The sequence below is a fragment of the Adiantum capillus-veneris genome, chromosome 22, assembly GCF_014529385.1.
Source record: "Adiantum capillus-veneris isolate H3 chromosome 22, ASM1452938v2, whole genome shotgun sequence".
Classification (NCBI taxonomy): domain Eukaryota; kingdom Viridiplantae; phylum Streptophyta; class Polypodiopsida; order Polypodiales; family Pteridaceae; genus Adiantum; species Adiantum capillus-veneris.
Window position 1 is genome coordinate 66,924,888 of NC_140952.1, and position 72,089 is coordinate 66,996,976.

Sequence of the window (72,089 nt, forward strand, 5' to 3'; positions counted from 1 at the left end):
TGTCATGCAAGGTAAGATTTGCGATGTCCTTTCCTCTTGTATTCTCTAGGAGAATAGCCATATGTTGACCGCTGGGTCAACAACACAACATAACTCAAGTTTCCTACCAAAGTCTTATCTTTTGCGAGTTATGAAATGTTGTGGATTATGGCTATAAACGTCATTTGTAATGAGTAGTTATTCTAGTTTCAGAACCCGGCATGCAATGGCACTTCCAAATTGTAAATACAAAGCCATTTGACCCTTTCAACCCCATTTTTGGTTAAACCTAAGGTAGCCTTAGTATATAAGGTACCTAGGTCATTTTGTAATAAAGACTTTTATCATAATCAAACTTTTAGCGCTTCCATCTACTGTGTGTGAGAGAAAGAGAGTGAGCATGAGCTTCATCCTCTCGCTACGCCCGGCTCGCTCAACACATTGGAGATCCGACTGCACCATTTTTGTAGGCTTGAGGAGAGCTACGCAACAACGCCAAGCATTCCACGCAAGACGAAGCGCACACGCCAACGCATCTACGAGCTATTTGTGGCCGTAAGTGTATCAAACGATGTCTCTTTTGTGCGTGCTAGTAGTCTATAGAATCATGGCAACATAAGCTACGCATAGGTACTCATAAATTTCAGTTTCGGGCACTTTCAAAATTCTGCTCTGTCATCCTACACGTTTTCCGTAGATAGGTTTAGAGTGAGGGTTTTGAGTGTAGAAGCGTAGGGACATGTGTATCCTAGTGAGGGGATGGTGCTCCTTAAGTTTCGTATGAATCTAGCATGATTAGGTGAGTTACCTTCCGTATGTGTGTATGTGGCTAGGTGGTGTAGTTGAGAGCAGTGAGGTTCTTGATTGTGGTTTAGTTGGCCTTCCAGAGTGTTGTATGTGTAGGATGGTCTCAGCCTGACAAGCTAAAGAGATTTCCTCCGTGTGCCTATCGTGTCATCTGTGTCCTCGATTGACATTATGTTGATCTAGGTAGTGTTTGCATGCACTTCATGGGTGTGTGAGTCGCTCCCCGTCCAACATTGGCGTCGTTGCCGGGGACACAAGGACCTAAGTAGGTTTCCTACTAACACTCGTGTGATGGTTGCTTGATTTAGTTTCGGCTAAAGAAAGCGTTTTTCTTAAGTGGATCCAGAAGAGGATATTCCGCGATCAAGTGGATAGCCAGGAAGCGTGTGTCTCGCCGAGGGTCTGCGACTAGATAGGTTTAGTTAGGATCTGTGGATTAGAGTAGTTGTTTGTGGTCGAGTGATTTGTGAGGTGATAAAAGCGTTTACTAGTCCGTGTGTGGCAGTGAAGCGTTTTTCTACTCATAGATGCAAAACCCCATATGATTTGTAGGAGTAGCTTTAGGTTAGTGATCCGATTATGATCTAGAGCTATTCAACATTGAATTATTTGCTTAAGTTCTTGATTGCATTTGAAATCACGGAAAAGTGTGCTTTTGAGGGTAAAAATGCATTAAACAAGCTTTTGTGGACATTTTTGTATGACTGACTGATGCTGTGCATATAAAAGAGCATTTGCAAGGGTTCTGTGAAGAAAACCTGTAATTCTGTAAACATAGACATCCTACGCGTAGGATGTCTCAAGGGGGTTCTAGAGACCAAATTTGAAAATGCTGACTACACCAGTGGGTTCAGAGGGTAGGTTTTACCCTAGTAACATATTGACTTGGGTGTTTTTTCCTATTTTTGTTGACCAAAAGCCAAAAGGCGGAGTCAGAAAACGTAAAATTTAGAAAAGGCTTAAATTGAGTGATTTTTGCATATTTTTGCAATTGTGAAGCATACTTGCACTTGTTGAGAGCACAAGGAAGCATCAGGGACACTTCAGTCTCAAAAAATCAGAAGTAGACATCCTACGCGTAGGATGTGTACAGGGTGATCTGGTGGAAATTTTGAAAATCTGAGGTTACCAGTGTGTTTAGAAGGTAGGTTTTACCCTATTTCCACCTGGAAAGTGGACATTTGACCAAATTTTTGACAGATCAAAGCCAAAAGATGAGAAGTGCCAGACATCCTACCCAAATTGTGTCCAAGGTATAATTTTTGAGACCAAACCATAGGGTGACTTCAAAGGCATGTTCTAAATGTTGTATTGAGTGCATGTGATAAATTTCACCTCATTTGGGTCAGTGAAAGGGAAGATTGAGCGGACTTTAGCATTTTGACTGAAAAAGGAAAGAACAGCTAGTTTTGGGGTCTTTTGACATCCAAATTAAAATCTAAGCATACCACTGGGTTACTGACATCAAGGGGAAGTTGTGGGACAAGTCTGGAGTCAAACAGGCCAAAAAGACATCCAACGCGTAGGATGTCTTCTGTGTGATTTTGGACTCTAAACAAAATTCTGAGCATACCACAGTGATTAGCACCTTAAGGAGAGTCTGTGGTTCAAATTTCGGGCAATTCTGATTAGTAAGACATCCTATGCGTAGGATTTCTACTGCATAATTCTGAAACCAAAATTCTAATGTGACCATACCATGCTGTTGTATAGCCTTAGGTAAGCCTCCTAGTCAATTTTGGTCCAATTTGGAGTTGATTTGACTTAGGAATTTATCAGAACAGACATCAGGATTCTAAAGCAGATTCTTGATCATTTGACCAACCTATAGGTGTCAGAATCAAAAAGTAAAAATAGCTGTGAGTTTAGCACATCAAGGGGAAGCTATAGTGCAAGTTTGAGCTGAAACAGAGCAAAAAGACATCCTACGCGTAGGATGTCTCCAAGGTCATAAAGTGGTCAAAATTCTAATGTAGCCATATAGGGATGTTCTAAGTGTCTCAAGGATTCCAGATCTTTTTTTCAAAAGTGAATTTGGACCTTGTTTGGCCTATTTACCAAGCAAAGACAAGAATTGTCAGACATCCTACTCTTGGAGTGCACTAGAAGCTCTTGCAGCCTAAATCTTGACCTATTGGCATCCAAATTTAATTTTGAGCATACCATTGGGTTGCTGAGCACTAGGAGAATCTTGGGTTCAAGTTTGGACAAAATCTAAGTAGTTAGACATCCTACGCGTACGATGTCTCCAGCTTGATTTAGGACTCCAAACCAACCTATGAGCACACCACTGTGATCAGCACATCAAGGAGAAGCTGTGGTGAAAATTTCAAGTCATTCTGAGCAAAAATACATCCTACACGTAGGATGTCTCAAGGACATTTTTAGGTCCAAATAAAATTCTGAGCATACCATTGTGTTGCTGGACTTAAGAGGAGTATCTGGACAAGATTTTGTTAAATTCTGAGCATATAGACATCCTACGCGTAGTATATCTCTAGGCCAGTTTTGAGGTCCAACTGTAATTTTGACCATAAAGAAGTGTTCACAGTGTCACAGAGATCCCAAATCTTCTTTTAAAATTGCATTTGGACTCATTTTGACCAGTCTAAACTGCATTTCGTTGTTTTGGCCATAACTTTCACAAACGGTATCGGATTGAAAAAGTTTTTGCATCAAAACGTAGCCTGAGAGCGCCTCTACAGATCTTAGAGCAAAACTTGAACTAAATGCATGCCAATGACAACCATTTAGTTCAACTTTTAAAAAAATGTTGTTTGAGGCCTCAAAATGCATCCGAAAGTCAGGCGTGTCTGAAAGCGACAATTTGCGAGACTTGTGACGAAACGGTTGCGGTTTTGGACATAGTTTCAACTTTTCCCTAACCAAAGTACTTGAACACAGTGTACTAAGTCTACTTGAACCAAGAAAAATCTCTTTAGCACAGAAATCATGTCTACCGTAGATTCAAACGAAGCTTACACAAGCTTGGAGATCCCGACGACTGAGGAATATCCTCCCACAATGGATCTTCCAAACTCGCAATTGATAAAGACCCATCTTGTTGAGAGAGTTTCGATGATTGGTCATGAGAGTGACGGACTATATAGATACATTGATGATAATGAGTTCAATCTTTATAGGTGCTCAGATCCATACCTAGAAGAGATAACGGATTACAAGCTCTTATATGTCTACACATACGGAGTCGACTATCAATGGAGATCTATAGTTGTCGACAAGTATGGACGAGAATACAGAGTTGTAGAAAGCACAAATCCACAGACTTTACTAGAAAGAGCTGGATATTTGGTCAATGAAGGACCACAAATGCCTCCACCAAACACGAGAATTCCTATAGGAATTCCAAGAAGAGAGCCACTAGGATTCCCTTCAAGAGCGATAATGAGAGAAGGATTGGGAGAGTCTCTGGTTAGACTTGTAGACAATCGACGAGTTAGACCATCCCAAGTCCAGAAATGGGTAAACAGAAAATACTCCGGAGATAAAGATCCGAGAGATCACGTAACGGCTTTTAGAAGAGTGATTAGAGCAGAGGAAGTTTAAGATTTTGCGACACAGTTTGCGGGATTTGGATTGACTCTAGAAGATGATGCATCTACATGGTTTGACTCGGTGGAAAAATGGGATTTTGAGACCCTAGATGAGCTGTTTGAGGAGTTTATTGAAGAATTATCGCCAAAAGGCATTGCTCACAACACGGTCTCGCAAATCCATAGATTCAAACAAAAAGAGGATGAATCAGCATCATTACGACTCAAGAGATATGTTAAGCTCTGTCCGAGAGCGGAATTACCTACGCAAGCACGACTGATGCTGATCTTTATCCAGGGAATGAAAGATGCGGGCCTTCAGAAGGATCTGCATATGATAAGGAGGATGACTCTAAACGAGTTGATCAAAGAAGCTCTTTATCTAGTGGATAAATGTGAGGCATACAAAGAAAAGGACTTAAAGAGTCAGGGAGATGACACATCCTCTCAGCACAATGTTTCACAGATAAGTGAGTCCATTGCCAAGACAACGGCACCTATTGATCAAGAAAAGCTTATCGACGACTTGGTCAAGAGGTTGATTCTTCTTGTAAGGTCTGATTCGGGAGAGCCGAAGTGGTGTGAAATTGAGAGAAAATGGACGAACCATACGGGGGAAGAGTGCTATTATAGCGTGGAAAATTCTAGGGAGAGGTATGTACAACCTGTTCCAGAAGCACCTACTCCACCTAGATACATTACGGGGAATGCGCCAGGACCAATAGGAGTTTTAAGGCCACAGCTTGTCTTAGGACAAAACCCTCTGATGCCAGGTGCTAGAATGCAGGTAGACATGAGATACATGCCAATGATGGAAGCATCAAATAAACCAACGCAAGTACCAGCTATAATGTGGTATAGCAACCAAAGTGATTACTACCCTTCGGAGTAAAAAAATGTGAGAGAAACACATGGAGTGGTGAGGCCGGTACAACCTCCACCTCCTGGGTTTCAGTCGAAAGAAAGAAGGTATGAAATGGACGAAAGGACATTGCGATTCAATGCAAATAGCGGCTTATTTAGGTGAAAGCTTGCTTATAGCCAAAAGGAAATGCTAAAAGAATCTCCTCAACCAGAGACAAATTGTCACAAAAGTCGTGACAACCACTTGGTCAAACAATGTCCTCATACGGAGATCACTGAAGTAAATGCCTATTGTCTTGAGTGTGGCATCACTCACTTGATCCCCGATTGCCCGAAAAAACCAAACCAAATTAGGAAAATCATGACAAATGTATCAGGGATTGTTTAGATCCCTAGTAGCTCAGAAAATGAAAATGTTGTACCAGTGCAAGTGGTTACGAGAGCACAAGCTCAAAAGAAAGCTGATGAGAATCCAGAGACAAAAAACACGGAAAGTGTCAAGAGTCCAAAGACAGATGATGGACCAAAGACAGACGCACTAGTCAGAAAACCAAGAGCAAACGAAATAGTTGGAAAGCTAGAAAGACTAGGATGAAAGCACGCAGGGAACGAGAGAAAAAATCCCTAGCTGAGAAGCTTACCGAAGCTGAGGAGAAGATAAAACAACATGAGGAAAAGGAGGCACCTTCTCTTACACATATGGTTAAACCTCTAGAAGAACCATCCACGGATGAGAAACCGAGAAGTGCTAGTTCAGGAGGATCTGTGTTGGCAGAGAAGGTTAATAAGACATTAGATGCCCTCTTGAAAGACTATGATGTGAGGCTCAAAAACAACCAAACCCAAGAACATAGGTGGATGACATATCCGTATGCGGAACTAGAAAAGCAAAGGTTTGAACTGTGCAAGAAAATGATTCAAACAGCCCAAGCTTTACTAGAACCACCAGTTGAAAAACCTGAGGATGTGATCCGTGTCATGCCTACACAAGTAATCCCACCAAACCAGGAACTAAGAGAGCCAGATTCTAGTCATGAGCACAGACCAAACCTCAAAGACCCAGCATTAGAACCAAGGATAGTACTGAATACCACGGATAACTCTTCCGAGGGTTTGCACCAAGCTATACCTGAGGATTGTAAAGAGGTAGATGGTCTTGACGAATTGTGGAAACAAGTCAAAGAGGCCAATGAAGCCGATGAACCAAGAAGACGAGTAGACAAGACTGGTGATGAACGAGGAGTGTTTCTACCACCAATAGAGGAATTTGAGACAGGATCTCAAATGAATCTAGACGTGTGATCGTATTGGGGCGACAAAGGATCTGTACAATCTATGGATAGTTAATCCCATTCGCTAAGAACACTACTGTTCTACATGGGAGAGTACGAGACTAAGTTAGATGTGGTTGCAGTCCCATCACAGAGACTGTCTCCCAACAAGGCCATCGATTCAAAGGGGCTAGTAGGTATTCTATCTACCCCAGTCACCTGTACAATAATGTTAGCCGAGTTGCTCAGAATAAGACCAAACATGTGGGCTAATGTGGGTAAATGTCTAGAGAAATTTGGTGTAAAAACCCCAATCACTCAAATCGAGGAAGGCATCAAAGAGATTGAAATGCCTCAACTAAATACTAGGCCAGTGCCATTAAACAAGGTAGGCGAGTATTACGAGGGAGAAGATGGAAACACCACCCTTCCTATGGAATTCAATAATGTAAAAACCATGGCAATCCTTGACAGTGGAGCTGGTGTGGCCATTGCAACCAAAGAGGTTTGGAAAAAATGGGGAAAACCTGCCTTGATATCCACACGAATGAACCTGCAGCTTGCAGACGGACACAAGGAAAAGCCCCTAGGACTGCTAGAAAAAGTACTTGTTACTTCTTGCGGCATTGAATATGAACACACTTTTGCTGTTGTTGACTTTGGCAAGAAGAACAACTATGACATCATTCTGGGAAGACCATTCATGCGACAATTGAAAATGGTTCAAGATTGGGGTTATGACCAAATATACCTAAGACATATGGAAACCATAACAAAGTTAAACTTGAGGGACCATAGCTATAGGGATGTGACGAGAACACCGGTTGAGGAGTTTGATTCCGCCACAGTAGCAGGATCAGAACTTCCAGCTTGGTTAGGTAAGCCTAAAGAACTGTGGATGTGTGGAGCTTCACAATGTGGCAGCTTGAAACGTGAGGAATGTATCCTAGAGCGGGTTATAGAGGATAGCGACTATATCCCAAAACCATTTCCTGAAGAAGAGTTAGAGCCTTTTGGATGGGAACACATCTTGGCTACTCTGGACGTGTGCGCCGTGGAGGATGCTCCCACAACAAAGTTTTGTGATGAAAATGGCTATGATGTTGTTCCTTATTTTGCAGTGAGTGTAATCCAGGAAAACGAAGAGAACGAGACATCAACAAGCTCGTGACATAAGGAGCAAACAAAGAAATGTGGAGAATCAGAAGATGAAGAAGACGACGAGTTCTATGACTCTGTATAACACTTCGAACTTCAAGAAGATCAACAACCCGGGAATCAATGTCATCACTACACGAATAAAGTGCATCAAAAGTGGATTCCAAAGTCCTCCGTGAAGACACAGCCACCACAAGCATCCTCATACATGGCTCCTAATAAGGATGCAAAGACTCAGCTAGGAGGAATATGACCAGAGCAACGAGCTAACAATGCTCTAATCAATGGGCTAGAAAAGTCCTCCAAGAAACTACCACCCACGAGCAAACAAACAATAACTTTCCACTACCAACCAAAAAATAAAGGGAAAGTACAAGAAGTCAACCTTGCTGAGGATAGTAGCGATAGTGATGAATCTTATGACATCCCCTATCATCAACTCAGGCCATCACTATCACCAACCCCTTCAGCAACAACCATGACATGTCAAAAGAACAGGACAACAAGTCAAAGCCAAAAAGCTCGACAAATCTGGATACCAAAAAGCCAGATCGGCCAAGAACAGATATGGATCAAGAAGACAAAGATCTCTAATGACAAATCACAAGATCCAACACCAAAACAAAAACAAGGAAAGCGTGCATGAACGGGTAAGAATATCATAAAGTCTCAAGCTTTCACAACTCAGGTTTGGGCTCCAAAGAAGTTGATTCAAGCACAAAAAAGTCAGGAATTCATTTGAACTCCAAAACAACCACAGTATCAACTTTCAAAGCCTGAATCCCGTCACCAACCAAGCGTACAAGGGCCGAAGCAAAGACCACTGTCGACTCACACAACAAAAAGGTGGATCCCAAAGAAGAAGTCTCTTCAAACACAAACGAAGCACGGGCAAGTATGGGTTCCCAAACGAGAGCCAGCAACAAAACAGCCAATAATAGCAAAGAAATGGGTCCCAAAGAAGAACAACAAAACTGCTGTCAGTGCATCGCCCCATGAATTCTTACAATTCTTCCCACGATTACAGTACAGTTAGAAGAGAGCAAGTTGCTTCAATCAAGCAACGATACAGGAACTTCAAAGACCATTACATTGCTTAGAATAGGAAGCCTCGCCAACAAATGCCAATAATCAAATTTCTTATACCCACATCTTGCACAACATAAATCTTTTCCATGCATTGACTTTGTATGCATAATAGGGCTACATTACAAGGCCTGCATAGGCACAACTTTTAATTGCCCAAGCACAACACATACCCTTTGCGATACTCTATCGTAAAGGATGACTCCAAATAGGAAGGGGGGAGGCATTCTGAATGCGGACCTAACATTATGACTATTAGAGGGCAATGTTTTGTGAGATGCATTGAATTTTTGCGTTTTATTGTGATAATTTTTTGACGAAATTTAGAGTATATGCCCTCATAGTAGTGTTACAGAGGAGTATGGGGACAAAATCCATATATGAGCCCCTAGGGACATATGTCTAGTGTACATAGCATTTAGATTTCTATTTGAATGATTTTTCTTTTGTTGAGTTCGTTTTAAGATTTTCTTTGTTTATTATTAAGAAAAAATAAAAAAATCCATAATCCACATCAAGAAAAGACTGACGAGAGGCATGAGCACTACAAAGAGAAGAAGGTACGGGGAAAGGATGAAACTTCACGAAGTATGTCTTGTTAAGTATGGAGCCTGATTTACCCTTGTAATTTTCTGTGGTAAAAGCGCACATTTGTAAAGCCCCCATTATGAGGAGAAGCCATCGTGCGTGAAGGAAAATCACTCACCGGAAAACAAAATTTTCACGCACAAGAATCAGGGGCAACTTTAGAGGCCTCGGGGGCGGAGGCCCCCGATACTTTTTTTTTCCGCTGGAATGTTATGGCCGGACGGCGGCCAGAAAGTTGTCGGAAAACAACCGGTTGCGGGTTGCTCGATGGCCAGTAGTCAATGGCCGATGGCCGGTGGCCAGAAGTCAATGGCCGGTGGCCGAATTCAAAAGCGGACTTGTCTTTTCAAGGGCGGCCACACATTGGCAGATTGGAGGGTCCGATTTGGACTTATTCGCACAAGGGCGGCTACACATGGCTGTCTCTCATAAGAGAGGGCAGCCCTTTTGGCCTATAAAAGGAGGCGATTTCTACACACACTTCATAGTGTGAAGTTGATGCAACAAGGTGAGTGTGAGGTGGTGAGAGTGAAGCAAGGCGGGAGCTCTATCAAGGGTTTAATCCCTTTGTAAACTACTTCTTCTTTTGAAGTGCTAAAGCCATTGAGTGGCTACTTTCCCGTGGACGTAGCCCACATTGGGTGAACCACGTATATCGTGTGTACTCTCTCTCTCTCTACTCTATAATCTCTTGTGTGTGAAATCTATCTCTCTCCATTAAGTAATCTACTCAAAAATCTATTTAGCTACGTCTTATTTTCTAACATGTCTCAGCAGCCACTACAACAGCCGAAGAACTTGTCACAAAGCAGTATCAACATGCAACCGACAAGTCATACAAGTCAAGATTCGAGTAGCTACGCCACAAAATGAGTGAGCTGTTAGTCCCAAAGCTTCAAGTAATATTCTCTGTGGTCTAAGCGTCTTATCTATTCTAGGTATTGCTCAAGCTGGAAGAGTTGAGCATATTTACGTTGTGTCGCTCATGCTGGTATAGGTGAGCAAAAGAGTCGAAGTCTAAGTACTTAAGTTTGGTGAAGTGAAGGAGAAGGTCCAAAAGAAACTCACGTACTGAGCACAGTGAGATACGAGTGAAGAAACTTCTAAATCGAAAACCCTTCTTGGAAAGGTGGAAGCTATTGAGACATATTTTGATGTCACATGTGCTACATTTAATCCTCGAAACACCCATCAGCTCATTCTTTCACATTGCATGCTTTTGTTGACAAATTTCTCATATGCATAGAGTGTCGCATAATTGGCACTTGCATCAGGCACTCTTTCCGTGTTTCACCCAAGCACTCACCTTTCATGAACATGTACTTCACGTTCAACTGCTCAACTCCAATAAGAGCGTATACCAAAGGCATTTTTTTTTCCACCGGGTTTTTTTTCCTTTGGTCATCCAGGTTTTAGACCCTAATCTAAAGACACCTATCACCATCCTCTTGTACATATTCCTTCTACATCAACAATAAGGAAATGCTACTCAAATCAATTGACAAATGAATTGGAGCACCAATTTCAGATCATAGTATACTTCTCCTCAATGGCGAGTCGAAGAATGGCCTACAATAACAAAGCTGCAGACAACACTAACAACATGATTGCACAAGAACAAAGAAGTCCCCAATGAAGAAGAGCAGACATAAAAGTAATTAGAGGATCTCAAAAGATGAATGGTTATAATGATTGATGACCGCACTAATGGATCATAGTTCTTGTTGTGGTTCGACAAAGTTACAAGCAGTGCAATAGATGAAGCAGAAACGACAGCAAAGACCATATCGCCATCGACAATCAGGTCATGTCGGGGACGACATAAATGCGGAAGGGGGGAATGTTGACCGCTGGGTCAACAACACAACATAACTCAAGTTTTGTACCAAAGTCTTATCTTTTGCGAGTTATGAAATGCTGCGGATTATGGCTATAAACGTCATTTGTAATGAGTAGTTATTCTAGTTTCAGAAGCCGGGGTGCAATGGCACTTCCAGATTGTAAATACAAAGCCATTTGACCCTTTCAACCCCATTTTTGGTTAAACCTAAGGTAGCCTTAGTATATAAGGTACTTAGGTCATTTTGTAATAAAGACTTTTATCATAATCAAACTTTTAGCGCTGCCGTCTACTGTGTGTGAGAGAGAAAGAGAGTGAGCGTGAGCTTCATCCTCTCGCTACGCCCGGCTCGCTCAACACATTGGAGATCCGACTGCACCATTGTTGTAGGCTTGAGGAGAGCTACGCGACAACGCCAAGCATTCCACGCGAGACAAAGCGCACACGCCGACGCATCTACGAGCTATTTGTGGACGTAAGTGTATCAAACGATGTTTGTTTTCTGTGTGCTAATAGTCTATAGAATCGTGGAGACATGAGCTACGCATAGGTACTCATAAATTTCAGTTTCGGGCACTTTCAAAATTTTGCTCTGTCATCCTACGCGTTTTCCACAGATGGGTTTAGAGTGAGGGTTTTGAGTGTAGAAGTGTAGGGACAGGTGTATCCTAGTGAGGGGATGGTGCTCCTTAAGTTTCGTATGAATCTGGCATGATTAGGCGAGTTACCTTCCGTATGTGTGTATGTGGCTAGGTGGTGTAGTTGAGAGCAGTGAGGTTCTTGATTGTGGTATAGTTGGCCTTCCAGAGTGTTGTATGTGTAGGATGGTCTCAGCCTGACAAGCTAAAGAGATTTCCTCCGTGTGCCTATCGTGTCATCTCTGTCCTCGATTGACATTATGTTGATCTAGGTAGTGTTTGCATGCACTTCATGGGTGTGTGAGTCGCTCCCCGTCCAACACCATAGCTAAAGAGATTTCCTCCGTGTGCCTATCGTGTCATCTGTGTCCTCGATTGACATTATGTTGATCTAGGTAGTGTTTGCATGCACTTCATGGGTGTGTGAGTCGCTCCGCGTCCAACACCATAGCTTTCATCGATAGAGGAGGAAGGTGAAGAAGAAGGAGAAGAGGGTGACCTCTTTCTTGCCCTTTTCTTCCTTTGTTTCCTCTCTTCCCTTTTGGAGTGACAAGGAGAAGAACTATGGGTTAACCATTTTCTCTTGGGAGGAGTTGGCGATCATTTAGTCCGCCTTCTTCGTGGAGCCACATCTTCGGAGGAATTTAGGGATTCATTACTTTCTTGATCTTTGGATTCCTCCTCTCGTATGGGAGAGAGTCTTGTTTTGGGGATCTCATCAAGAGGCCTCCTAAGCTCTCTCTCCTCCTGGAGAGGAAAGGAAATCCCATTAGCACAAAGTTGTTGAGTAACTTTGGTTTGCAAAGCGGGGTTGACCATAGCTTGTTGCAACCTAGTGACAAGATAATTAACAAACATGGGGGTATCATCATTAGCACCTTCATGTGCAAAATCAAAGTTATGAATGTTCATTCTACTCTCTTGATTATTGTCAACCATGTTAATTAAACTTATTTGTTTACTTATTGTATGCTTTGGCAATTCAAAACCTTAGTTGCTACTACTCTTAGCCTTTGAAAATAGGCACTTAAGTATCTACACCCACAGCTCGAATTGGTTAATTATAGAGAGTAGTGGAGTGATTCTAACATAGCGAAGCTGCCGAGGGATAGCTCCTTTCGGACTTCTTATGTCTCAATAATGGTAAAGCCGTAGGCAAGTCTATAAAAACTCCATTATTAAGACCAAATCTCCCGAGGTGTCCACCATATTCCACATAGTGGGCTCAACAAAACCGATAATAGATCCTAGTCCCACTTACCCTAATATAATTAACAAAATCAACCATTAATAGACTACTTAAGGACCTCTCTTCTTAAGCAAGAAAAGAGAAACCAAATGCTCTGATACCAATGTAATGGAAATGGCCTATGAGCTTTGAGAGTAGCGGAATTAGGAAATTAGATGAAGCACTTTTGTGAGATTACTTTCTGAGCATAGTGAGTGAACTTAATTGATGGTAGCAACATAAACATGGTACTTAGTTAACTTGGAATGAACAATAATTTTGCAAGAGAGAGAGTTTAGAGAACATGACAACAGTTGAGGACCAGATTCATACGAAGACTGTTCCCCCTCCAATAGGCATTTGTATTATAGTTTCTCCCATCAAGAGAGACTTGGTACAATGCAATCTTTGTGTTCCTTGTGACGTAGGTGATGCAATGAAGATGGAAATCTTCATGCATCACAAGCATAACATAAAATCTGTACAAAGCATTAAATATCCCAAGCCTCAGTCCCAAGGCCTCAAACACCTTCGAAGGTGGAGAGAGATAGCGGGGAATGAGGATAGAGAAGAGGAAGAAGAAACATTCCATAGGAGAAAGAAATATTTCCTCACTTATCATCACTCTTCTTGCTAGCATACATAATAGCATAATAATGAAGATGGAGAAGATGGAAAGCTTAAGCATTGAAGCATGGATCTTGGTTGGATTTGTATTCCATAGCCAAGAGTGTTGGTGTAGGCTCTCATTTCTCACAATCTGGGAGAAGGAGGTGGAGTTCATCAACTTTCACCAACTGAGAATGATCCACAAAATGAGTGTGTGTGTGGTGTATACCCCCCAGCACCTCCTTGCTTGCTTGGGGTGAGTTCTAGCCTTTCTACATGCTTCAAGCTTAATTGACCCCTCTCCCCTTAGCCAATGACATGAAGCATGCATTCAAGTACATTGGTAGTCTCTGGACAAGTGTCCTCCTTACCCCTTAGAGAGAGAGAGATTGAGAATATCTAGATAATTGTTGGATGGAACTAGAAGCTCATTGGACCCCTCTTTAGTGCAACTTGTAGCATTCAAGCAGACCATGTGGCTAAGCATAGGAAGAGTCTGACACGTGTTCCATGTGCCCCTTGAGAAAAGGAGTGCCCTTTGGATGAGTGGGAGGTTAAGTCAAAGATTCCCCTAACTTTGGGACTTTTCGCCTCCTTTTTAGGGTCTCTTTTTTAGTCAATCACGTTACACCCCATGCATGGGAAGCTTCTCAAGCACCTTGCTCATTAAGTTTGTAGGGTCTCTTTTTGACTCAAGCACCTTACCCCCCATGCATGGGAAGCTTCTCAAGCACCTTCCTCATTAAGTATGACAATCACCTCAAGTACCTTAGTCATCAAGCATGAAAAGCACCTCAAGCACCTTAGTCATCAAGCACTACAAGCAACTCAAGCACCTTAGTCATCAAGCACCTTCCTCATTAAGTATGACAATCACCTCAAGTACCTTAGTCATCAAGCATGAAAAGCACCTCAAGCACCTTAGTCATCAAGCACGACAAGCACCTCAAGCACCTTAGTCATCAAGCACTACAAGCAACTCAAGCACCTTAGACATCAAAAAGCACGACAAGCACCTTAGGTCGGGTTCCCACCTCAAGCTCAGTCCTAGTTTTCCTAAGGTCAAAGGACTTTTAACACTAACCATTGGAGGTCTTTAATGAAGCTAACTCTAAGGTATTTTAAGCTCCATTAGTTAGCCTTGCACTTTGACAGACCATCTCTCATTTGGACCCCTTTACCATTGGCCCTGTGGTGTTGAGATAGACCCGTAAGCACATGACTATATTCTAACCCTTGTTCCCATTTATTATCCCACATTAAATGATCAGTTTAATATGAGAAAATCATTTGGATTGGTTAGGATGGTTAGATATTAGATTTTATGATAGATAGCATGTGAGAGGAATTTGGAGAAGTTAGAATGGCTGATACGTCTCTTGACCATGACTGATCCATACTTAGTAAAGAGCGTCTCTCCCATTGCAATAGCCTACCCTTTTAAGCAAGATGACTATAGACGTTGGGTGACCTTCTTAGTACACATTGGTGCCTCTAATGATGAAGAAGATTACATGATTACACGGATGGCATGTATGCCTTCACGGATGATGACTTTGTTTTTTTTTATGATGATGAAGATAGGGGTTTAGCCTTAGGGTTACCTCCCCATCTCTACAATATCCTATTCCCTTGACTCTCTAGGGGGAGTGCAAATAATTAAGTTAGGGTTCCTTATGTTATTTAATTGTGTTCAATAAAGTTTGGTACCTCTTTCACTCATGTGCCTCCTAGAGGTATTCCTTGTGTTTTCTAGTGTGAATAAGAACGTGTTGCTATTGTTAGGATTTGGAACTTCATGGAATCTTTCTCTTGTTCACTCTTCAAAACAAGCGCGATCATCAACACAAACAGGTGTTTCTTGACCATTAGCATTGCCCTTCGCCTTTTTTTTTGCATCCATGTTTGTCTCCTTTAAATGTGATTGGTAGCACAATATTCCGCACATTTGCTTAGATTAAATATTAGATTCTATATAATTTTCTAGCATAATCTTGTCTAGGTTTTAGAATCAAGAAGTCTGACGGACTAAGCTAGTTTGACTAAGTTAGGAATTAAATATCTCCTCTTAATACCATGGGGAATTCCTTCCTAATAATCAATGGTTACTTAACGTTCTTAATCCTATTTCGGCAGCACTGTGTGCAATGTACTAGGGCTTTTTAGTGGGCTTAGTCCCTATTAACCTTTAGCTTAAGTATTATAAAGGGAACTTACTAGTGTGATGAGCTTGGGGAGGGTAATAGTGTTATTTGACCCCCCAAAGTCACAAAATTAACATGTTGAAAACAAACAAACAAAAAAATCAAAAGTGCCACAATGTAAAATCTTAACCTAGAAGAGAATGTAAGGTCTCCACCTTTCTAGCTGTCAGAAATTAACTTAAGCTTTAGGAACATGCATTGATCAAGAAATCAGGCAGAAACACTATCTCAAAAGCAATAAAAATTGGTATTTTTGGAATCTTAAGCACAGCAAACCCCGGGCTAGAAATTTTCAGAATTGAATTCCGATTAAAACTGGCATAGTTATGACCCATGGAAGTTTACACTGTGAATTGAGTAAAATAGAAAAATTGAAGGGTTACAGTAATCATTTAAGCATAGACTTTATTAAAGGTCTCCCAGATATTTACAAGATATTTAGCAATTAAGCAAAAATAGGTCAAATTATAGCAAAATTGACATTTTAAAAGATGGCAGGTAATGGGAGGGTCATCACTGACCTGCCAGGGACTCATTTAGCAGCAGGGGTCGTTTTTTGACCTGTAGGGGGTTGCTTGAACTGCAAGCAACTGCCTTTTCCATCCTGTGAGAGCTTAAGAGTGCCAGAAATCTATAAATAGGACCCCTAGCTTCACATTTTAGACAAACTCGGAGCCTTGCTACTCTCTCTCTCATCTAGAGAAAACACGACGCAGAAATCATTAGAGTTTAATCTCTAATTGATTAACCCTAACGGTAATTAACCTAATCCTTCTTAATTAGCAAGGTTAGATTAAGATAAATTGTTAATAAATCAAAGATTAGGCCTATACATGCTCTTTAAACCTCTTTAAATTAATTAATCTCTGTTGATTATTGTAATTAAGCTTAGTAATATTAAGCTAATTTATTATCCTATCATATTATGGCTGAAATTAGCCAAATTAACCATGAATTAATGATAAATATATTAATAAAGCTTAGATTAAGATGAGGTAATTATCAGAGTTTCATTAGACAGTCATTAAGCTACAAAAATTATCCTATAATTTTCTGAGTAATTTTCCTAATTAATTAGGCAGAATTACTCTATTTTTTGAGCTATTTAAATAGGGGAAATTAGTAAATTGATTTCAATTACTATAATATATTTATCAGTGGTTAATTGGGTGTTAAGGAACCCGTTATAATTATAAAAAGCTCAGATAATGAATCTAGCTAATTAATTAGATAGAATTACTCTGTTTCTTGACCAATTTAAATAAAGGAAATTAGTAAATTGATTTCAATTGGTAAGATACATTTATCAGTGGTTAAATAGGTGTTAAGGAACCTGTGATAATTAGGAGAAGCTCAGATAATTAATTTAGCTAATTAATTAGGCATAATTACTGTGTTTTTTGAACAATTTTAATAGGGGAAATTAGTAAATGGAATTATAATGCTTCCATATAATTATCAGTAGTTAATTAGGTAGACAATAACCTGTGATAATTAGCAGAAGTTCAGAAAGGTAATTTAGATAATTATTTAGCTAAAATACCCTAGTTTTTGAGCAATTTTAATAGGGGAAATTAGTAAATGGAATTCAAATGCTTCCATATAATTATCAGTGGTTAATTAGGTGTTTAATAACCTGTGATAATAAGGAGAAGTTCAGAAAGTTAATTTAGCTAACTATTTTAGCTAAAATGCCCTGTTTTTTGAGTAATTTAAATAGGGGAAATTAGTAAATGGAATTCAAATGTTGTCATATAATTATCAGTGGTTAATTAGGTGTTCAAAAAGCCGTGATAATTAGGAAAAGTTCAGAAAGTTAATCTAGCTAATTATCTTAGCTAAAATACCCTGTTTTTTTGAGTAATTTAAATAGGGGAAATTAGTAAATGATGATATATGATTACATGCTATTTATCAAAGCTATATTATAGGGTAAAGAGACCGTGATAATTATGACAAGGTTTAAAAAGTAGTGTAGATATTTATATAAGTCAAATTACACTTTTTTTAGCTAAAAACTAAAGAGGGAAATTAGTAAATCATGCTATATGTTTACATGCTATTATAAGGTAAAGAGGCCGTGATAATTATGACAAGGTTAGAAAAGTAGTATAGATATTTATCTAAGTCAAATTACACTATTTTTAGCTAAAATCTAAAGAGGGAAACTAGTAAATCATGTTATATGATTATATGCTATTTATCAGAGATATATTATAGGGTAAAGAGGCTGTGATAATTATGCCAAGGTTAGAAAAGTAGTATAGGTATTTATCTAACTCAAAGTATACTATTTTTAGCTAAAAATTAAAGAGGGAAATTAGTAAATCATGCTATATGATTACATGCTATTTATCAGAGCTATATTATAGGGTAAAGAGTCCGTGATAATTATATCAAGGTTAGAAAAGTAATATAGATATTTATCTAAGTCAAATTACACTATTTTTAGCTGAAAATTGAAGATAGAAATTATATAATTAAGTTAGAAAATAATAAGATAATTACCAGAGGTTAAAAATATCCTTATCTACTTGTGGTAATTATACCATAGTTAATTGGTGAGATTAGAAATTATAATTGACCAAAAGTCCTATTTTTAGCGAAGGATTAATTAAAATAAATAGACCTTGTGGTCAAAAGTTTTTAGGAAAATTATAGTAAGTGTAAACCTATGATATCAAGTTGAGGAAATGAAATCTTTAAGAGAAATCAAATACAATAAATATTAAGCCCAAATAAAGTAGATTATTAGCTTAAAAGTTGATGGAAAAATTAGGAAAAAGATATAGAAAATTATAAGAAAGTTAGGAGAGCTTAGAAAACCCTTAGGGAAGCGGTGGAAAAAGTTATCATGCCTATAAGAAATTACTAGGTCAAGAATTTATCAATTAAGACTATAAATTTAACCTTGGATGGGTTACGGTTGAATACAAAGGTTAAGTCTAGATTTTGAATTATTTACCTAATGATTAGACGTCCTTTTTATACGGATAAGAAGTTATGGCATCAAAAAGAATCCGAGAAAATCCTACATCCGATGATGAGGATGTAGCTCCAAAACAAACTAGAGCATCGCACGACGACGAAGCCGGGCCTAGTAGTAGGCCTATGGAGGAGAGTCTTCAGGCGACAGTGCAACAGCAGATGGCCAATCAATCCCAGGTGGGTGTCCCATTATTCAATTAAGTCTTTAATTAGTTTAAGTTCTTTTATAAGTTAGCATTGCATACGTAAGAAGGATAAACTGACTGAAAACGGAAGGTAGCTTCCAATGTACATTTGTTTATAATATAGGAAAGAATTTTTTGGGTTAAAACTAGTTGAATTAGGAAAGATATGTTTGATCATCCTTAAGACAGCTTGTCTCAAGACACCTCCGACTCCTTGATATTAATTGATGATAATGATTGGCTTTCTAGCCACGGTTAAGTCGGTTACCCCCATGAACGATGAGTTTCTACTCCATGTCATGTATTGATGTTTCTACATAAGTTAGGATACCGTTTTTATCCTAGGGGAGCCGCCCGGTTGTATGGGCAACTGGTTTGGTGTATGGGCACCCGGAACCTTGGGTGGGGGTTTATTCCACTCCGGATTTGAACAAGGAATGGGTGCCGTTTTTCACCCTTAGGTGGTCTTGAGACAAGAAGAGTACTGGTCATGGTTATTATGGATATTTTTTTGATTGACAGTACCCTGTCTTAAGTTTAAAGATGTCTGTTTGCTAAAAGAATGCTTTCAATGCTGTTTTCAAGGAATTACCGTGATGGAACGTTAAAAGAAACCATTATTTTAAATGTTAAAACAATGTGATAATAGCATAAATGAATTTTGTGTGAGTGCGGGGTGGTAAGTGGGGATTGACTAAGGTTGTCAATCATGGACGGGTGGACCTGATTAGTCAGGTAACTATCCATCCCTGCGCACTAAAACGTTTAGAAAACTTCTTCATTTGAAAGAGGAGTCCACCAGCGGCTGTGCCCTCACATCTGTTAGGGGGAAAAAAGCGTTGGTTGAGGATACCTTAGCCCAAATTGTGGCAGTTATAGGGCCGGAATAAGAAATTTTTTTTGTAGGCCGTATTGAATACATTGTCTCGTTTCCGCGGCGAGACAGGACTAGGTCTTCTTCTAAGGCTATAGACCCAAGCCATTGTCAATGGCAAAGGTTTATTCCTTGGATTTTTCTTGTTTAGAGACTCCGATTTTTATAAGGCCTAGAGACCTGTCAAGGATCCCATCCCGATCACGGTATAGGCGGGTTGGGGACCTTACAGAGAAGTTCCAGCTTGATTTGGTACTTCACTCACATGTATTGCCTATGGTACTAGAGCCCTAGAGGTTCCTAGTGTGGGCGCTTTTCCTTGAAAAGCAAAAAACCCAAGGCATACAAAATAAGCACACATCAAAATTGAGTCAATGTGAAAGGATTTTGGGAGGTCAAAGAAAAGGGAATAAGTCAGGCGATGATATCATGAGCAATTCCTTTTATTGTAGCTTACCTACAAGGTCTTCTAGGTATAGCCTCTAGTCAGTCCTCAGACATGAAATACTTGGCTCTCGCGATTAAACAGCTTAATTGACCATAGAAAATTGAGAGGCTTGCCCATGGTATTAATAGTTGACCTCTAGTGCCTTTCAACCGTTAATTTAGCGACCCCATACTTGTTTAGTTTTTGACCTTTACAATTGTTTATGTGTTTGATTATATTATAGTTTAATGTTTATTGTTGACAACTTGTTTAATATTCTGTTACCAATCCATTTGTCTGCCTACAATTGCATATTCTTTTTAATTGTATATGAGAATGCAGATACTGTGCTAAATTTGGTTGATTTGTAATGATTAAAGAAGGCTAAGGAAATTCGATCTTGGAGGCTCTCCCATCTCGACGAACGAGCTTCATTTCAATAGCTTCCGAGGACAGAATCTACATCAGGAAGGGGGGCATGTTAACCCTCATGGATACCCTATCACCTTTGACGGACATGTATTATTTATTTGATTGAGTCATGGATCGGGCTGTCAGTCCAATAGGTGTGTAGGTGATCGTCGATGAGAGGTGCACTATTTATCTTATTTTTACAGTAGTTTTGCAGTGACCGACCACTGTGGGTGCCTATTGGTGAATGGGCCAAACTCTTATAAAAGGTCCAATTGACCTAAAAATCCTCATTCTTGGAGCTGTAAGATAAGAAGTGTGCTTGCTTAATCTCTATCTCCTTCTCCTTCGTGTGCTCACAAGTGTGTGTGTGTGTGTGTGTGTGTGTGTGTGTGTGTGTGTGTGTGTGTGTGTGTGTGTGTGTGTGTGTGTGTGTGTGTGTACGCTTGAGAGAGAGAGTGTATGATTGAGTATTGCAATGACATCGGTGGCGGCGAGGCCGTTGAGTGCGGCATTGACTGCGACTCCTTCTTCGCAGCACAGGATCCTTCACACAACGGAAGCATTGAGTGGTGAGTGACACACCCCTGTCTCTTGGAGCTTGCTAGGTTCTCCTAGTTATGTGTTTGCAGCCTTCCGAGGCTCGCACATAGTACATAGGCAAGTTCCTAGCTTCGACACTACGGCAAAGCGTACAAGTTTCTTTAAGGGGTTCAAAATGTAAAGTAAAGCACTACAAATTTGAGATTGCACACCAACACAACCCATAAGTATATGACAACCTAGGGTAGAGGAGCCAGTTTAGAGACTCCCAACTTGGGTGACTAGTTCCCAGTCCCAGTGCTTCAATTCAAGATCTAAAGAGCGCATTTGAAATCCTTGTGCAACACGTATCTCTAGTAGTGGTGTCATCATGTTCTATTGCCAGACCATGGAGATAAACGTCAAGCAAAAATTCCTTTGTAAAAAAATTGGGTGCGAGAGGGAAGACTAATGGGAGGGAGTTTAGAACAATGTTTAGGAAAAATGTATCAGCTTAATATCATGTCCTTTCCAATTTCAGAAATGTTGATGGAGGGCAAGGGGAAAAGGAGAAATTTCATCCCAAAATAAAGAAAAATAGTGTAAAACCTTGAAAAATAACCCTAATTTTTTTAATTTTCCTCTTGAAAACTTCAAGAAAAGGAATGTTATATATTTGAAATAATGATTTTTCTAAATTCTAGTTTAGAGTCATTTTGCTACTGAGGCTTGAACAAGGAATCTGAACGCTGACCTCACAACCTCTCACCCAGTAATGTCCCACTACTTGTCCTTTCAATTCTCAAATGGTCCTCTACCCTATAATTGTGCACAATAATTCATCAAGGCTCAATAGTTTAGGGCTACCAGCTCTCGGGATTCTATAATATTGGAAGCATTCACTATTTATGCCTCATCATCAAAGGTATCCAGCTCTCGAACTAAAACACCTTCAAGCGTCCCTCAACTAGCAAATCAGGCGGCTCAAAGGCAACATCACACACACTTCATGGTAAATTCTAACATTACTTGTTGGTATCTCTCAAGATTTGAGCACTTGAAATGGGATTTGTTAGCTGTATTTTCATCTAAACCTACATACAGGCGGTGCACAAGCTCAGTTTCTAGCATCCTTGGCAAATCTGGCAGGCTGGTGGGTTTGGTCAACTTATCACCTTTGGAAACATCTCAGGCTCGACAAGCAGCCCTACATGTATAGGCACCATCAAAGGCATGAAGCAAGAGATTGCGTGATTAGTGTACTCCAAGTTCTTGGCACCCAATATAAAGTTTATTAGCAAGCTCAACCAGTTTGATCGCACAGCATCAGTTCTTGGGAGCATCAAAAATCTGCATTTTTTTTTATTTTATCGGCTTCTTTGCACATCATATATATAGATCCCTCATAATTTTTCACTTCAAGCGGTGATAGATAATCATCTCATGGGCTTGATGAAGTACATCTAATTTGGGACTAATATATAAGATTCATAAGGTATTGAACACAAATATCTTAGCCTTTTCTCTAAGCTATGCATGAGAAAGTTGATGATGTAATGTTTCTTTGCAGATCAATGTAGTGTTTGGATCATACGATATCATTTGGATTTCACAAGTATAGTGATGTACGAGGCTCGCACATATATTGAAGTGTTGTGAGGTAAGAAATTCATCTTGTGGATTTGGAGACTGTAGGTGTAGAACAAGGATAATGCAAACATTCAAGTTTTGTGAGGTATTGAGATACTACTTTTTTTAAGATAAAGAGAACCTATTTCATGTTCTAAAGAATATGTGTGTTTACTGTCAAATACTTATCACCTGTTTTATGTTTTGACATGGTCACAAGAAAGAGTAATATGGCATCAAAAGCTCGTATCAAGGTTTTTCAATATGGACTCAGTGAAAAGAAGCTTTTGGGTTATGTTAGAGAAGAAGTTGATTGTACTTATAGCATCATTCGTCAAGAAATTGTGCAAGATGGCATTTTAAGTGAAGAATTGGACTTTGTCATCAAAGATGAAGATGATCATGATATTTGCACATTGAATTCAACACAAGAGGAGCATTGGCAAGTAGAAAACAAGAAATATGTTGGTATCAAGCAGTCATTAAGCTTGGTGGATGAGAGTGAACCATCTAAGCGTGTTTGTAGAAGTTCAAATGACATCATGGAGACTAGTGCTATGGATGCAACGGACGAAGGTTGACAATAGGCAAAAAATGTTGATGGCAAAGAAGCTCATGGAAACAACATGCTCAAAAGTATTTTGGTATTAAAATCAGCCCTTGAGGTTTGGGAGGTGCAATGTGAGAAAACCCATAAGAAGTTGAGGGAGCGAAATCCACCTAGAGATGATAAGTTTGAGCTTGCTACAGAAGATATCCATGATAGGCCTATGATTCGAGTGTGGTGTCATGAATGTTGAGTGCTTATGGAAGCGGAATAGTTGGAGGTAAGCAATCGGCATACTCATGCTTGTCCAATTTCTTGAGGTATCACATTTTAGAAAGTAAAGTGCATCAAAGAAGATACTCACTCAATAGAGGGCTGAAGATGGAAGATTTGTTGACTTCTACGAAAAGCACCAAGAATGAAGAAGATGATTGTGGAGATGCACTCATAATTTTGGCAGCTATCAAGGAGATGAATAAGTTTAACAGTACTCATGAAGGTACAATTTCATTTCATTTTTGAGGTCAAACAATGTCTTTGTTTTGTAGATGATTCTAAATGATTTCTAACAAGTATGTAAATATGGAGCTCTTTTCAATGGATTCTTTACCCTTTTCTTGTGTTTTATTTTGTTTTCTTGTAGGAGCTAATTTTTAGTTGGTTGAGGCCACCTTGAATGCATATAAAGACAAATCTATTGTCAAAGTGGAATGCAAATATGATGGAAAGTGGTTACACTTGTGTCCTCGAGGTAGTGATTTGCAAACCCTCTTTACAAAGCAAAATCTCATATCATAGCATGGTCAAAGAAGCTTGTTGATCACTATCTCCAATCTTCACTGGGATGAGTGTTGACCGTTGGGTCAAGAACACAACATAACTCAAGTTTCGTACCAAAGTCTCATCTTTTGCGAGTTATGAAATGCTGCGGATTATGGCTATAAACGTCATTTGTAATGAGTAGTTATTCTAGTTTCAGAAGCCGGGGTGCAATGGCACTTCCAGATTGTAAATACAAAGCCAATTGACCCTTTCAACCCCATTTTTGGTTAAACCTAAGGTAGCCTTAGTATATAAGGTACCTAGGTCATTTTGTAAACATACTTTTTATCATAATCAAAACTTTAGCGCTGCCGTCTACTGTGTGTGAGAGAGATAGAGAGTGAGCGTGAGCTTTATCCTCTCGCTACACCCGGCTCGCTCAACACATTGGAGATCCGACTGCACCATTGTTGTAGGCTCGAGAAGAGCTAAGCGACAACGCCAAGCATTCCACACGAGACGAAGCGCACACGCCGACGCATCTACGAGCTATTTGTGGCCGTAAGTGTATCAAACGATGTCTATTTTCTGCGTGCTAGTAGTCTATAGAATCGTGGCGAACTAAGCTACGCATAGGTACTCATAAATTTCAGTTTCGGGCACTTTCAAAATTCTGCTCTGTCATCCTACGCGTTTTCCGCGGACGGGTTTAGAGTGAGGGTTTAGAGTGTAGAAGCGTAGGGACAGGTGTATCCTAGTGAGGGGATGGTGTTCCTTAAGTTTCGTATGAATCTGGCATGATTAGGTGAGTTACCTTCCGTATGTGTGTATGTGGCTAGGTGGTGTAGTTGAGAGCAGTGAGGTTCTTGATTGTGGTTTAGTTGGCCTTCCAGAGAATTGTATGTGTAGGATGGTCTCCACCTGACAAGCTAAAGAGATTTCCTCCGTGTGCCTATCGTGTCATCTGTGTCCTCGATTGACATTATGTTGATCTAGGTAGTGTTTGCATGCACTTCATGGGTGTGTGAGTTGCTCCCGTCCAACATTGGCGCCGCTGCCAGAAAACACAAGGACCTAAGTAGGTTTCCTACTAACACTCGTGTGATGGATGCTTGATTTAGTTTCGGCTAAAGAAAGCGTTTTTCTTCAATGGATCCAGAAGAGGATATTACGCGATCAAGTGGATAGCCAGGAAGCGTGTGTCTTGCCGAGGGTCTGCGACTAGATAGGTTTAGTTAGGATCTGTGGATTAGAGTAGTTGTTTGTGGTCGAGTGATTTGTGAGGTGATAAAAGCGTTTACTAGTCCGTGTGTGACAGTGAAGCGTTTTTCTACTCATAGCTGCAAAACCCCATATGATTTGTAGGAGTAGCTTTAGGTAAGTGATCTGATTCTGATCTAGAGCTATTCAGCACTGAATTATTTGCTAAAGTGCTTGATTGCATTTGAAAGCACGGAAAAGTGTGCTTTTGAGGGTAAAAATGCATTAAACAAGCTTTTGTGGATAATTTTGTATGATTGACTGATGCTATGCATATAAAAGAGCATTTGCAAGGGTTCTGTGAAGAAAACCTGCAATTCTGTAAACATAGACATCCTACGCGTAGGATGTCTCAAGGGGGTTCTGGAGACCAAATTTGAAAATTATGACTGCACCAGTGGGTTCAGAGGGTAGGTTTTACCCTAGTAACATATTGACTTGGGTGTTTTTTCCTATTTTTGTTGACCAAAAGCCAAAAGGCGGAGTCAGAAAACGTGAGATTTCAGCAAAGGCTTAATTGAGTGATTTTTGCATGTTTTTGCAATTGTGAAGCATACTTACACTTGCTGAGAGCATAAGGAAGCATCAGGGACACTTCACTCTGAGAAAATAAGCAGTAGACATCCTACACATAGGATGTCTACAGGGTGATCAGGGGCATTTTTTTGAAAATATGAGGTTACGAGTGTGTTTAGAAGGTAGGTTTTACCCTATTTTCACTTGGAAAGTGGAAATTTGACCAAATTTTGACAGATCAAAGCCAAAAGACGAGAATTGCCAGACATCCTACCCAAATTGTGCCCAAGGCATAATTTTTGAGACCAAACCATAGGATGACTCCATAGGCATGTTCTAAATGTTGTATTGAGTGCATGTGATAAATTTCATCTCATTTGGGTCAGTGAAAGTGAAGATTGAACAGACTTTAGCACGTTTGACTGAAAAAGGCTAGAACAGCTAGTTTTGGCGTCTTTTGACATCCAAATTAAAATTTAAGTATAGCATTGGGTTGCTGACATCAAGGGGAAGCTGTGGGACAAGTCTGGGGTCAAACAGGCTAAAAAGACATCCTACGCGTAGGATGTCTTTTGTGTGATTTTGGACTCTAAACTAAATTTTGAGCATACCACAGTGATCAGCACCTTAAGGAGAGTGTGTGGTAGAAATTTGGGTCAATTTTGAGCATTTAGACATCCTACGCGTAGGATGTCTAAGGCATGATTTAGAGGCCAAATTCAAACTTTGGACATAGCAAGGTGTTGTATAGCCATAGGCAAGCCTCCGAGTCAATTTTGGTCCAATTTGGACTTGATTTGACTTAGGAATTCATCAGAAAAAACATCAGGCTTTTGAAACAAATTCTTGATCCTTTGACCAACCTATAGGTGTCAGAATCAAAAAGTAAAAATAGTTGTGAGCTTAGTACATCAAGGGGAAGCTACAGTGCAAGTTTGAGCTGAAACAGAGCAAAAAGACATCCTACGCGTAGGATGTCTCCAGGGTCATAAAGTGGTCAAAATTCTACATTGGCCATATAGGGAGGTTCTAAGTGTCTCAAGGATTCCAAAACTTTTTTTCAAAAGTGAATTTGGACCTTGTTTGACCTATTTACCAAGCAAAGACAAGAATTGTCAGACATCCTACTCTTGGAGTGCACTAGAAGCTCTTGCAGCCTAAATCTTGACCTATTGGCATCCAAATTCAATTTTGAGCATACCATTGGGTTGCTGAGCACTAGGAGAATCTTGCGATCAAGTTTGGACAAAATCTGAGCAGTTAGACATCCTACGCGTAGGATGTCTCCATCTTGATTTAGGACTCCAAACCAACTTATGAGCACACCACTGCGATCAACACATCAAGGAGAAGCTGGGGTGAAAATTTCAAGTCATTCTGAGCAAAAAGACATCCTACGCGTAGGATGTGTGAAGGACATTTTTAAATCCAAATGAAATTCTGAGCATACCCTTGTGTTGCTGGACTTAAGGGAAGTCTCTGGACCAAATTTTGTTAAATTCTGAGCATATAGACATCCGACGCGTAGAATGTCTCTAGGCCAGTTTTAGGGTCCAACTGTACTTTTGACCATACAGGAGTGTTCACAGTGTCACAGAGATCCTAAATCTTCTTTTAAAATTGAATTTGGACTCATTTTGACCATTCTAAACTGCATTTCACTGTTTTGGCTATAACTTTCACAAACGGTATCGGATTGGAAAAGTTTTTATATCAAAACGTAGCCTGAGAGCGGCTCTACAGATCTTAGGTCAAACTTGAAAAAAAAATGTCGTTTAAGGCCTCAAAATACATCCGCAAGTTAGGGGTGTTTGAAAGAGATAATTTGCGAGAATTGTGACGAAACGGTTGCGGTTTTGGACATAGTTTCAACTTTTCCCTAACCAAAGCACTTGAACACAGTGGACTAATTCTACTTGAACCAAGCAAAAGCTCTTAAGCCGAGAAATCATGTCTACCCTAGATTCAAACGTAGCTTACACAAGCTTGGAGATCCCGACGATAGAGGAATATCCTCCCACAATGGATCTTCCAAACTTGCAATTGAGAAAGACCCATCTTGTTGAGAGAGTTTGGATGATTGGTCATGAGAGTGAAGGACTATATAGATACATTGACGACAATGAGGTCAATCTTTATACGTGCTCAGATCCATACCTAGAAGAGATAACGGATTACAAGCTCTTATATGTCTACACATACGGAGTCGACTGTCAATGGAGATCTATAGTTGTCGACAAGTATGGACGAGAATACAGAGTTGTAGAAAGCACAAATCCACAGACTGTACTAGAAAGAGGTGGATATTTGGTCAATGAAGGACCACAAATACCTCCACCAAACACGAGAATGCCTATAGGAATTCCAAGAAGAGAGCCACCAGGATTCCCTTCAAGAGCGATAACGAAAGAAGGATTTGGAGAGTCTCTGGTTAGACTTGTAGACAATCGACGAGTTAGACCATCCCAAGTCCAGAAATGGGTAAACAGAAAATACTCCGGAGATAAAGATCCGAGAGATCACGTAACGGCTTTTAGAAGAGTGATTAGAGCAGAGGAAGTTTAAGATTTTGCGACACAGTTTGCGGGATTTGGATTGACTCTAGAAGATGATGCAGCTACATGGTTCGACTCGGTGGAAAAATGGGATTTTGAGACCCTAGATGAGTTGTTTGAGGAGTTTATTGAAGAATTCTCGCCAAAAGGCATTGCTCACAACACGGTCTCGCAAATCCATAGATTCAAGCAGAAAGAGGATGAATCGGTACGCAAAGCATCATTACGGCTCAAGAGATATGTTAAGCTCTGTCCGAGAGCAGAATTACCTACGCAAGCACGACTGATGTTGATCATTATCCAGGGAATGAAAGATGCGGGCCTTCAGAAGGATCTGCATATGATAAGGAGGATGACACTAAACGAGTTGATCAAAGAAGCTCTTTATCTAGTGGATAACTGTGAGGCATACAAAGAAAAGGACTTAAAGAGTCAAGGAGATGACACATCCTCTTAGCACAGTGTTTCACAGATATGTGAGTCCATTGCCAAGCCAACGACACCTATTGATCAAGAAAAGTTTATCGACGACTTGGTCAAGAGGTTGATTCCTCTTGTAAGGTTTGACTCGGGAGAGCCGAAGTGGTGTGAAATTGAGAGAAAATGGACGAACCATACGGAGGAACAGTGCTATTATAGCATGGAAAATGCTAGGGAAAGGTATGTACAACCTGTTCCAGAAACACCTACTCCACCTAGATACATTACGGGGAATGCGCCAGGACCATTAGGAGTTTTAAGGCCACAACTTGTCTTAGGACAACAACCTCTGCTGCCAGGTACTAGAATGCAGGTATACATGAGATACATGCCAATGATGGAAGCATCAAATAAACCAACGCCAGTACCAGCTACAATGTGGTATAGCAACCAAAGTGACTACTACCCTTCGGAGCAACAAAATGTGATAGACACACATGGAGTGGTGAGGCCGGTAATACCTCCACCTCCTGGACTTCAGTCGAAAGAAAGAAGGTATGAAATGGACGAAAGGACATTGCGATTCATTGCAAATAGCGGCTTATCTAGGTCAAAGATTTCTTATAGCCAAGAGGAAATGCTAAAAGAATCTCCTCAACCATAGACAGATTGTCACAAAAGTCGTGACAACCACTTGGTCAAACAATGTCTTCATACGAAGATCACTGAAGTAAATGCCTATTGTCTTGAGTGTGGCATCACTCACTTGATCCCGGATTGCCCGAAAAACCCAAACCAAATCAGGAAAATCACGACAAATGTATCAGGGATTGTTCAGCTCTCTAGTATCTCAAAAAATGAAAATGTTGTACCAGTTCAACTGGTTCCAAGAGCACAAGCTCAAAAGAAAGCTGATGAGAATCCAGAGACAAAGAACACGGAAAGTGACATGAGTCCAAAGACAGATGAGGGACCAAAGACAGACGCACCTAGTCACAAAACCAAGAGAAAACGAAATAGTTGGAAAGCTAGAAATACTAAGATGAAAGCACGCAGGTAACGAGAGCAAAAATCCTTAGCTGAGAAGTTTACCGAAGCTGAGGAGAAGATAAAACAATATGAGGAAAAGGAGGTGTTGGGGTATAAAGCCCAATGTGGTCGCCCAGGTAAGTGGGCGGGCCGCCAGGTATGTACACATATTCTTTTGTAAAAACCTAATAAGAACTCACTATGCTCTACACATTACAGTAGAGCGAGTTCACCATATCGTCGTGCTCTTCTTCTCGCACTCTCTCTCGCGTCGCACTTCCGCTCGTACTCCTTCAACTAGTATCAGAGCTCAGATCGAGGCTCAGGGCAGCACTGCAGGAGGCTAGAGTCACCAGCTCAGATTGGAGTGAAATTTGACAGGCGAAGACACGGCCCCAAATCTTGTGGGGAGACCCGTAGGGCTTGGTGTGCTCAGAATTTCATTCTGAGGTCATCTCGGTCACCGTTCGGCTTCGACAAAGGTCTGCGCAGGCCATTTTCGACTACGTGGTCTCGGCGGGTGCAGATCCGACTGTGCAAATTTGGGGTTTTCCGCCTACGACTGCAGGTGCTGAGGATATCGACACTCCTAGAGTGTTGATTTGTGGCTGTCTACACATCGAAGGACGGCTCACAGTTCTTGGAGGCGTGTCACATTCGACACGGACGCATCTACACACAGATTGTAGGCGACATCCACTAGTTCATCAGGTAGCTTGTGTTTGCTGCTTGATATTCCAGATTTCATCCTGACATTGCAGGTACTTCCACATGGGATGTATTGTCAGAGATGATGTATTTCTATTGAGGGTTTGCTGGCTGTGAGTCACGCAGCAAACAACCGCCGCAGCGGTTACAGCATACAGTGGGAAATTTGTGGATGTATGACTTTGTGGGAAGTCTATGTACTGTCAGATTTACTGCAGCCTTTGTTGAGGGTCAAGTGAGGTTTTATTGAGCTGGGGGATTCTCGAATGTTGAGATCCTTTCGGTGATACAGGTCTTGGAGCGATCCCTCGAGCACCCTTAGATAGGCAGCTAGGATGTATTGACTGTGAGTTAGACAGTTGGGATTGCATCTTTGCTTTACTGCCGTTGAGGCATTGTCACAGTCTATGCTTACAGGACAGTGACAAAACAATGAGAGACAGTACAGGTGCACGACAGGTTTACCCGCAGCTTACAGTGTCAGAGACACAGTGTTTTTTGAGCCGTTTTTTGGTCTGTTTTTTGAGTACACCAGAGCCATTTTACAAAGGAGACTCTGCCGAAATTTATGCAGAATCTGAAGCTTTCTTGGTTCATTTGACAGGTTGATATTGGTTCAAAGGTCAGTTTACAGGGGAAACTCTCCCGAATTTTTCCCAGGAAAGTAAACTACTGTGAAGCGTAGCTATGGCTGGATCACAGGACACTGCTCTTTACAATATCAAGAAGCTGGATGGAACCAATTTCCCATTGTGGAAGAAGCAGATTTGGCATGTGTTGGTACAAAAGAAGCTAATAAAACCTATAAAGCTCAAGGGGATAAAACCAGAAGATATGGACGAAGATGAATGGAGCGAAATGGATGAATTGGCACTTTCTACCATTATGCTGACTTTGGCAGAAAGCGTTTACTTCAATGTAGCAGACGAGATGTCGGCTTACCAAGCATGGTTAAAGCTGAGTGATCTTTATGAGAAGTAGAGTGCAGCTTCACAGGTATACTGGCTTAAGAAGCTTTTTGACTTGAAGATGAAAGAAGGGACACCTATGTCCAATCATCTGAATGAATTCAACACCATCTACAGCCAGTTGTCAGCTCAAGGTGTCAAGTTTGATGAACCTGTTAGAGCTATGTTCCTGTTGATCACATTGCCAGAAAGTTGGGACACTTTTTGCACAGCTTTGAGTAATTCTGCACCTCCAGATGGTTTGACCATAGCAGGTGTAGAAGGAAGTCTGCTTACTGAAGAAACCAATAGAAAGACAATGTACAAAGGCAAAGGAACAGCCTTAGTTGTCAGGGGAAGGACCAAAGAAAAGTACAAAGGTGGAAAGAGGAATCAGTCTCGTAGCAAGTCCCGCAGTGCTAAAGGCAAGAGTGACATAGAATGCTGCCATTGTGGAAAGAAGGGTCACATGAAAAGAGACTACAGAGAATGGAAAGCAGAAAAAGGCAAAGAGAAAGCTGAAGACCATGGTGAGAAGAACAAGTCCTCAGTGAAGATTCAAGAAATAAATGTGACAAACACTGTTGTAGAGGATGACAGTCTAGTGTCAGGAGACATCTACTTCTTGAAGAATACAATGGACTCGGCTCTTCTTACAGCATCTGATGGAAATGCACTGAGTGACTGGATTATAGACTCAGGGGCATCACTTCATGTGTCTCCAAACAAGGAGTGGTTTACCTCTTATGTGACCACTAAAGATCATGTTCGGCTAGGCAATGGGCAGACATGTGAGATCTTAGGTGTTGGAGATGTTCAATTGAAGTTTCAGAATAGTTCTTCTTTCACGCTGAAGAATGTGAGACATGTTCCCGCAATTACAAAGAGCTTGATCAGCACAGGTTTACTTGATGATGCTGGCTACGTCACCACTTTTGGACAGAACATGTGGAAGATATCCAAGGGTTCTATGACAGTAGCACATGGAGTAAATTCTGGAGGACTTTAGATGATTTATGTATCAAATGTCTCTAAAAATGTAATCAATGTAACCGAGCAGCCGAACGTTTCTTTGTGGCATAGCCGGTTAGGACATATGTCCAAGAAGGGAATGGAAATCTTGTCTCGTTCTGGTTATTTGCCTGGCTTTTCATTTAATGATTTTGAATTCTGTGAACATTGTCTGTATGGTAAGCAAACACAGCAGCCACATAAGCATAGAAGCAGTAGAAGAGATACACAGTTGGCACTTGTTCATAGTGATTTGTGTGGACCTATGCCTAACCTATCTCTAGGGGGAGCTTCTTACTTTATGACATTTATAGATGATTACTCGAGGAAAGTATGGGTTTACTTTCTCAAGCACAAGGATGAAGCGTTTAGTGTTTTCAAAACGTTTGTGACACTTGTGGAGAATCAGAGTGGCAAGAAGCTTAAATGCTTACGCACTGACAATGGTGGAGAGTATGTTTCAAAGGCCTTTCAGGACTTTTGTGAGTCAAAAGGTATAAAACGTGAACTTACTGCTCCTTACAATCCTCCTCAAAATGGTGTTGCTCAGAGGATGAATAGGACCATACAAGAGAAGGTCAGAAGTATGTTGTATAATGCACAACTGCCAAATGGGTTTTGGGCTGAAGCTGTATCAACAGCTGTTCATCTTGTAAATAGATCTCCTAGCAAGGTTTTGCAGAAGGATTCAGTGCCAGAGATGGTATGGTTAGGCAAAATGCCCTCATACAAGCATCTCAGAGTCTTTGGCTGTGAGGCATATACTCACGTTCCAAAGGAATTTAGGAACAAACTTGAGCCAAAGAGTAGAAAGTGCATCTTTCTAGGCTATGGTAATTCTGGTGAGATGGGGTACAGACTTTGGGATACCGAATCCAAAAAGGTTGTCCGCAGCAATGATGTTCACTTTAATGAATCCAAATATCATTCTAAACCAGAGAGGGTTGAGGAGATTAGAAGAGTTGTCTTCCAAGAAGATGGACCTGCACGTGCAAGACAAAATGTCAGGGCTCACGAGGAGCAAGGACATGATAGAGTGGAACCACAGGTTGTGGCTGGAGCCTGAGCCACCTATTGTGCGTAGATCTGGACGTGTCACGCGACCTCCTGATACCTTAGGTAAGCTAGGGCTGAGCTTGAGGTGGGAACCGAGCCCAAGCTTGAGGTGCTTGAGGTGGGAACCCGGCCCAAGTTTAAGGTGCTTGAGGTGCTTGATGATTGAGATGCTTGAGGTGCTTGACATGCTTGAGATACTAGGGTTGTACTTGAGGTGAGAACCCAACCCAAGCTTGAAGTGCTTAAGGGCCAAGCTTGTGGTGGGAACTGGGCCTAAGCTTGAGGGGCTTGAGGAGTCAAAAGTCAAAATTCAATCCCTACAAGGAGGGGGCGAGTCCTACATGAGGGGGGATGAGAGAGAAGACACACACACTCACACAAGGTACGCCTAGTACAAAGAAAGCAAAGGGGACACTGGTCAAGTTCCTCCTCATGTTGCTCTCATGGTGTGCCTGAAGCCTATTGGTTGGCCACCCAAGGGGTCCAATGATAATTCAGGAGATTTAATTAATTGTATTTGCATTTATCAATTCCTCTCTCTCAAAGGGGAAAGGGGGACACTTGTCCCAAAGCTACCCTTGTTGCTTGTAATGCCTCCTGCTTGTGATTGGCTAGGCATGGAGGGGTCCAATGAGCTTCAAGCATGAGCTACATGGGGAGGTCGACCAAAGCAAGCTAGGGGGTTACTTAGGGGGTATAGTTTCCCACACACACTCTCATGATGCATTGTGAAAGTGCAAGGCTCCCTATCCTTCTCCAAGCAAGTAGAGGTTGAGAGCCTACACCAACACTCTTGGCTATGGAGTGCAAATCCAACCAAGAGCCAAGAGCCAAGAGCCATGCTTCAATGCTTCAGCTTACCATCTTCTCCATCTTCATTACTATGCTATTATTTATGTTAGCAAGAAGATTTATGATAAGTGAGGAACTAATTCTTTTTCCTATGAAAAATTTTTCTTCTTCCTCTTCCCTACCCTCATTCCCTACTAGCTCTCTCCACCTTCGAAGGTGTTTGAGGTCTTGAGACTGAGGCTTGGGATAGTTAAAGCTTTCTTCAAAGTTTATGTTATGCTTGTGATGCATGAAGCTTTCCATATTCATTGCATCACCTAGGTCATAAGGAAAACAAAGATTATATTGTAACAAGTCTCTCTTCATGGGAGAAATCATAATACAAATTCCTATTGGAGGGGGGACTGCATCCACATAAATCCGGTCCTCAACTGTTGTCATGTTCTCTAAATTCTCTTTCTTGCAAAAGTATTGTTCATTCCAAGTTAACTACTTGCTATGATTATGTTGCTATCTTCAATTATACTCACTCGCTATGCTCACAAAGTAATTTTCAAAAGTACTCTCATTAATTTTCGCTACTCTCTAGTTAAATAGGCCAATTCCATTACATTGGTATCAGAGCATTTGGTTTCTCTTTTCTTGCTTAATAAGAGAGGTCCTTAAGTAGCTAGTAAATGGTTGATGTTGTTACTTATATTAGGGTAAGTGGAATTGGGATCTATTATCGGTTTTGTTGAGCCCACTATGTGGGATATGGTACACCTCAGGAGCTTTGGACTTAATAATGCATTCTTTTTAGACTTGCCTACGGCTTTACCATTATTGATCCATAAGGAGTCCAAAAGGAGCTAGCGCTCGGCAACTCTACTATGTTAGACCTACTCCACTACTCTCTATAATTAATCACTTCGGGCCTTGGGTGTAGATACTTAAGATCCGATTTTCAAAGGCTGAGAGGAGTGGCAGCTAAGGTTTTGAATTGCCAAATCATACATTAAGTACATATATAAAACTTTGTTAACATGGCTAACAATAACCAAGAGAGTAGAATGAACATTGATAGCTTTGATTTTGCACATGAAGTGCTAATAATGATGCTCCCATGTTTGTGAATTATCTCGTAACTATGTTGCAGCAAGTTATGGGCAACCCTACCTTGCAAGCCGAAGTTACTCAACAACTTCGTGCTTATGGGATTTCCCTTCCTCTCCAAAAGGAGAGAGAGCTTAGGAGGCCTCTTGAAGAGACCCCCAAAAGAAGACTCTCTCCGTTACGAGAGGAGGAATCCAAAGAGCAAGAAAGCAATGAAAATTTACGGCGGTCTAGACGATCGCCCTCTTCTCCTTCTTCACCTTCCTCCTCTTCATATGAAAGCTATGGCTATTCTCCTAGAGAATACAGAAGGGGAGGACATCACAAATCATACCCTGCATGGCGAAGGTCACAAAATCTAAAGAAGTTCAAGGAGGGAGGAAAGAGTATTTCACCTATGATGGCACCTTTGGTGCTACCGACAAAGTGTTGGCCTTCATCCAGCAATTTGATGCGGCCTTTGGAGACGAGGGCTTCAGGGAATCCTCCAAGCTATGCCATGTAGCTATGCACTTTCAAAAATCAGCTCGTCAATGGTGGGCTAGCCTTCGTGGCAATAGCGAAGCTCCAAAGACATGGAAAACTCTACGAGTTTCCATCATGAAGCAATTCCCTAAAGCGATGTGAAGGACAAAGTGCTTACCGAATGGCGCAGCTTGAAGCTTCTCTCTCATGAGTCTATCCACAAGTATGTAGTCAAGTTTTGGGATAACGTCTGAAGGCTATTGTCTTTCAAAAGATAGACTTTGCTGAGCAAAGGCAGTAATTTTGTGTGGGATCACCTGAAGAGATGGCCAAATACATCAACTCTCAATGGCCTGGTTCTATTGGAGAAGTAATCCATCACACCATGGTTGCTTCACACATCAATTTCCATCAAGGGGCTAGATGGAATGTCAGGCCCATGGAAAACAAAGACAAAAATGATGCAAACACTACAACAAAACATCAAGATATCGACGCAGTATATATCGACGGCCGTACGTTTCCACGCGGTTATCGACGTACTTTCATCCCGTCGATATATGAATCGGAATATCCGTCGATATGCGCGTGGAAATATGCGTGGCAAGGCATACTTTTCCACGCGTATATCAATGCACATTTCGATGCAAAATAATTGGGGGGAAAAAAAGGGAAACCCGTGCACAGGGGCCATTTTCACCTGTGACGCACGCGCTCAGATCTTGGCCGAAACTTGCTGCACAGGTATTATGAAACTCCCCCCCCCCCCCCCAACCCCCCTCTCTCTCTCTCTCTCTCTCTCTCTCTCTCTCTCTCTCTTGTGTGTGTGTGTGTAGGAAAGAGAGAGAGAGAGAGAGAGAGAGAGAGAGAGAGAGAGAGAGAGAGAGAGAGAGAGAGAGAGAGAGAGAGAGAGAAATGTGTGTGTGTGTGTGTAGGTAATCGAAGAGAGAGAGAGAGAGAGAGAGAGAGAGAGAGAGAGAGAGAGAGAGAGAGAGAGAGAGAGAGAGAAATGTGTGTGTGTGTGTGTGTGTGTGTATAGAAAATCAAAGAGAGAAAGAGAGAGAAATGTGTGTGTGTGTGTAAATAAGAAATTAAAAATCTAGAGAGAGAGAGAGACAGAGAGGGATGTGTGTGTGCGTGTAGGAAATTAAAGAGAGAGAGAGAGAGAACATTGTATGCATAGAAAATTAAAACTAAAGAGAGAGAAATTAAAGAGAGAAATGAATGAAATGTTATATTAACGTCTTCAAAAGGCCAAAGTGACCTATGAGACCAGAAAGTTACAATGTGGTGGATCTGATACAAAGTCAGAGTAACAAGATGACAAAATGACAAAATGACAAAATAAAATATTATGGAATCCTAAACTGCTGGGTGTAGACTAATTAAGCAGCTAAAACAGCTAGCTGGGATAGGTAGATCATAGGAGATCCAGCATCGATCGCTGGCGGATCTCATCAATCTCTTCCATGGTCAGTAGTCTGACCGAGCATTGTGCATGTCGAGCCAAAGTGACCTGGATCCTCTGATGCAGCCTCTATCTATGTTGTGTAGTCCTCCGCAGTCATGGGCATCTGGATCTCCCTAGCTCAGTTGCTCGTTCGATCAGTATGCCTCTGGTGTAAAGCGACAAGCTCTGCTGCGGTAGAGAGGTAGAGAGAGAGAGATATGTTCGTATAAATTAAAGAGAGAGAGAGAGAGAGAGAGAAGTAAAGAGTGATATATATATATATATATATATATATATATATAGAGAGAGAGAGAGAGAGAGAGAGAGAGATATGGAAGTGGAGAGCGAGACACACACACACACACACACACAGAGAGAGAGATAGGGAAATAGGGAGAGAAAGAGAGATAGCGGGAGCGAGATCGAGAGAGAGAGAGAGAGAGAGAGAGAGAGAGAGAGAGAGAGAGAGAGAGAGAGAGAGAGAGAGAGAAAGAGAGATAGCTAGAGCAAGATTGAGAGAGAGAGAGAGAGAGAGAGAGAGAGCAAGAGCGAGATCGAGACAGGAAGAACGAGAGATAGTGTACGTAGACACACACACACACACACACACACACACACACACAGAGAGAGAGAGAGAGAGAGAATTAACTAGAGATAGTTGCAGAGGTAGAGAGAGATAGATAGTAGATAGAGAAAGAGAGAGAGAAAGAGTTAGGTTGGCTGACCAATTGTGTGAAAAGGACAGAAACTCTCTCTATCTCTCTCTCTCTCTCCCTCTAGAAGAAACTATGGAACTAAAAGAGGCAAAGGGGTTTTGCCTGCTACATGCATTGCCATGTACACCTGGGAGTGCACGTATGTGTCTACCCATATCGGATTTGACCAATAAAGACAAGATTTTGACCCGGTGGTCCTGATCTCCGTACACCTCTGGACCGAGGTGTACGGAGATTGGGCAAGACTAGAGAATGCGAGGTAGTTTACATTGTGAGGAGTATATATATTAAAACAACATTCATAATCATTGTAGATGGGACCGTCATCAACTAACATGGAGGAAAAGATTGCATGCTCATGCACGCTCTGCAAGTATCAAATCTTGCACAAGAGTAGGATATGTAATGAGCATGTGCACAAGTACGGAGAGTTTGCTAGAGAAACCGTACAGAATCTACGATACGACTCTTACGGAACGAGCATTGATTTTCGCGACTTAGCACCTACATCTGAGAGAGAGAGAGAGAGAGAGAGAGAGAGAGAGAGAGAGAGAGAGAGAGAGAGAGAGAGAGAGAGAGAGAGAGAGAGAGAGAGAGAGAGAGAGAGAGAGAGAGAGAGAGAGAGAGAGAAAGGATTATGCGTGAAGGTCCGACCAATATAGAGCCAAGGATGGAAGCAGAAAAGGGCTTACAGACAGAAGACAACGGCATGGAGGAGATGTTGGATGCCTTCTTCTAGACAAGCGAGGAGAACGCTAACGAAGCAGCACCAGAAGCCCTGCGCCTATCTCCTGAAGACATGTTGAGGAAGTTGGCACGTCAACCAATCTATGAAGGCGCCAAAACATATGTGCTTTGTACTTGTCTGGCTTTTTTGAATCTTCAATCAGTGTACGGGTGGTCAGATGCAAGCGTCACTGCTTTGTTTAGGTACGTAATTTACAAAAGAGATTTTCCGATTGCAATGGTGACGTGGTTGGGGAGCTTTTTAATTTAACGTGGCTTAAAGAGATTGTTGCGGGAGCAACTTCTCCCGGCTGGCAATGAAATGCCCCCCTCCAAGCCAGATGCAAAGCAACTATTGACCTCAGTTGGCTTGGACTACAACAAGATTCATGCATGTCCAAATGATTGCATTCTTTTTCGCAATGAATTCGCAGATTGTCTGTCGTGCCCTAAGTGCGGAGCAATGCGCTACAAACAAGATGCGGTTGGCGAGACAGTGCCAGCTAAAGTGTTGCCGCATTTCCCTATTATTCCTAGGATAAAAAGCATGTTTCATTGTGGTTCCATTGCAAAGTTGATGCGGTGGCATTCTACGAGTAGATCCATTGACGCAACATTTAGGGTGCCCGCTGATTCAAAGGCTTGGAGGCACATTGAAGATACCTGGCCACATTTTAAGAGTGAACCACGTAATTTGCGTTTGGGCATGGCAATGGATGGAGTCAATTCATTTGGCTTGAGAAGCTTGTCATGGAGCACTTGGCCTGTGTGCCTTATCAATTACGACCTCCCGTCATGGCTTGCCATCAAGAAGGGTCATTTGATATTAAGATTGATTGTACCTGGTAAGTTCAAGGCAAAAAACATGGATGTTTATCTAGCTCCACTAGTTGACGAGCTCCAGGAGTTATGGCATGGGATCGACATAGCAGATGCGGTTGAACCAGTAGGACAACAGCATGCAAGGATCCATGGACTTCTTATGTGGACTATGCATTGGCCAGGATACAGAGAAGCTTCTGGTAACGGTTCTTGATTTACAAAATTCTCGCTATTCGCAAGAACTTTACCTTGGCTTGAATCATGCTTTAATATATGCAGGGCTAACAACTTCGGGATACAATGCATGTCCAATTTGCGGCCGTCTTTGGATGTGCGCTATTCTGCCTCTCTTCGAAAGACAATTTATCAAGGCCACCACCATTATCTTCCAGATAGCCATCACTTGCGCGAAGGTCAGCTTGGTCACGTCGAAGGTCGTCCTATGCATGTACAAGAGTGGCATCGCCGATGGGAGCAACGTGAGGGGCAACCTGTTCCAGGAATGAAACGTTTGTCCATTCTCCATACGTTGCCGTACTGGGGTGATCTACTAATTAACCATTTTCTGGATCCAATGCATATATTCAAGAATGTGGAAGAGCTCCTCTGGAAGAAAATCATGGGAATGAAAGACAATCTAGCTTCACGAGATGATTTGCAGTCAGTTGGAAAGATGCCAGAGCTGTGGCCTTTCACCAATGCAGCTAGCCAAACAAAGCTTCCAAGAGCGCCATTAGTATTGCTAAAAAGCAAAGAGTGACAAGTTAGAAGGTGATTTCAGAGTTCAGGATGTGAACAGGATATATGCGATGTCTCAAGACAGCATTCACCCGTGACGATCAACTGTCAGGACTGAAATCGCACGCCTGGCATAAGTTCTTGCAATTCATTATTCCAATTGCGATCAAGGGGTGTTTAACAGAGGAAGTGCGGACCTGCATATACAAGATTTCAGAGCTAGTGTGGTGGATCTCTTCCAAGGAGATACAAGAGGAATCTATTGCAGTCGCAAGGGCTAACTCCATTGAGGCAGTTTGCATGATTGAGAAGTATCTACCCACGAGCTGCCTAACTATCCAAATGCACTTTCTCTTCCATGTAGTAGATGAGGTTGCAGTGGTAGGTACAGTCCACAGCCGTTGAATGTTCTTTCTAGAGCGGTTCATGAAAACACTTAATGGTTTTGTTCGCCAAAAAGTGCGGTTTTGTTCACCTATGGGGGGGACGCCTTGGGGGGGGGGGGACGCCTACGGGTACGACGCCTGCGAGGTCTCCCATCACGGCCGCTTCGACACCTAGGGGTGCGGAAGAGGCGGGTACGTCCTCATCTCCGAAGTTTCGACGCACTTGCCGATCTCGGCGATCGTCAGGTGGAGGTGGTGATTGCTATGGAGGAGAGTCCACAGATGCTTCGACCCCTCCTCACTCACAACCCCCGTCCTACCCACGTACACCTCTCAACACACCTCTTGGCACACCTCGGACACCTTGGGGGACACACGATCCTAGTGCCTCCAAGCTCTATACTGTACGGGCAGATGGTTCTGTTGACATGGATAGAGTCGGGACTGAGATGAGACGGCGGATTCGCCAGCTTGCGGAGCTGCAGTTTTTGACTAGGATTTTGACACCTTGGCCTGACCAGGATTGCGACAAAATCAGTTATATAGTGGAGACCATCTTGAGAGAGTACCAACCTGCTCCGAGTTCAAAGGATGTTTCAAGGAGATGGATCAAGGGTGTTGCACGGGACACCGTGAAACATCGACGAGATGCAGCTCGACAGGCTTTCAGGATCGGCTCGCCAAAGCCTTTGGGCATCCCACACGAGACATGGCAGAAGATCAGGGAGGATGAGCGGACAGCGGACACGCGGTTCAGACAGCAGCGTCAAGCCGCGTAGATACGACAGATGACCAGGGGGACATCTCATCTTGGCAGTGGAGGCTTCGACACCTTTCGCTATGAGCTTGTGAGTTTCGAATCCAATCCTAGCTATGGCGTTTTTTTAAACGTGATGAATCATGTATTCTTATTACTTTGATTTGTGTATAAACCCAGAATCTTGCGATGCATCGAGCCCCGACACGCTAGGAGGAGACAGATGGATATCGCAGAGGTATCTATGAAGTATTAAATGATCTTGATGCTTTAGGAGATCCTGTAGACGGGGAGGCCTTAGAGTCTCGCTGATCAATTGAGGTGAGACGTTAATATGTTTGAGTTGATTTAATTAAATAAGTATATGTGAAGTAATATCAATACTAATTTTGTGACTTGTCCTATGTGCAGGTTGTGACACCTAGTCATCAGTGGATTTCATATATATGCTTTGTGAGACACAGACACGCTTGTGTGTGTTATGGAATTGATATTTGATTATTCATTGCAGATGTGAGATAGGTGGAAAAGACTAGACCGAGCTAGGACTTTGCGAATGAAAATATATATATTGTACATTTTCTTTATGAGCTTTGGCCATTTATGACCGGCCGGCCAGTTTGTACTCACATTGACCATTCAAGAAATCTATAAATGAAATACGTGCAAGAGGGAAATGGTACTCTTGCACGGGGGAAGATTGCACCCTGTGTCCGTCTCATTCTTCTCTCCTCTCCTCTCTTCTCTCTCATCGTGCCGGCGTAGCACTCCGCTCTAGGAGGTGCGCCTGGACGCGCTCTCTTGCTCTCTCTTGCACTATGTTCCTCTCTGTTCGTGTATCTCGCGATTATGCGTCTATGTGGTCGACAGGTATGTAGATTTATTCATTTATCTCTTGTTATGTGCTATTTTGAGTATTTTGCAGGGCTCTCTACGCTCCCGTCTGTAGCAGTGGTATCAGAGCTTTGGTAATGCTCCTCTCAACGCACACGTAATGGACAAACATATATATAAAGATAAGTGCAAATTATGACCTCAATTTGCAGAATTTTTCTTGAAAAGTTGTTTCATGTTTCGCTTAATTATCCACCATATTTACTAATTATGCCTTAATTGTACATTTTTCCATAAAAGAATATAGGCATAAGATTGGTAGGTCAAATAGTCCATGTAATTAAAAACCTATTTGCTTAGAGATCATGCCTATAAATCTTAGACGCATACTTAGTGTTGATAGTGCTATTAAGAAGCCCATTATGGTAAGCCGAGATTTACGAGAACAATTACACCTTGACTTGCTCGAAGGAGAAGATGAACTATAGGATTATTTTTCATATGAGAGTAACATGTCCGGATAGTAACATAGTAGAAAGAATAATCTAAGAGAAGAGATCTTCTGCCTAAGGGTATTTCACGAGTGTAGTTGCCGTCACCTCAAGCGCTTGCGTTACCTGCAGTAGATGCAATCTTTGAAGTTTGGACATAGTTTATGACATCCGTTGCCTGACAATGTCGAACTACGTCCTCATGAAAGCCCTCCCTCCTGACGATCCTCACTCTTTCGACCAACAAGCCAACATTAACTGCATCTCTTGCAATACTGTGTACAATCGGTCATCAACCACAAGTCAAAGCAAAACACATTGTGTCTCGTCCATGACCACAGTATTAAAGCTTTAGCTAGTGAGTTCATCGAAACTAGCTTATATTGCCAAAACTATTACACCAAGCTTGTGTATTATGAACAATTCTCTATCTTCAAGAGGACCAGGCATGGCCATTATGAGAATTAGGGAGATTGTTGAATTCGAATATTCTGCTGAAGCGGGCTGTAGATAGTGCATGCACCCAAGAAAAAAAATTGGAAAAAGCAGAGGCGCTCTTGCTCTCTTTCTCTCTCACTGCGCCACCATGCAACTCGGACTATTTTTCCTCTCTTTCTCTCTCACTGCTCCCCATGTGGTCCCTTTTAACTGCCACCACCTCACAGAATTGCAGTATTTTTTTTTTTCTCTCTCTCTCTCTCATGCTATGGTGAACCGCCAGCAAACTCCCTCTCTTTCTCACTTTCCCCCTCTACTCTCACTTAACGAGCGACTCTAGCTCTGCGACTCCAGCTCTCTCTGCAGTCCGAATCACCCTCTCACTCTCTCTTTCTTCCTACCCCCACCAACCCAACGATCTCCTTCTCCGACGGCTAGTTGCTCACCATGCAGGCCCTCGTCACTTACGTGCAGCAGTAAATATCTCTCTCTCTCTCTCTCTCTCTCTCTCTCTCTCTCTCTCTCTCTCTCTCTCTCTCTCTCTCTCTCTCTCTCTCTCTCTCTCTCTCTCTCTCTCTCTCTCTCTCTCTCTCTCTCTCTCTCTCTCTCTCTCTCTCTCTCTCTCTCTCTCTCTCTCTCTGTTTTCAATTGTCGCCCACACCACACTCTCTCTTGCTATAGCCGCTAGCCCAACCCCATGCAGCCATGACTCTCTCTTACCATGTCCAACAACAAACCAGTAGCGGCCAGAATTTATCCCTCTCTTACGTCGGCCGCCAACCAACCCTACCCCTCTCACTATCTCTCCCTCGTCAAATATACCAGCTACCAACTATCACCCGATGGCGCCTATCATAGCCGCAAATTTACTTGTCTTGCATGGCCCTTTTGAGAGCTGCACCAAGGAAAGCGCCCACACCACTCAACATGGCGGCAACTGCGTCGTTCTTTTATTGTCTCGATATTTTCTTAACTGAAGAGACTCCCCACCAGCTAATCCCGTGCTCTTTTCTACACTTTCACCTTCCCTTTCCCTTACTGCATGTGCCGCCCTTAGCCTTCGACCAAGTCCCAGCTCGACAGCTCACGCAGAAGCCACCTCACACACACACACACATTCATGAGCATGCAGCCATCCACCTCTCGTCTTCAACAACACCACCCCACTTCTCACCCCGTGGGTGCATTTTCCTGCTGCGTTTGATTCGATTCCATCCCCTGCAAGTCTCAATCCAGTAGCCTCTCGGCTCTCGTGCTCTCTCTCTTTAGCCTGCAGCTAGCAGCTATACACACTGGCGCTCTCGTACACATGCAATGTAAATTAACTATCAACTATACTATCTCTCTCTCACACTCTGCAACGATTACATGCCCCAACGCTCACCAACAACCAATCTTCCGCGACTCTCGGACACACTTGCTGACGACCATGATGTTTTGATATCTTCGGACAAACGGCGGCGGTTCTTTCTCGACCTTGTCCTCGTGATTCCGAACACTCAAGTGAACTTCCACCTATTGCACACGCCTACAGTAGTAACCATTGCCAAAGCTCTTCCGTGCCAACCATTGACGAAGCTCTTGCAGCACTGTCATTGACGAAGCTCTTCGGTACCACACTCTGCGGACCGGGTATCCTCCGACCTTGTGACACGACCCTTCAGTCGGTGGCAACCCATGGATTCTCAACCTTCTGCCACCCCCTCCAACCTTGCTTCATCTCACCATGACCCTCTCATCACCGACACTACTCTGTCTCTACAGGAACAACTCACTCTACTCCGACGCGACTACGACCGCTTGGAACACCGCTTTCACCGGCTATGTCTTCGACTTCTGGATGTGCAAAATTCTATTCGCACACTCCAAGCGATTTTAACCGACCTCACCGAAGAACACCTTGATCGCCCATCCACCAACAAATCCACCACACTCCGTGTGGACACTCTCTAGCTCAAACCTAATTTTTTTTAATTGATGTGATAAGCCTACACTCGCGCACTCGCACCTTCGTTTTTCATAGCTCTTCACTGTAGAAATTTATTAATCTCGCAATGCCGTTCTTATTTTTAGATCATCAAAATTTATGACGTCAGATTTTAATTGTTGTCTATTTTCCATACTGCTCCTAGCACAAGCACAACACCTTGTTTAAAATAGTAGGTGAAACCTATGTATGTTTGCATTTAACACACTATCATGACCATTGTGCACATACAGAAACCTAGTATACTGAACAATACCATATCCCTCTATCTTGGCTCATGTATCGTGGCCTCTACTCATATTCTCCCCCCCCCCCCCCCCCCTTTCAATTACATTGGCAATACACCCGATCACCAACTACAATCTGGCTAGATAATACTATCCACAAATCTCACTAAAGCATAGTGAGGCCCATTTATGAATCATACAAATTTATAGTAGGTAACAACACAAATTTAGGTACCTAGTATTTCGAACACAATGCTGGAAACACAAACAATCAAGATTCATAAAGAAAACTTAAGCTCTAAGCTCTGTATAACTCCAATACCCTCAGTGGATTCTATCACACTATTTGCAGTTTAATTTAAGTTTGTTAATATTAACACACGTTAGTTCATACTACTACTGCTAGCTTGCTCGGTGAACCCTTTATTGCAACTTCTTCTAATTACGACACGGCTATATTGCATGCTCTTTTTGAGATTCCTTTTGTCAATCTCGGTTAGTCAAATGTCCTGCATTCTTTATTAGGGACTTGAAATTTGTAGGACTTACCAAATTTTGAATATTGTATGGATTTCTATCCTCTTCAAATGGCTCATTATCTAATGTACAGTAGCACTGCTCAACCCCCATACATTTCTTCGGTTTATCATCATTTACAGGAAATTAAAATTACTTGTCTTGCTTGACCTTAATCAAATGATTTTTATCATAATCTTCACTTGTTATTATTACATTTCTCTAACTCATTTAAGATTCACAGACACCGATGTAGACCACAATGCGAGGACGTCAGATAAGTCATCTTTTAACTTTATTCATTCTTACGGCCCCCGTACTAATCTTCTCACCATATTTTATTGAGTTTTGTGATACCCTCTACTCTGTTATCGATCCAATATCTATCCTCACCTAAACCTTACTACCTCCTGCTTGATTATACTAACTCTGCCATACGAGATTGTGCCAAGCTCCTAGTTATGTTTACTAATACCATTCCAAGAGACAACACAACTCTCTCGACACGCATAATCAAGTAACCACTCTGGATTTCGATGGTATGTACCTCGAATACGTCACTCCTCTTTTCTCTGCATTGTATTTGTCTCTGTATTGTACTTAAGCTGAATACTCAAACACTGCAAAGATTATGCCCTCTAATTGAATTCAAAGGAATTTCTGTGAGATAATTTTTTTGAGATGCTTTGTCAGTAAGCTATGCAGCTACTCATGTGAGCTACAATACTCTGGGATAGTACACAAAAATTTGTAAGTGCTTTGATAGACAACATAGTAACTATTTATTTGTTATTTTATTTTTTTCCCCTTATGTCTTGTCTAGTCCATTGGTCACATGCACACAGATCCGCCGATTTAGGCAGTGTGTAAATGCTCATCTTGGTGTAGATTCGCCGATTTAGGCAACACCAGTTATCTGTGCAGATCCGCCGATTTAGGCAGCACATTGAAAAAATTACAGATTCACAAGGGTAAATGCAGATTCGCCGATTTAGGCAGCATTAGTGCAGATTCGCGGATTTAGGCAGCACGCCTTATTGGTGTAGATTCACCGATTTAGGCAATACCATTCACAAAATCATGCTGCAGTGACTAGCCACCAGTGTAACTAGTATGATTTTGTTACCCGGGTACATAATGAAAGTGATTTGTATTTGGACTTATATCGTGAAATTGGAATTGGATTGGGATTTGGTATCTGGCGATTATTACGACAGTGTTTATGTGATGAGACTTGACATTATGAGATTGATGATGAGTGTGACCAATGATAACCTGATTCATCAGGGTATGACATATACTGCTTATTCTAGTGGTATGGGACACTAGAATAGGTAGTATGTGGATGACGGCAGGCATAAGCCATATTGTCTAATTTTATGTATTTTTCTTTTACTATTTGATACAGATTTCTAATCATTGTTTTTGACAAGTATTGTTTGCAGTTTTTTTTCTTCGCAAAACTGAGGACAGTTGCTTTCCAACAGAGGTATGTTATGGAAATGATATTTTATTATTCATTGCAGATGTGACAGGTGGAAAAGACTAGACTAAGCTAGGACTTTGCGAATGAAAATATATATATTGTACATTCTATTATTCAAGTGCTCTTTATGAGCTTTGGTCATTTATGACTGGCCGGCCAGTTTGTACTCACATTGACCATTCAAGAAATCTATAAATGAAATACGTGCAAGAGGGAAATGGTCACTCTTGCACGAGGGGAGATTGCACCCAGTGTCCGTCTCATTCTTCTCTCCTCTCCTCTCTTCTCTCTCGCCGTGCCGGCGTAGCACTCCGCTCTAGGAGGTGCGCCTGGACGCGCTCTCTTGCTCTCTCTCGCACTATGTTCCTCTATGTTCGTGTATCTCGCATTATGTTCCTCTCTGTTCATGTATCTTGCGGTTATGCGTCTATGTGGTCGACAGGTATGTAGATTTATTCATTTATCTCTTGTTATGTGCTATTTTGAGTATTTTGCAGGGCTCTCTATGCTCCCATCTGTAGCACTGTGTCTCTTTTTTGTATAGACATATATGGTTATGGTTATTGTTCAGACATGGTTATGGTTATTGTTCAAACATGGTTATGGTTATTGTTTTCCTTATGGTTATGGTTATTGTCATTGTATAAACATGGTTGTTTCTCCTATTCTTGTATAGACATGGTTATGGTTATTGTCTTGTTTATGGTTATGTTTAACTTTCTGGTTATGCTTATGGTTATTGTTTTGTTTATGGTTATGGTTATCTACATTATGGTTTTGATCAATATGGTTATGGCCGGTTATGGTTTTAATTTGGTTATGGTTTTGCACAAAGTTCGTTATGGTTATGGTTTTAAGTTGGTTATGGTTTTGCACAAAGTTCATTTCATTTCTTTCATTGGCCTTAAATCTCATGTGAGATCCTACATGGATAGCATGTAGGAGGCATATACATATGGTTTTTTTTTTTAAAGTTTATGTTAAAACGAAGAGAACTCTACAAAAATTTTTGCGGGAGCATGGTTGATTTTGGTGTTGCTCGCTTTCTTGGGCAGAGGACAGGCAGTCTGGCTGTGGCTGTGTCCATCTTTTCACTCGGCCCAGGCCAGGCTACCTGTCCTCTACCGAAGAATTTTTTTTTCTGTTATGGTCGTCGCAATCTGCGTCGCTAAGCCCGTCGAAATATGCATTGATAACAGTACCTTTCGACGTGTATATCGATGCATATAGCGACGTTTTTGTAGGGACGCAGATTTCGATGTTTTTTTTTACGGGGTGCGTCGAAACCTGCATCGAAGACCCCTTTTTTTGTTGTAGTGAAAGGGGGAAAACCAATGCTCAAAATTATTCCCAAGGCACTTCCAACAACAACAACAACAATCGGTCCAAGGAGAAGGGAGTTTACAAAGGCAAAAACAAACCCTCTCCTGAAGAGCTTGAAGCTTTTCGCAAGGACCATAAGTGTTTCAAGTGTGGGAAGCAAGGACATGGCTATCGTTCTTGCCCAAAAAAGAATGCTCGCAGTGAGACTCCTAGGGCTTCCACCATCAAAGCTCCAAAAGAGGATACTCATTGCAAAGTATCATCACTTTCCTATGCTTTGAGAAAGGTAAGAGAGCATGATGCCTTCATCTTGTTTGACCCTGGCTCTACTCACAACTTCATATCAACGGAGTTGGCCACCAAGTTGGGCATTCAAGCTTTCGAGATGGGAGATATGGTAATGGATGACAGAGATTTCAAGGGATAGCAAGCCTCCGGTACTCCCTTGATTGGGAAGTTGAGGTTTCATGTCCAAAGCTATGTCGACAAAGAAGACTTTTTCATCTCTCCTCTCCAACATGAGGATGTTATCCTAGGGGCGCCATGGTTTGATCGCATGGCTGCCAATATGAAGTTGAGTGAAAGGAGAATCTACTTCACCTACACGGGAAAGAACATGTACATAGATGCTAGTGATCGTGGTTGCACCATTCTACTTGTAAATTCTCCTGCTTTTGATAAATCAATGAAGAGCTCAGTTTTTGCTTACATGATTTTTGTCAAAGAGTCTCTAAAAAATCCTAATGTTTCATCAAATGTAAATGGTAGGAATCAAGAAGAGTTAGACTTGTCTAATTTTCTAAAAGGATTCCAAGATGTGTTCATCGATGATATCCCTATGGACTTACCTCCAAAACAAGGGGATGATGACCATCGCATTGAGATCCTTCCAGGAAGCTCTCCGCCTAACAAGCCTCCTTATCGAGTCTCACAAGCTCAACAAGAGGAGATCATGAGGCAAGTACAAGAATTGGTAGACAAAGGGATGGTGAGGCCTAGTTCCTCTCCCTTTTGTTCTCCGGCCCTTTTAATGCGATGGTACATACTGTATGTGTGTGCACTATTGAGCACTAAACCATATCACTATCAAAAATAGATTTCCCGTGCCTCGGGTAGAAGATCTGTTTGATAAGCTACAAGGCTCTACCTACTTCAGTAGGATTGACCTTAAAAGTGGCTATCATCAAATAAGGATAGCGGATGAAGATATCCTAAAGACCACGTTTCGCACACGTTTGGTCTTTATGAATATCTAGTCATGCCTTTTGGCTTGACTAATACACCAGCTACGTTCAATCGCCTGATGGAGAAAAAATTTAGATCTTATTGCAAATTCACTGGAGTGTTCTTTGATGATATCATCATCTACTCCAAGTCTTTGGAGGAACATAGGCAACATCTCCAAGTGATTTTTCAAGCATTGAGGGAGAAAAAGTTTTTTCTCGACCAACTTGAAAAGCAAATTTTTCCTTCAAGAGATTCAATACCTAGGTCATATTATCTCTCAAGATGGTATCCGTATGGATCCATCAAAATTGCAAGTAATAAAAGCATGGCCTAATCCAAGGAATCTACATGAGCTAAGAAGCTTTATTGATATGTGCGCATATTATAGACGCTTCGTAGCAAAATTATCTCAAGTAGCAGGACCACTACATGACTTAACTAGGAAGAACGTTAAGTATGTATGGACTGTTAAGGAGAAAAATGTTTTTGACAACCTCATGGAGAAGCTTACCTCTCAACCAGTCCTCATGCTTCTTGATCTCTCAAAACCATTTGAGGTCCAATGTGATGATTGTGGTGATTTCCTTCTTTGATCACTTTTGCTTAAAGAAGAGCATGCCATAGCATATGAGAGCCGAAGGCTCAATACTGATGAACGAGTCTTGGGCATTTATGAGAAAGAGTTTTTAGCTGTTCTACATTCTCTAGAGTCATGGAAGCACTACTTATTGGGGACTCCATTCATTCTACAAACCGATCACCAAAGTCTCAAGTATTTCATGACACAAACCCAGCTCTTGGATAAACAAATGAGGTGGGCAAATTTTCTTTCAGAATTTAATTTTCATATTGCTCACATTGCTGGTAAGCACAGTCAAGTGGCCGATGCACTTTCACAATGATCAAAAGTTAATGCGGTGTCTATAGCTACTCACAATGATCTATCTTCTATGATAGATGAGTACGCTACTGAGCCTAGATTTAGAGACATAATGTCAGCCCTTGCTTTGAGGAAGAAAGAGGAACCATTCACATTGCAGGACGGTTATCTTCTCCACGGCCATAGGCTATGTGTTACCCATTCCCTTCATGAGAAAGTTATGTATGAATCCCATGCTCCTCCCTATGCGGGGCATACAAGTATTCAACCTACTCTCCGAGGACTAGAGCCGTATTTCTATTGGCCTACCATGAAAGTGTACATACAAGAGTATGTTTCAAAATGTGTAGTATGCCAAAAAACCAAATACGATAGTGGGAAGAAACCTGGATTACTCCAGCCATTGCCTATCCCAAATTCATAATGGGAGAGTATATCCATGGATTTCATCTTTGGATTACCCAAGTCTATTCATATGAATACAAAAATATGGACAATAGTCAAGGTTTAGCAAGCAAGCACACTTTATTCCTGTCAAAAAGGCTATTAAGGCACACCAAATGGCAACTCTCTTCATATCTCAGATTTTCAAACACCATGGATTACCAACATCCATCGTGTCAGAGAGATCCTAGAATGACTAGTAATTTATGGAAAGGTCTCTTTGAAAATCTAGGAACAAGATTGAATTTTTCTTCGGCCTATCAACCACAAACGGATGGCCAAAGTGAGATAGCCAACCTTACGATACTCAGTCTACTCAAGACTTATGTTACGGAAGTAGATCAACGCTCACAATGAGAAAAGCACTTACCTCTTGTAGAGTATGCCTACAATAATAATGTACATACTTCTACGGGAAAAGCACCTTTTGAGATCATTGAGGGAAGACCTAAAAGTCCCTTGCTACTCAAAGTACATGGGAAGATCTTCGTTGCCGATGAGTATGCCGTGACCTACAAGAATCTTTTCAAAAGATTAAGGAGGCTATATCCATATCTCAACAAAGTCAAAAAGCTGTTGCTGACAAGCACAGAAGGTCCTTAGCATTCAAAGAAAATGATTGAGTCTTGCTTAAGTTTCCTAAGGCTCGATTAAGACAAACCACGGGCAAAAATCCTACGGGCCATCAAAAGTATTATGCTAAGCTACCAAAAAGATACTATGGTCCTTTCCAAATCTTGAAGCCCATCAATGAGACGGCTTACCAACTCAAGTTGCCCAACCATTGGCTCATACACAATGCCTTTCATGTGAGCCTACTGAAGCCCTACAAAGGAGATCCACCAAGTGAACCAATTATCGAAGACCCTCCCGAAGTTGAATACCAAGAAGAGGTATTACAACCCAAAGCTATCCTTCGGCATGAAGACAACATACTACGACATGGTAAGATTATCCGATGGTATCTTATTAAGTTCAAAAATTATCCTTTTGAATATGCTAGATGGATGCAAGGAATATAGCTTAAGGATAGTATGAACCTTGTCAATGCTTACAATACTACATTAGAGTAAGCAAATGTACAAATTTCTTTTAAATGACCCATGTTTTTGTCTTATAAGACTAGTTCTATTTTTTAATTGTGCACAGATTTAAATAGTATGTATGCTTAGAATCATGTTTGTGATGACGAAGTCTCTCAAAGACCAAATAAAATTTGTCACTCTACTTTGGGAGAATGAAATGGACTCAAGAGCAGACATGCTTGCGGAAGCTATGTCTCCCAAGCACCAAATGGATTAGTCATCCATTTTGGAAAGATGTCGTAGGGTAAAAAGGGATACTCTATCTGCTAAGTAAGATTGACTATTGACTAAGGATTTATCTCCTCCACCTCATAGTCGAGGACGACTATGATTTCAAGAGATAGGTAATTTCATAAAATCTAATATCTAACCAACCCAGATGATTTTCTCATATTAAACTGATCATTTAATGTGGGAGAATAAACGGGAACAAGGGTTAAGATATAGACATGTGCTTATAGATCTATCTCAACATGGGGCCAATGGTAAAGGGGCCCAAATGAGAGATGGTCTATCAAAGAGCAAGGCTAACCAATGGAGCATAAGACCTTAGGGTTAGCTTTGTTGAAGACCTCCAATAGTAAGTGACCTTAGGTAAGCTAGGGCTGAGCTTGAGATGGGAACCCGGCCCAAGCTTGAGGGGCTTGAGGTGGGAATCCGGACCAAGCTTAAGGTGCTTGAGATGCTTGAGGTGCTTGACATGCTTGAGATGCTAGGTCTGTACTTGAGGTGAGAACCCAGCCCAAGCTTGAAGTGCTTAAGGGCCAAGCTTGTGGTGGGAAATGGGCTTAGGCTTGAGGGGCTTGAGGTGTCAAAAGTCAAAATTTAATCCCTACAAGGAGGGGGAAAGCCCTACATGAGGGGGATTAGAGAGAATACACACTCACACTCACACAAGGCATGCGTAGTACTTGGTTGGCCACCCAAGGGGTCCAATGATAATTTAGGAGATTTAATTAATTGTCTTTGCATTTATCAATTCCTCTCTCTCAAAGGGGAAAGGGGGACACTTGTCCCAAGGCTACCCTTGTTGCTTGTAATGCCTCCTACTTGTGATTGGCTAGGCCTGGAGGGGTCCAATGAGCTTGAAGCATGAGCTACAAGGGGGGGGGGGGGGGGGGGGGGGGGGGGGGGGGGGGGGGGGGGGGGGGGGTCAACCAAAGCAAGCTAGGGGGTTACTCACACACACTATCATTATGCATTGTGCAAGTGTAAGAGCTCCCTCTCCTTCTCCAAGCAAGTAGAGGTTGAGAGCCTACACCAACACTCTTGGATATGGAGTGCAAATCCAACCAAGAGCCATGCTTCAATGCTTAATCTTGCCATCTTATCCATCTTCATTACGATGCTATGATGTATGCTAGCAAGAAGAGTTATGATAAGTGAGGAACTAATTCTTTCTCCTCTGAAATGTTTCTTCTTCCTCTTCCCTACCCTCATTCCTTGCTAGCTCTCTCCACCTTCGAAGGTGTTTGAGGTCTTGGGACTGAGGCATGGTATAGTTAAAGCTTTCTTTAAAGTTTGTGTTATGCTTGTGATGCATGAAGCTTTCCATCTTCATTGCATCACCTAGGTCATAAGGAACACACAAATTGTATTGTAACAAGTCTCTCTTCATGGGAGAAATCATAATACAAATGCCAATTGGAGGGGGGACCGGCTCCGCATAAATCTGGTCCTCAAGTGTTGTCATGTTCTCTAAATTCTCTCTTGCAAAAGTATTGTTCATGCCAAGTTAACTAATTGCTATGATTATGTTTCTATCTTCAATTATGTTCACCCGTTATGCTCACAAAGGAATTTCTCAAAAGTACTCTCATTAATTTCTGCTACTCTCAAGTTAAAAAGGCCAATTCCATTACAGAGATTGTTGGTAAATAGAGTTTTAGAATGACTGAACTGCTACTACCTACCATCGTGCGAATTTAGGTTTGATTGGAAAGCTTGGCGGTGGCCTATTGATAGACTATTCCATAAACCACACACTAGAGAGGTGTACAACAACCTCATGGATTTGTGGAATTGGTTCTTTTCCCTTAACAAGCAATGGGGCAAGAAATGGCCAGAGGCAAGATGGGTGAAAATTGTTGAGAATTTTTGGTGCCCAAGATGGCCGCTTAGGATGAAGGTCTTTATTTGAAAAGTTCTATGTGGGAACCTTGCCGACTGGGGTGAAGGTTTGAGCTTGAGGTATTGGGTCTGATAGATGCCCACAAAGCAGATATGCAAGTGAGAACCTCCCCCACATGTTCATCAAGGACTGTCCAGGGATATGTGGCCTGGCAGGGAAGATTTGCAAGTGGATTCAAAAGACATGGAAGATTGGGTTCTACTAGAACGATCTTTATCTGGGGGGAAGACGATCATGAGCTAACCACTTCTCATCAGTACACAAGTTGTCAGGTTCTATTACTTTAAACATGCGTGGAAGGTTGGGAACAATCGACTTTTGACAACCGCATTGAAACAGCAAGGTTTATGGATATTATTCAAGAAAGCAAGGTAACAATTATTTCCATTGGGAAAAGGAGAAACTGTGCAGTGTGGGGCAAGGTGGTGACTGCAACATTATTGGATATCCATGGGTAAGGATCTGTTGTTGGGACAGACAAGTCCTTTACCATTGTCGTGGGGTGGCCCCCCTATTAGCCGATGTACAAATGTTTACTAGAAGACGTCATGGCTCGTCATGAGCATGACTATTATTTGTAATTCTTTTGGGTTGCTAATATAATATACTCACGTTCGTGAATTTTACAAATATATATATATATATATATATATATATATATATATATTCTATATTTTTGAAAGAACACTCAATAGAGCATAAAGACAACTTTTTACAAGAAAAGAATTGAAAAGATACTCACTATGTGGTCCTATTAAGCTTTCAAAAAGTGAAAGTATTGTTGTATTTTACCAAAAATAGACTTTAGATCAACCATATAGTAAAGAGTTCATATTTCTTGTTGTTTTTCCAGCAAAAATCCATGAGATGTTGGTAATTAGGCTACTGATGCACCAAAATTTTTAATTATGACATAGAGTTAGGTAAAAAAATATTACATTTTTATTTATGAGGGAATCCTCTTATATAAACATACATTTTCCTATTACACTTTAGTCCTCCACGTTCATACATACCATGGAAAGTGTCAAACGCATCAAAAAGTGCCACTCTAGGAGTATGTTAGACACAATATAAAGACAAGAAGAGAAAGAATCAACGCACACATTTGATAAAATAAGAATGCACAAAAAAACTTGGAGCTCGATTCACAATTATCTCAAATCACTTGGTTAGGGAAGTGGCCATATAGACATACCCAATTCCAAGTGGAAAGAGATAATTATGATTGAGCTTAATTTCCCTACTCCTAAGGAGTTATGAATTGATTTAGTGATAAAAGAGAGAGCACTAAATAAACATAGGATCTTAACCGGTGCAATTAGGAAATGCTAATTGCACATTAGCTCGGATACCATATGTAAATCTTATGGTCGAAAGGCCAATGAGGTATTCATGGTTGCACCATAGCCAATAGATAATTATGAGTAGATCATCCTCCCTTTATGAAGCCTCAACGCTTTGTCTTGTAGGGTGTTCCCATGCCCCTCACACACAGAGAACACCTCCTCAAGGCTGCATGCCCAATACATGTCCTTCACCTACAGGCTGCTCCCACCCCTCTCGTCATGCTCACACAAAGAACATGATTGCACCCTCGCTTGCTTTGCCTGCACGCAATGCAAAGAAGCCCTCATCACCTGTAGGGTGCTGCCACTTGCCTCATTATGCGTCCAGGCCTCTCCTTACATGTTTTCCTTCACTCAATCGTTACCTTGCTTGCATCATACATCCTTTGGCTCTACAAACTATCCGGTTCACCTGAGAGAGAGAGAGAGAGAGAGAGAGAGAGAGAGAGAGAGAGAGAGAGATTATGTAGCCCCTCGCTCTACCTTGGAAATTTTGCCTCACACTTAGCTCACAACACCTCTTGTGCAGCTCCATCAGGCTACTTTTCCTGCTCATATTTTCCCCCTTGTCCATTGCAAGCAACATACACCGACATGTAATCATGTGCGGATGCAAGTGAGCTCACCAACATATGGTATGAGCTCCCAACCACTTGACAAGAGAAACAATGGAGCATACAAGAAAAACTCGCAACCACCTGAATTCATGGCCTGATGTGTGTGTGTGTGTGTGTGTGTGTGTGTGTGTGTGTGTGTGTGTGTGTGTGTGTGTGTGTGTGTGTGTGTGTGTGAGAGAGAGAGAGAGAGAGAGAGAGAGAGAGAGAGAGAGAGCACTGCATATTTCTGGAAAGAATGTTTGGTTCTTTCATGGTAGGAAAGAAATGTTTCAATGTTGGGAAGGAGGGGGTGGGGCAGTGCTCTCTCTCTCTCTCTCTCTCTCTCTCTCTCTCTCTCTCTCTCTCTCTCTCTCTCTCTCTCTCTCTCTCTCTCTCTCAGTTGGCCAATGAAGTTTGAACCCCTTGGGCCTGCGCCATCTGGCCTCCACTACCTTTATTGGGTTGGTGTGTGAGAGGCTTGTCTTTTTATTATTTTTGTAATACTTATTTGATGAAGCGACCTCATCAAGTGATCTTCCCTATCTTGATCTACCAACTAAAATTTATTTTAGTCTACAAAAACTTTAAAACTCTTTTGCTATTTTTAGCTCCAAACCACAATGTTTCATCATTTTCATGACAAGTTTCTAAAACAATGATTGTCACTAACTTATCTACCAATCAAATCTAATGAGTGTCGGCAACCAACCAATAAAAAAAAATCTAATTTTTTTAAAAATAACCTCTCCTTTTTCATTAAGGAAAAGGGAACACATCACTATGGCCTTAGCCCTTTGGGTAGGCCAAAAAACATGGGTACTCCCCTACTCAAACAACATGCATGAGAAGCCGGCTCATGGTGGGTGGGCTTAACTTTGAGGGGCATTCCTCTGCTTAAGATCATGGGTGGGTTCTGCCTTAAGGTTTGCCTTGGCGTTATCTTCTATCTTTTGCTTAGAGCGCCCTTAGGTTTTCATGCCTTAGCGTCTATAACCTGGTGCAAGTTTCTTCTTTTTTTCGCCCTTCATCTTTCTGAGCTATCTTCGGTGCGATTAGTTATGCTAGGCGCAATTATTTTCCATTAAGTTTTGCATTACACTCTTACTACCACATATTGAATGCATGCTTGTTGCATCTTTGGCGTGCCATTTATCCGGCCTAGGGCTGAGTCACATGGAAAAAAATAAGTGGAAGAAGTGCATTCGAGCTCCATATTAGGGATGGTTTGCAATGATCCCCTTTTCATGGATAGCTTGCACAAGCTATCCTATGCTAAGGCAGTGATGGGGTGCAAGGGGGGACAAAGAATTCATTGCCCGACAGGTCAGGCAAAGGCCCTAAAGTAGTATCAACCCGCCACGATGAGGGAGGCCAGAGCAACATATCGGAGTTAAACAAGGAGGGGCTGAGAGGACGAAAGGTGCAGATCAAAAAAGAACTGGCTAATATTCTCAATGCGATGTCCCTGAACAAAAGAACACTAGAAGAAGTCAACACACCCTCGATTCTCACCCGGGGAGGTCACCTAATAAAAATGTAACCTATCACGTGAGTTCAACAGAAGGGTATTTAAAGTTCTTGAAACTTACAGAAACATATATAGATAAGGGCATTATTTTTTCAAATTTGAAAAAAACTTATATATTTTAAAAGAAAAGGGTACATTATATTCTTAACAAAATTCACAGATAAGGGGTTTTACAAACATGTCTTGAACGCACGTGATATGGTAGTTTTACACATAGTGAACCCCCCGAGGGGTCTCATGGATGCCGCAAAGGGAGACAAGGCCTATCAAGCTCTGAATAAAATGCTCCCACAAAGAGTTGAGGTTGAGGATGCCCTCACCATGGCGGTTCCTCCTGCTTCGATTAAAAGACAACTTGCTGAGGTTGCTAAGTCTACGTTGGTCTTTGGTTAGGAAGGCCAACCCAAGAATATAGTGGTAATGTGGAGGTTGGACTTAAGGTTATCCCTCTGAACTTTGGCACCTTTTTTGGTGTGTGCTTCACGTTCAACAAATTTGGGCACTTCTCTAGGTCGTGCCCAGCTGTGGCCATGGCCCCGGTCCGAGTAGGTGGGAGAAAAGCTACACCCTCAACGATGGATACTGAATTTCCCACTCCCCCATAGAATGGTAATGAGAAGTTCCGACAAAGTGTGCAGCCTAATACAAATAAGGAAACCTCAGAGAATTCAGAGAAGACTGCTAAAGCCCATTCCACAAACACAAAGACCATCCCAGGGTACTGTTTCACGTTAGCCGCCTAGAAAAAAATGACATCCCCAGTGGTTCATAAGATTGTTCTTAACCCACATTTGGAAGGACAGATGAAGGATGGTAGCAAGTCTCCTGCATTTCATGTAAGCGTTAAAAATCCCATGCACGAGCAGATGGCAAATGAAGGAAACCCCGCAAGACATCCCTAAAACCCCTTTTCTCTATGATAATCTTTTTGAGGTTACCAACCCGGAAAACCTAATGATTGGATGCCAACACAAAAAGCCTGATGATTGCAGAGAGGAATGAGAAAGGGCCAATGAAGGAGAACAAGAGGAAAGAGGGCACAGAAGAAGAGTATCACAAGGTGGAGGAGTTCATATCCCTTTTTCAAAATGGAGTAGTTTGTTCTTCATTCTTGGAACGTGAAAGGGCTCAAGACCCAGAAGAAGGGCACCCTATTTTGGGAGGAAGTGAGGAATAGCAAATATATTAATTGTTGGGCTTTTCAAGAGCATCATCTTGATGCCAAGCAAAAGAAAGCAAGCTTTTGGAAAGAAACTCATCTTCTTTGGAGAAGGTATTGATGGGTACAGTGGCATTCTTACTATTGTTGAGGGCCCTACAGCCTAAGGTGGTCTTCAATCACCCCTTTGAGAGAGCTCTAGGAGTTGAAATCAAATGGGCAGATCAGTTTATTACCCCCGGGGGATTCACCATGGAAAACTTACCGCACCACATAAGTGTCAGGGTTGCATGATTCGTTATTCAACATTCGTTTTATTCGCGAATAATGGTCAATTAATACGTTTCAAAGATTTATTCGTGCGTATTATTCTCTGCCATATCAACTTTATTCAAAATAACATTTTACTACTTACATATTGATCAAAAGACTATCGATCGATATTGTATCGATCGAAAGACTATCGATTGATAGGTATCAACGATCGATTTTGAAATAGTATAAAAACCCCAGATTTATGTATTTTAGGTACAATTTCCTTCACCAAAGTGTCAGGTCACCCCCGACCTGTTTGTAATACTCTTAGCTCTATTTGTTTTAGAATAGATACTAAAAGTGATATTTGATGGTTAGAATCCATCATAGCTATAATATGTGCATAGATGTAGTGTTAATTCATACATTTTGGAACATACCATTCACTAGGTAGATAAGACATTGATTTAGAAGATTACAATAAACATTTCTATCTGCAATTAAAAGATTACCAAAGGTTATTTAAATTGTAATACTTCTATACTTGGTTGTTTGAGTAGGGTCTCCTACCTCTAAGTATTGATAAGATATACACATACATGTAGGGTCTTTTGGTCGTCATGAACAAATGTTCTTACCTCCATATAGACATAGAATAGGTCCACTTAGTGCCTCTTGGTTGTGAGATGATTCTCTTACTTCCAAGTGAGGTTTAAGGTATGAAGTAGGATTCACTTGGTTGTTATTGAGCTTATGCTCTTACCTCTAAGTGAATATGGTGGATCGCCATGACAGGTGGGTCATCTGTCAACATAGAAGATGTGAAAGTAGATCAAGAGGACGTGCGAGCTAGCCACAAACCTTCAATGGGAACAACCCGAACACCCCAAAGTCCTTACACTTTTCCAAATGGTGCCATGGGAGGGATGGATGCAAGTCCCAGGACATCCAGCAAAGCCACTATGCCTGGGACTCTACACGTAGCATTTGCTCAACAAGACATGCTCGAATTGCATCTAAAGTGGACACAAGCCTTCACGGCTTGTGGAATCCCATTTAATGTCATAAGAAATCCTACTTTCAAAGATGCAATAATGTCAACTGCAAAAAAGGATTCATCTATCCTGATTATAAAACAGAGTATGTGGACAAAGTCAAGATCAGTACAAAAACGATTCTTAAGCGAACAGTTCTTGACTTTGTTCCAGCATTTGGTTGCTCGATGGATGGACCAGCTATCAGAAAAAACCATTGATTAATGTCATGGTAGTTTGTCCCAAAGGTGCAATGTTTTTGGAGGCTATTGATACCTCAATGAAAGAGAAGAAATCTCTCTACTTGACAAAAGGTCATGGTAGTTTGTCCCAAAGGTGCAATGTCATGGTAGTTTGTCCCAAAGGTGCAATGTTTTTGGAGGCTATTGATACCTCAATGAAAGAGAAGAAATCTCTCTACTTGACAAAAGGTATATGAGCGAGCTATCGCTCAACTAGGTGGACCAAAAAATGTGACAGCTATTGTTACAGATAATGCTTCCAACTACAAAGGAGTAGGTTTAGCCATTATGGAAAAGTAGTCAAAAATTACATAGCTTGGATGTGCAGCACACACCCTAAATTTACTCCTAAAGGATATGGGCAGATTATCATTCATAAAACATGTCCTTATTGACACCAATCACGTAGTCAAGTCTATACAGAAACATCAGTTTACATATGCTTTATTTCGGTCCAAGTCTCCGAATAAAGCACTTCAATTTTTTTGCGCGACACCATTCGCTATAGCATACTATGTCTTGGATAATCTCATTAAAGTGCGAGCGGCTCTTACAGAAATTGTTGCAGATCGTCGTTGGGAGGCTTGGCTCAACAAGTATCCAAGCCACCGTGAAGGTGCTCAAAAATGTGTGTCATTGATGCAATCTCCTCTCTTTTGGTGGAACATTGACAAACTTGTTGGGGTTAGTAAGCCCTATGTGGAACTACTAAGGGTTGTCGACATAGATAATTTTGTCACTGGTAAGGTTTATTGGATCATGTCTGAGGCGTTGAATCAAACCAAAGAATACAACCACTATAGTGCAAGGGAGAGAACACAAATTGTGCAGCTTGTGGAGAAACGATGGGCTCAAATGCACACACCATTGCATGGTGCTGCATTTTTTTTGGATCCAAAGTCTCAGATGAATGGACAAGCTTCCAACAAAGAGGAAATGAGAGACTTTAGAGACGTCTGCTCGCAGTTGTTGCCAGGGCGACGATGGCATGGATGCATTCCAGCAGAGGGTGGATTATGCCAATAGGGAAGGAACTTTCAAAGATCCCTAGGTTCTTAATCGCGTAAAAAGGTTTTCAGGCCCAGTATGCTGGAAATAATATGGAGGAGACGTAGTTGAGTTACAACACATGGCGACCAGGGCGCTTTCGATCATGGCATCCAATGGTAGTTGTGAGCGCAATTGGTCTTCTTATGACATTGTGCACTCAAAGTGCAAAAATTGCTTAAGTCTTGCTCGTGCCGCAGACCTTGTGTATGTCTTTTGTAACATGCGTCTCATTCATGCACCCACAAAGATAGCCACATGGGCGATCGAAGTACACTTTGGAGTGCTTCAGACTCATGACATGGTGGTGGAACAGAGGTGTAACGACAATGAGATGGAGTGGGAAGTGGCTTCAGAATGTTCACACAATGAAGAGGTTGATGACCTGGTGCATGTGATAGATCGAAAAATGTAAACATATTTTCATGATAATGTATCTACTCTATCTCACTATAGCTCACTATTGAGCTACTCACTTTTTTGAATTAAGAGCAACATGCACGCCTTTGGACAATGTATAAGTCTTCTCCATTAAGTTTTTTTCAAGTATTGAAGAGAGTTCGCATAAACATAAGTATTGAGGACATGATGTAGCAACCAAATAAAATAACATTAACACATCCTAAACAAAATGACATCTACAAACAAAATTCTCAACAAAGTCATCAATTAGCAACTCCAAAACGAATTCATTGCCATAAACATAGAGAGAATACAATGCGTCTCAAAAAAGGACGGAGTAATTTTCCATTAAAATTTCCCAAGTACAGTCTACAATGTCTTAAAGAAACATTGATATCCATCGCTTCTTCAAGATCTGTGTTCAATGCTTTCTCAAGCATATCCACCATTTTTTGAATATCTGCCTCGTGACTTGGTTCTACCTCCTAAGGCAAGGGAGAGAGAGGACCATACCGCGCTTTGTATTTGGCAAGTTTTTGCGATAAAACCACTACTTCTGCCTCTTTGGCTGCCAACTTATCTTGTAGCAAGAGAACACTCTCTCCTTGGTTGGCTAGTGTAGCCCCCTGAGACACGATATTAACAATTTTTTCATGCTCATCTGGTAGAAGGAGCACCACTGACCTCTTTCATGCAGGTGGTTCTGCCTCCCCATGATGCACTTGTGCCCTTTCTTTCGCTCTTCCAAGTCCGACACCAACGTTGAAAAGAAGGTTTGTCCAAAGGACGCGCTTCTTCATTATATCTTACACGAAGACTTGCTGGATGAAGTACATGGCAGCTTGATTATTATTAGGTAGGCTACACTCCTTTTGGATGAAGCTTAGAAGCAACACACGTGTGATCCCTTTGTGTTGCAAATATGAGATTTTCAATGGTGTCGTTGCCTTGGCACAACCTGACCTCCTGAACAGTACGTCTTTCACAAAAAAGGAGGGACAACACTTGCGTGCGTCCTCCAATTTCATTGGTTTTCCCTCCAAACCCTTGGGCTACGTGGCCTTGACAAATAATAAAGAGAGGTCTTGAGCCCCGCAGTGCAGGCTCTCCTCTCTGAGGATGCGCTGAGACTCCTTGTGATCAAGCTCACCGTCAACATTGGGAGGAGCGTATGGGGCTCACACTACTTGTTGAATCACACGATAATAAAATATGATCAAAACAATAGATACACATTGATTAAAAAACTACCCTCGATGGTACAATCAATGTTCAGCATACACAATTTTAAAACTCACATCTCTCTCATCACTTTGACAACACCAATGTAATAAAATAGAATGAAATTTCAAGACAATGGACATGAGACAAGACAAAATTGTTTCATTGCAAAGTATAGACACATTCTCAAAATACAAGGTATGATTTCAATCATTGTATGGCCTCAAGCCTGCACTATTTGGGAGTGTGCGACCAACAAGTGAATTCCTCCTAGCATGCTGAGGAGATCATGTGAGGACTTGCGTTGGGTGGGATTGGGAGATACACAAGTGTGCAAGACTTCCTGAAAGCATATGAGGAAAGCGATATAATAAGTGTCATCATACTTAGGTAAATATTTAAGGAGTTCTTGTATAAATTTACAAAGGGAGTAGATATCTTGGCTGCGTGTGTAGACTGGAGGATTTGTGGATATACATTCAGGAGCCACCAACCAATATCACTTGCTCTAGGTTTCCCTTGTCGATGGGAGAAGATCTGGTAACTTCGGAATGTGTTCTTTGTGGGGAACAAGGATGCACTACCCCAATCACATACGCCCACATATACTCCAACCCAACCAAAATACAGCAAGATAGTACTTCCATGAACATCATTGTGAGTGATGTTATTCGCGTGAAAAAAGATGAAGGTTCGGAGCAATCCCATTAATGATAGGCCATATATTCTGCTTGACAGCTTCAACGATCCCCTCAACGTCTTTGAAACCCTTACTCATGGCCACATTCTTCTCTTCCTTTTGGAGTCTCTCTAGCCAGTGGTTGAGGTTTCCACCATTCCACATCTTGAAGATGAGGGTCGGAGCTCGTGTGGCATGTCTTGCCAATCCGAGAGCATCAATGATTCCATTATGAGTGATATTCATAATTGTGGCCTCATGCAACGCTATGTCATTGGCACTCTTCTGGCCATCACCCTTGACTAGCTTGCCGGTGTAAAATTCATCTTTGAAGGTCTCATGATTGAATTTCACCTTCGTGACCATGCCGTATCTACCTTCTCCAATGCTTGAAATTTTTGGAAATTCAATGCAAGCCATGCACATGATGACTAGGTTGCATGGGTCTAAACTTCCCATGTTGGGCGGCATTGGGACATTTCTAGAGATTGGTACTTTCAAAGCAGCAGGCACATCGGGCACATCCTTGGGCTCTTCTACACACGATCTCTTTTCCTGTTGCTTCATGCTTCTATAGAGGACCTCTACTTCCTTCATGCAGTCCATGAAGCCATAATTCCCTTTAATTTTCTTGTTGAGGGTTTCTGCAACTCTGCAAACTTGCCCCATGATTTGACCCACATCGTGGCCCAACTGACCACCTATAAGGATTTCAATCCCACCTGAAGCACTGTGAAATTTTGCAAGTAGTGCTACATATGTAGCACTACATAACTCATCCAAAAATTATTTGTACGAGGACCCTTGCAAGACTTCCTGGAGGCGATCACTTCATAATCCATAAAGATGAGTGCATACAAATTCTTATATATATTTGCAAAATTTCATTATCTTGCCTATAGTACCCATGATGTGTGCGGAAGCTAAAACTAAGAAACAAAAAACCATAACTTCTCATCCGTATGAGTGACATGTAATGCAACACATTCTATTCATTCTTTGCAACCTATATACGCAGCACAACCATGAAGCAATCACCTTAAAATCTAAACCATATGTCCACATGAATGTAATTTATGATTAACATACACAAGAATGTCCACATGATTATACATGATGTTAATTATGATTTTTCATATCATAAAAAAATATGTTATGATTTTTCAAATCAAAAACCTCGCATGTATGAGATGCTATCAATAGGAATGTGACAAAGTCATACAAATACACATCATTTTACAAATTACAAAGAGCAATGTAAAGCGTGGTGTCACGTGTGTATCCCTCTCATTGTAAGGATCTAAGCAAATCCTAAGCACCAGATTCAGGGGTTTTATTCCCGTTGTAAGAGCAAAGGATAAACGTTCGATCCAGACGTCGAGAACGATCACACTTTAAAAATCAGTAGCTCATCAGATAATGGTTTTTTTTCACAAATCATGTCTGAGAGAAACTCTTCCCATTGTAAGAACCAAAGATCGTGACTCACGGAGTAGTTTAAAGATTACACTTTTCTCATTATACAGATCTACAATGTAGATCTATGAATCATGTGGTCCATGAATACGTATATTGAAAACTGTATAGCTTAATGACTCACTAGATAAAAACATTTATTCGCACAGATCGTGTCTAGGAGTAACTTCTTTTGTTGTAAGAACCAAAGCTCAGATGCAGGAAGAAGTATGATTTTTTGTAAGCTCACATTTCATTGGAGCTTATTTTACCTAAAGCATCGTACAAAGTAAGAGTGTCCTGAGACATATCAAACAAATGCACGTGCTATTTAATGGTCTCCTAAAACACCATACGAAGTATAAGTGCCGACAAGCATATCAAAACAATGTACGATGTTATCTAAATTCCTAGAACATTGACTCAAGTAAGAGTGTTGCAAAGCATATCAGAACAAGAGTCAATGTTTTCTAACTTTTTTCTAGATTACTATGGGAGTAAGATATAAAATCAGACAACCCATAGTAATTTCTATACTCTAAATTTAAAAAATGTTATGTGACTAAGAGAGCCCAAAGGCGTATTAGAGACACATACAGTTATATATTCACGTGAAAATAAAATTTAAATTATTTTTTATAAAAAGGCGAAGCTGAAGAGAAAAGATGCTCACCAATACGCGAGGCTGACCTGCTCAAAAAACGACTGCAACCTGTGTGAACTAAGGAGAGAGCTAGAGAGACTGTGTGCTAGAGAGAGAGAGAGAGAGAGAGAGAGAGAGAGAGACAGAGAGAGAGAAGAGAGGGGAGAGAGAGAGAGAGAGTGAGCTAGAGAGAGTGCGAGATCTCTACAAGTGATCCCAATCGAAAACGTATCGAAGAGTGACGTATGCTACACACTCTTTGACTAGTTTTACTCAGTTAGATAATGTGAGACGTAAATTCTATATGTAAGATAGGGGTATGATAGTTTTCTTCATTGATTGTTATATAAGTGTAGAAAGGGGGGTCATATTTTCTAATATGAGTCGTATATTTGGGTTTTATCAAAGATTTATGCTCGCAAGTGGCATCATGTTTTGTATATAGAGTGAATCCCCCGCGTTATTACCATCGTCAATATTTATGGACCCTGCTCAATGAAGGAAAGATCAAAGCTATGGAAGCAACTAGAAGAGTTCCATGGTGAAGGGGAGTGGCTCCTTCTGGGAGATTTAAAAAATGGTGGAGAAGAGAAAGGATAGAACATGCTCATCGTCCCTGCTAGCTGGATCTTAAAGATCCAAATGCCTAAGCCTATATGAGAAGTGGGCTCTGGTAGACATGTGGGAGGTGAGGCCTTGGAATGACATGCCTGGGTTCACGTAAACCATCTTGCAGTATGCCAGTACAGCATCCCGATTGGATCGTTGATATTGCTCTCATCAAGCTGACTGGTTGCCATCACTGCTCAAGATGAAGGTGATAACCTCACAATGCCTGTTGGCAGATCACCTACCATGAAGCGTGAAATTTAAAAAACCAAAGGAGAAGCTCATTGTTTTCAAGGCTCTAAGAAGTTTCTATCGACAGGGCCCCCTCACTCCTTCAAAGACCTCTTGTTTAGAAGCTTGTCCTTGAAAGCAATGAGAAAACTTCGCAAAGATGTGCAAACGGCAAGCCCTAGGGCTTGGTAAATCTTTGCCAAGAATATTCAGAAAGCAATCAAAATTGCAGATCCCAGAAGAAAGAAGTACCATATGGGCCCCCTGAAGCAATTTGGAGACAAATTTAAGCTACTAAATTCTAAAAAACGATAAGGATCTGCTTTAGACGCAGAACATAGAAGGTGGCTGGAAGCCAAGGAAGACTTGACTGAGAGGTAAGAAAGGCCACAATATTGTCCAAGGAAACCTTTCTCCAACCGGAGGAGACTAATCAAACTCACTATTACAGATCCATGAAAGTAAAGAGAAATCAAGATATTGTCCACTCATCACCGATGGAGAAGATAATGAAGTTAAGGACCCGGACAAAATGTCTCTTATGATGCTGGATCACTTACGCCATATCATAGGATACCCTGAGGCCCAGCAGAAGTGGATGAATCCATAGCTATTCTTTTGTGAAGAGTCCAAAAAACAGTCTCCACTTTGGACTCCAGCCTCCTCGAGAAGGAGTTCACCGAGGGGGAATGCTCTCTTGCACTCCAAGCCCTGGGCAAAGAGAGATCCCCTGGGTGGGATGGCATGACAACTGAATTTTTCAAAGAATTCTGGGAGGAACTGAAGTCCCCTATCACGATAATGGCCAACCAAGGCATTGATTGATGGCGTCTTGGACTCAAGTATTAAAAGGGGCCTCATCAAGCCGATACCAAAACAAGTGTGTTGCTCCCAACTTAAACACTAGAGGCCCATCAGCATGATGTCGATAGCCTACAAAATTGTTTCCAAAATGGTTTCCCTCAGGCTTTCTTCCCTTCTGGACAAAGTTGTGACCCCTCACCAACATGGATTTGTCAAGGGAAGATCAATATATGATAACATTTTGGCTGCAATGGTGGACATAGAGTATTTCGCTTTCACTAAGAAAGAGTGTATTTTACTCCAATTGGATTTATACAAAGCCTATGACAGGATCACATGGTTATTTATTGAAGATGTCATGAAATCTCTAGGCTTTGGGCCTAGGATGTGCAGGCTGGTGAGCACCTTTGGTGCTAGTAGCCAATCCGAGCTACTATTCAATGAGAGAATTGTGGGAGTGTTTGAGGTCAAGAGATCCATCAAACAGGGGTTTCCTCTTGCCCCTCTCCTATTCACCATTAGATCTCATCCTTTGGTGACCTTACTCTAGGATAGTGCTACAAAACGGGATATTCAAGGGCTATCTCTCCCTGACAACAACCAACTGATAGCTAAGCTTTTTGCGGACGACTCGCTACTATTTCTCAAAGCTTGCCCTTGAGTTTTTAGGAAGGCTATGCAGATTGTGCAAACGTATGCCATAGCATCACGGTCTAAGTGTAGCATCAAAAAATGAAGATTAAATTCTCTCTCAGAGAGAGACTCTTTTGATCCATCAATGTGGTCCGGGGAGATAGTGTCAAGAGGGAAGATATTTCGACACCTTGAAGCCCCACTAGGGGTGGATGGTAACCAAAAGCAAAAATTCACTTGGGTCATGGTGAAGATAAGAAGCAAGATGTGCAGATGAGAATATGTGTGCTTCTTCCCTTCCAGAGTAGAGTGAAAGTGATCAACTCATTCATGCTCATGTATATAGCTTTTAATGGTCCCATTGCTGACGCTGGCCAAATGCAATTGGAAAAATTTCCTTAAACTAATAAAAAGATTCCTATGGAAGAAAAACACCAAAGACTCAACACCCTGGCAGTGGGCTAGCTGAGAAACAGTTGCGAGATTGGTCGAGCAAGGCAATCTCAAGATTCTGAACCCAAGTATCCATGTGGAGACCTACTCTGCTAAGTTTGTGGTCACACTCACAAAACAAGACCAACCTTGAGCTACTATGGAAAAGGCCATAATGGACGATGCCAAGCTTTACTCGCAAGGTGTAGAATGGAAAGGGATGGAGGTACACAACAAACAGCTTGCCTTGTAGTGGGCTAGCTTGAAGCTCACAGGTGCGATGGGCGAGCTTGTTAGGAAATGCAAAGAGCGGTGGTGACTTTGGGCTAGGGATAATTGACAAGATATTTCCACAACTCTGCATCTCATTGGTCTCCTGGTTGGCTAAGGTGGAAAGCATCTTTCTGAACCCATTTTGGTGAGAATCTTCTAGAAAAACCAATAACAAAGGCATCCAACGTTTGGAACAACTGTGGGATTTTAGTAGTAACCAGTAGAGAAGAACAGACCAAATGGATCTCCAATACAACTTGGATGGGATAGAAAGGCTGCTAATCAGCAGAGCCCTGGAATGGATGGATAGTTGGTTCCTACCTAGTGAGTCTGAGTTGGAGTGGAAAGCATGGCAATGGCCTAAGGATAGATACTTCTGTAAGACTAAAACCAAAGAAGTATACCACACACTTATGGCTTTTATGGATTGGTTCTCTCCACTGCAAAACAATGGGGTATGAAGTGACCAGAGTCAAGATGGGAGAAAATCACCAAGAACATCTGGTGCCCACAGTGGCCCCTGAATATGAAGGTATTTCTTTGGAAAGTACTGTGGGGAGAATTTCCAACTGAGGTAAAGTCTCTTGCTAGGGGAATTGGCCCAAATAGATGCTCTCAATGCAGAATGGCTAACAAGACCTCTCCCACCTCTTCAAGGAGTGTCTTATGATCAGCAGCCTTGCAGGTAAGATATACAAACGGGTTCACTACACATGGAAGATAGGATTTTATAAGAACAATCTATTCTTGGGAGGGAAGGTACTGAAAAGCCAAGAGCTTCTTATTGCCTCAGGAGGTGCACTTTATTCACAAATTGCTAGATTCCTCTACTTCAAACAGGTCTCGAAGGCTAGGAATGTTCGTTTATTTGATAGAACAATGGAAGCTGCCAGGTTCATAGAGCTTATTCAAGAAAGCAGGGGGGGAAATCCTAGCCTTTGGAAAATGGGAGAAATCTGATGAATGAACAGGTTAATTACACATTGCTTTAACAGACTCTCAAAGATAAGGGCCATGTGCTGTCCACGGGGTGGCTCCCCTATTAGTTGATGTATTAGTGACATCTAAGAGTTGTCATGGCTCGGCAGGAGCATGACACATTTGTAATTTTTTGTGGTTGTCAGTATAATTCACTCACCATTGTGAGTTTTTCCCCCTTAAAAATTGTAGCCAAATTGTGAAGAACTTATGGAATCTCTATATAAACTAGAAATGCAATATGTTTCTTTAGTCAAGAGACCAAGATTGTATACCTTTTATTGTTTTTTTTTGGGCGAAGCTCACAATTTGTGAGTGAATTGTATTATGCACAGCATAGAGATTACACAACAACCTCAATCTGAAGCGAGCCTTGAGGTGCTGAAGATTACAAAATGGATGTTTACCGCCTCTCATCGAGGCTAATCATAACCGACTCTACAAAGTAGGTGAACTATAGATCTAGGCTTTTACTTCTTGCACGTTGACAGCATGGCATGGGTAGCCGTAGTCCAGTCTCCCGAGTTTTGCTTGCTTCCAAGCATATAGATCAGCACTCTGCTTTCTTATATGATCTCTGAGAAGCTTTTATTGTTTTTTTTTTTCAAAACTCACAATTGTGGGTGATTGTATTATAAAGTCATCAATAGAAATACAAATCAGACTCAAGCTCAACCTTTAACTTCTCACAGGTTGACAGCATGGCATGGGTAGCCGTAGACCGGTCTCCCAAGTCTTGGTTGCTTTCGAGCAAATAGATCATCACTTTGCTTTCTTGTAGTATAGCACATAGACTTGTTTTAGGATAATAGCAATAAAAGCTTCTCATATTTAAGCTAACAAACCATTACCAAGAACAGCAAATGGAACAGGTCCAATCCTCCGTGTTATGACTTTTACCTATTACATATATAAGCTCCTCACTTTCTTGTACAATCACTGAGAAGCTAGCCACAGAAAGGTCGTTATCAAAGACACGGCAGTTCCTGACCTTCCAGATATTATAAAAGGAAAATCTGACAATTTGGGTAGAAACCAAAACTGCAAGACTTTGAAACTCAAAAGTGGATTATCAAGTCTGTTGTCCAGGCCTTCGATTGCTCTGCATACAAGTACCTTTTCCATGCCATTTAGTTGAAGTTGGTCAGCTAGAACGTCAGAAGATTTCCAACGCTTGTTGTTTCCATCTCAAAAATGAATCGACCGTTGGAGTCCTTTATTGTTTAGTCTTTTAGCAATTTCCCTCCAGTAAGAGTTTAGACTAACTCCAACTTCTTGTGTCAACCAAAGGGACCAAACTTGGCACAGAGAGCCTCAACATGGACAGTAGGGTTGAGGATTCCAAGGCCACCTTGGGTAACTGGACGAGGTATAGTTTCCCACTTTGCCCACTACCATGATGACAAGGCTTTAGTGACGTTTAACAGGTTTCAAGAACTCCTTCCAATTACACTTGGCAATTTCGAGGAGTGGGTTGGTGAAGGCAATGTAAGGGAGCAGAAATGAGTTTATCACTATTATCCAACTTGAGAAGGGAAGCAACACAACCTCCCACTTCCTCATTTTCTTTTGGATCTTCTTTGGGACCCATTGGAACCTTTATTTTTGTGAGTGATGTCCACCCCCAAGGGTGCACCCTGTTGTCGAAAGATTCTTTTTTTAGATATAATCTCCCTCGACCAGTCTGATGGGTCAAATGAGTCATTTTCGTAAGGGAGACTAGTCTCGACTTCTCGATACTATACTTTGACCCCGAAGCCACGGAGAATGTTTGTACGAGCTCTAGTGCTTTCTAAAAAACCTGAGGGCAGGCTTTCAAGAAATGAGGGA

General features: G+C 41.5%; 1 protein-coding gene across 1 annotated transcript; it reads left to right on the top strand.

Moving 5' to 3' along the window:
• Nucleotides 1-23,092: 23,092 nt before the first annotated feature.
• LOC147429517 (uncharacterized) lies at nt 23,093-23,662 on the top strand. The gene is given in 1 exon segment (XM_086495032.1): nt 23,093-23,662. A coding segment is annotated over 1 exon segment (570 nt).
• Nucleotides 23,663-72,089: the final 48,427 nt, after the last annotated feature.